The sequence below is a fragment of the Musa acuminata genome, chromosome BXJ3-5 (genome assembly GCF_036884655.1).
Source record: "Musa acuminata AAA Group cultivar baxijiao chromosome BXJ3-5, Cavendish_Baxijiao_AAA, whole genome shotgun sequence".
In the NCBI taxonomy this organism is placed as follows: Eukaryota; Viridiplantae; Streptophyta; class Magnoliopsida; order Zingiberales; family Musaceae; genus Musa; species Musa acuminata.
The window spans coordinates 10,114,329-10,186,417 of record NC_088353.1 but is presented as its reverse complement, the minus strand read 5'-3'; the positions used below and the strand labels follow the sequence as shown (position 1 = coordinate 10,186,417).

Below are 72,089 nucleotides of genomic sequence, written 5' to 3'. Positions count from 1 at the left end.
TATGTCGTGAAAAATACACTCAATCAATTCAAGTGCCTTCTTTTATGAGTTTGTTATTTTTACGTATATATGTATTTTATTAACAACATATTTTATTAACAACATGATTTAAATAGTGATACCTGTACTTCATCAGAATGTTGTGGTTCCAATGCTATGGACTGGTAAGGTATGGGACTTAGTATGTCATATATCAACCATTATGATATGGTTGGTAACTGATATAATAATGGACTAGATACTGATTTTTGTAGCATGGTTGTTACACTGCCAGTTAATTATTACGAACAGAGTATTAACAGCAATGAGTTGTTATTACTGTTACTTTCCATATAGTTTGATGTAGAGGGAATTGTGATTTTAAAATAGAAAATATTATGATGTAAATTGTAGAACTCTCTGCAATACTCTTGTAGTATATTCTTAAATGCTAACCTTGTCATACTTTGATATAGAATTTAAATCCAATTTCAGAATTCTTCTAATGATTTTGTGCTGCCACATTATATGTTATGGATAAATGGCAAAAGTAGAAGTGCTTCCACTGGTACAAGTACAACCATCCCCCAAACGCAGTTTGTTTATTAAATTTTCTGGATCATGGCACCTTATAATTTATTGTCATCAATATAACTTGTTTGCTTCTTTGCAATGTGTGTTATCTGATATGTCTATTGAAGGTTTTGATAGCTGATCACTCGATTAACATGTCTCAGGTGGTCGTGGAGAAGAAGTTGATGCAGGAAAGAAAATTAACGAGGCATGATCTTGGGCGTGAAGGGTTTGTGTCTGAGGTGGGTTATTGCTTTCTTATGAATGTTTTTTTCTCCTCTTACCCTTTAAAACATTTTCTGTATGTTTTTGTTATTAGCTGATTTTTGGTATGTATTTTTTTTATCACAATAAATGAACTTTTTGGTATTGCCAAATTAATGCTTTCATAGTGGTTTCTCAATTGATATTCTCTTTTTTTCTCCTTGTGTTTATTAGGTTTGGAGATGGAAAAATAAGTATGGAGGCACCATACTAAACCAAGAGCGTCGATTGGGAGCTTCACTTGACTGGTCTCGTGAGGTCAGTTTAGGAGATTCCAAGTGTGATTGCTTGTTAACTATCTCAGAAAATGAGTTTCTTATATCATGCCCTTGTTTCATAAAACAGTGCTTCACAATGGATGAGGCAAGATCAAAGGCAGTAACAGAGGCTTTTGTCAGGCTTTATAAAGAAGGCTTAATCTATAGGTTGGCTGGCATAATCAGTATCTTCAGTTTATTTTAAGCAACTGCAGACATGCTAGAAAATTTCTCATTCCTAGAGCTGGAAATAATAAATTTTTCTGTAAAAATAGGTTTTCTGTTGTCCTATACGTCTATAATTTCTATAACTAATCATGTTCAAATTTAGTAGATTCATGAACTATCAAATCAAATTAATTAGTATTATTTCCAGGGATCATCGCCTTGTGAATTGGGACTGCACATTACGAACAGCAATATCTGATATTGAGGTGTGGGTGTATTCTTATAATTAATTTGCAACTATGAGTATCTTATTCTTATTTTGTCTGGTTGGTAATATCAGGTTGATCATGAGGACATCAAAGAAGAGACTTTTAGAAAAGTCCCTGGTTATGATCATGATGTTCAGTTTGGTGTTTTGACTTCTTTTGCCTATCCACTTGAGGGAGGTTTGGGTGAGATTGTAGTTGCCACCACAAGAGTGGAGACAATGCTTGGTGATACTGCAATTGCTGTTCATTCTAAAGATAAACGTTATGCTCATCTTCATGGAAGATTTGCAGTTCATCCATTCAATGGGAGGAACCTTCCAATAATCTGTGATGATATGCTTGTTGATCCTGAATTTGGAACTGGGGCTGTCAAAGTAAGCATATTGTACATCTTCAACAAAAATTTTTTACTTGACCATTCTTTGTGCCTTTCTCTGAATGTTGAATTCTTTTATATCTATATATTGCAGATTACGCCAGCTCATGACCCTAATGACTTTGAAGTTGGAAAACGCCATAATCTTGATTTCATTAATATCTTTACTGATGAAGGGAAGATCAATATCAATGGTGGTGCAGACTTTGAAGGGATGCCACGATTTGCAGCTCGTGTGGCTGTTATTGAGGCATTGCAGGCAAAGGTATCAATTTATTTGCTGTTTCAATGGCCACAGAGTAACAGTACATATCCATTATAATCCAGCTCCAGTCCTTGTTTAATTTGATTCATTGCATCTAAAGGTTGCACTTATCAGTAGCATTTAGTGCACCATTTCTACCTTCGGCATTTTGTATACCATTTTCTACCTTTAACCTCTTCGTTGTGTTCCAGAGTTGGAAAGCACTTTGACCTGGTGTAATTGTAAACTTTCACTTGTCAAGTTGATTAGGTGATGTATTATTGGTTGTTCTTATGGAATATTGTTAATCTAAGCAGCCGTGGAGTATTCAATAGCATGAGCAATTATCAGTTATGATTATTATTTTATAGAAGCTTGTATTGGAAATGTCAAACATCTCAATTTTTAACTATCTTGTGGATATTGAAAAGTTTTGTATTCTTGTGTGCTTTATTTAGCAAATAGTGTGTTTCTTTTCTACTGCTAATTGCTGTGGATCATGCCAATTTTCCATACAGTAGTAGAAATTGCTGTGGCTATGGTCATACTTTGCACATGTTTTTAGGTTTGTATCAGCTCATAAAGTAAAGCTAGTTTGGTGGAAAACAGAAAAGACAAAAACTTGAACAGGATATATGCACCTTTTCCACCTGTAATATAACATTGTTGGAACTGATATTTTTTGTAATTAGCTCTAAGTTAACTTGCTAAGAGTTGGCACTTATACCCACTGCAAATGCAGTTTTTTGCTTCTTTCCCTTCGCTTCATTACAAAGTCTTTAATGTGTCAGTTTCCATAAAAACAAAATATTTCATGGAACAGGGACTGTACAGAGGAACTCAGAAGAATGAAATGAAGCTTGGCATTTGTTCAAGAAGTAATGATGTGGTAGAGCCAATGATAAAACCTCAGTGGTTTGTTGATTGTAAAAGCATGGCAAAACTATCTCTTGATGCCGTCCTGAGTAGAGACAACAAGAAAATTGAGATCATTCCACATCAGTATGAACAAGAATGGAAAAGGTGATTCAAATTCTTGGATCATAAACGTGACATTGCTTGTATATTTCTCTAGCTGTGTAGATTGTTATATGGTAACTTATATTGGAGTCGATGATTTGGTTTTCTGATCTTCGTCAATGCAGATGGCTAGAGAATATACGGGATTGGTGCATTTCAAGGCAGCTTTGGTGGGGTCACCGCATTCCTGCCTGGTATGTCACACTTGAAGATGACCAGCTTAAAGAAATGGGTTCTTACAATGACCATTGGGTGGTTGGAAGAAATGAGCAGGAAGCAGTTTTGGAGGCACAGAAGATCTTCCCAGGGAAGAATTTTGAGATTGCACAAGATCCAGATGTGTTAGATACATGGTTCTCATCTGGTCTTTTTCCATTATCTGTGCTTGGCTGGCCAGAAGTTACACCAGATTTCAAGGCATTCTACCCAACTTCCTTGCTTGAAACTGGACACGATATTCTCTTTTTCTGGGTAGCTCGGATGGTTATGCTGGGAATGAAACTTGGAGGTGATGTGCCCTTCAGAAAGGTAACACCATGAAAATGATACGCATATATTGTAGGAATTTTATGGGATTACGGGTGAACTTGTTCGTGGTGGGTCCAAGGTTACAAATATCATTCAGCATGGTTCCGACTGATATTTACCAGTCCAACAAAGGACTGTTATCTGATCATATGGTCCTATACTGGTCGGTCTTATTTTTTATTGTTTTTTCAGGCTGGTATCTGGTGCTACATGTCAGTCTGGTACACCTGTACTGTGCTGTTTTGGTAGATCATCAGAACTGTTACTGGACCATGATTTTTGATCTTTAGTGGAATAGAGACTGAGTACTCGGAAGAAACGAAAAATGTTTGTCAACATTGACTTCCAACAGAATATTTACTCAACTCCCCTCCCTGTAAACCTTGTGTTTAGGCTATTCAGCCAAGAAAGTGCAATGTGAATTATTGCATGACTATGTGAATTATCTTACGACAGCTGATTTTATAGATAAAAAGGTCACAGTTTTAAAGTATACTCTGAAACCCATAGTTCTAAAACTGTGATGCAGCCTGGGCTGTTTTAGGATTTGGGAGACCGTAAAATCTTCTCTACAGTCTTCATTGGCTGGAGACTTGTACATTGGACCATCCTTTTTACTAAGGGAATAGCAAGGACCAAAGAAATTAGACTGTATATCAAATTTTAACTGTGTAAAGCAGGAAAGGTGGAGTCAGTCAAACCTTGTGTTTAAGTTTATAATTGAGCACCACTTGAATTTTCGTTCTAAATCTAATCTGATGGTAAACATGTGGACTACTTTTTCGTGGAACCTATTCACTTGTCCAGAGCAGCCGAGGATTTTTGAACGATAAGGACAAACCGAGGAAGTGAAACAAAACTACAAATTGAGCTCTAAATGTTCAACCTTGATAACTCTTAACAGAATTCGTTAAACATGAGCAAAAGCTGGTAATTCAAGGCAATAAAAAATCTAAACATTAGTCAGTCATTTTTTGACTTAGCGATGCAGGAGGTTGAGGGAATTGTAATCCCATGAAACATTTAGAATTGGAACAGGGAAATATTTTTTCTTGGGTTAGGCATAGTTTTTGAAAACTGAATTTATTTGCCTTGCCAAATTTTTGAGGATTCTATGTTAAGGAACAACATAGGTTCAGGAGGTCGAGAGAATTAGATGGAGATATAAAGCAAGGTCGAAAGCACTATAAGAAGGGGATTGAGAAATTACAGAAGAAATACTAAAAGGGAATAAGACACAGAACCAAATATATTGTGTGGTCTATGTTTTTTGAGCTGCCAAGTATATTGATGTAGGATAAGTTTACATGTCGAGAAATATATATCTTTTGACTTAAATTATGTCTCTTCCACCACTAGTATATTATGAGGAAAACATATTATCACTTAGGCATTCTTAGATCTTCAATTACAATTCATTTTCCTTTGTTATATACCGAAATATAAGAAAAAAATACAAAAATAAAATATATTACAACAAAGATAAATCAATCATTTATATCTTTTTTATCAAAGGCAAATTTTTAGATCTGTCTTGGGAAACAATTTTCTCTTTTGATAAAATATATTATTGATAGTCTTCTATCTTTGAACAATGATGATTCTTCCTTTTTATTTATGGAATTTTCAATTAAATCAAAATTTGATTTCTTCCATTTTTTATTGGCTTCCTTTTTCTTGTTGAGTCGAAGTGAGCTTGGTAGTATCTTTTGTTTATTATCTTTTCCTTCCTCTTTTTTCTCTTCCTATATTCCTAAAAAAGAAAAAAATTATTGTATTGAACTTGTTTTATATCAGATTTGATATCATAGTTTTTATCCTACATTAAATTTAGTTGCCCAGAACGTGGAATGGCCTGCGTCTCAGGACGGGTACATCTTATTTTTAGTATTGGGTTCTGAATAGTAATGTTTGGGCTGGTGGACTGTAGGTTCCGTTGGTTTGTTATTTGAGTTTTGATACATAATGAATCACTTGAGTCACTTGGTACATTAGATTTAGTTTTAAAAATTTGTTAATAACAATGTTGCTAGAAGTCTTAGAGTCATAAAGCCTCTAAACTTGTTAACCTTTTTTTTGGCCATTTAGTGATTTATGTTTCCTGCTTTTCTTGGAGAATAGCAATGTCCATAGCTTATACTAGTTATTAGCTAGCTCTGTATTTATAGAACCAAATGCTATTTGTGAAATAGAATCCCCAATTTCACCTCTTAAGTTTGCGTCCACAATGATCCAGGACATTAAATTACCGTGTATCAAGATGAGGAACCTAGATCTTGATTCCAGTGGTTTGGGAGGAAACCTGATAATATGGTCAATGAGGCTAATTGGTGTGTAGTTGGTTATTTGGTCTATTTGAGTTTCTTCCTTGTTGGATTTTATCCTATTTTTCATATATTGGTTACATGTGATCATGTTGGACTAGAGTAGTCTTGATTTCATTCTAAGATTTCCATCTGAGGTGCCATTGCCGTGGTGGTCTAGGAGTTTTATACTATTGCAATCGTAGTGGCATGGTGTAGTCCACTGCCTTGTTTACTTTGGTATGCTAATGGTAGGAAGGAAAAATGAGGTATTAAAATGGTCAGAGAAAAATGGACGTGCATCTTTTCCATTAACAGGTACTCATTGCCATCAACATTAGTGGCATTGGTGATTGACTATGCCACACCATCTTAGTGTTTCTGTCGATCTTTCCATGATATCAATGTGCTTTGAGCCATAGAATAAACAAAGTACCAGAGTTGTGAGCCTTATGAAACCTGAGTTGGGCTCTTTTTTACTTCTTTAGTGACTAAAACCAGTATCAGACCAGTATTTGAAATCTTGCAGCACCAGTTGCTGGTTGGCAGCAATCTTACACTGCTGTGTTTTGATTTGCCAAGGCAGGTCTGTGCATACCTCATCGTTAGGGGTGTTTAAACCGGTTCGAACCGAACTGAATCGTTTTTTCAGTTTGATTCGGTTAAAGGAAGGTAGTCCGAACCGGAACCAATTCGGATATACTTAACCGAACCGATTCAAAACCGGTTAATCTGGTTCGGTTAATTGGTTAATGAATTTGTAATTTCAAATAATTTTAAAAAAATATTTCAAATGTACCGGTTCAATTCAATTGAATTGAATCAGAATTTTGGTCCAATTGGGCGATACAACAAGATTTTGAAATTAATCCCACGTTATTTGTAAAATTAGGCCTTTTGGTTGGTTTGAACCAGTCAAGTGCTTAGGATAGTGATCTCAACCGGATTGATATCCTTTAAATTAAAATCAGGTTCGGTTTGAACTGGTTAACCGAACGAAAGAAGGATACCCCCGAGCCAGAACCGTTTATAGCCTTCATAACCGAACCATTGGTGAACTGGTTCGGTTCAGATTCTATTTTGGTTAGGTTTGGTTTTCTGGTTTGATTTGAACACCCCTACTCATCATATGCATCAAGTTTTCTTCATGCCAATTTTTCCATTTATCAGCATCGATGCATTTTTATCATGTGACTTTCAGGTGATCACTTTGTACAGTTCACTAAGTGTGCAATATGTGACAGTAGTTTGAGATGGATGATTCAGTACTTTCCAATAGATATGTCTTTGATGTAATGAATATTGAATAGATCCAGGGGTATGGAGATGTTAGGAAGTGCTTGTGTTACTGAACACCTGCAGAGACTGGCTAACCCACTTGGATACTTTGTTCTTAATCATCCTCAGGTTTATTTGCATCCTATGATTCGTGATGCGCATGGCCAGAAAATGTCAAAGTCGAAAGGCAATGTTGTTGATCCACTTGAAGTAATAAATGGCATATCACTAGAAGGGTTACACAAACGGTTGGAAGCAAGTAATTTGGATCGAAATGAATTGGAAAGGGCAAAAATGGATCAAATTAAAGATTTTCCAAATGGTATTCCTGAATGCGGTGCTGATGCCCTCCGCTTTGCTCTTGTTTCTTATACAGCCCAGGTTTTCTTCTGCACCAAGTTAACCAACTTTTTAAGCTTGCCTTGTTGCTGATACTAACATGTCCTTTCCTTGTTTCAGTCAGACAAGATCAATCTGGATGTCTTGAGAGTTGTTGGTTATAGGCAGTGGTGTAATAAGTTGTGGAATGCCATACGTTTTGCCATGACCAAGCTTGGAGATAACTATGCTCCCCCTAAGATGCTTGTGGTGGAATCTATGCCATCCATCTGCCAATGGATACTTTCTGTTCTAAACAAGGCTGTGGCAAAAACTGTATCATCATTTGAATCATGTAAATTCTCAGAAGCAACTACAGCTGTATACTCGTGGTGGCAATTTCAGCTTTGCGATGTATTTATTGAGGCTATCAAACCCTACTTTATGGGTTCATCACAGTTTGAATCTGCTAGAAAAGCCGCCAGGGATACTTTGTGGGTTTGTTTAGACACAGGCTTGCGTTTGCTACATCCTTTGATGCCATTTGTTACTGAAGAATTATGGCAGCGTCTTCCTCAAGCAGAAGGAACATGCAGGAAAGAGTCAATTATGATATCAGAATATCCGTCAGTTGTAGAAGTAAGTGTTATTCTTCTTTTAATACTGTTATCAATTTTCAAAACTTTAATTCTTGACATAACTTCGTAGGCCTGGACAAATGAGAGAATTGAGAGTGTTATGGAGATTGTCAATGGTGCTGTTAGAAAGCTCAGATCCTTACGTCCACAAAGTGACAAGAGTGAAAGGTTTTTCTAACAGACTATCTTGCTATCTAATCACTTTAATATCAGTCAAGGATTTAATTGCTGGTCAGGTTTTTCTTACAGACATCTTGTTACCTAACCACTGTAATAGCAGTCAAGGATTTTGTTGCTGGTCCTTACTATATACTGATATGGTGTCGGACTGGTGGGTACCATAAGAAATAATTGTGATCAATGAAATCATAACTATTTTTGAAGTCTGTAGATGTTGGTACAACTTGTATACCAGGCACCAGTGCAGGGTCATGTAGTCAGCCTGGATTATTATCTGAATCCATGGTAATAGTAGATGGTGTCTATATTGTTGACAAATTTCATTGACTATTTTTTATATTCCTGTTTTCAGATATCCCGCCTTTGCACTTTGCCGGGGACATGATGTCTCCAACATCATCAAGGCCTATGAGCTAGAGATATTAACACTCGCCACTGTATCTTCCCTGAAGGTTCTATTTTATATTAAGAAAACCTTTAATACTTCTTGTCAAAGCATCTATACTGGTTATATTCTGTAATTTCAAACAATCAAGAGAAATTTTTTTTGGCATCATTTGTAAAATTTTCTGTTGTCAACTCTACGCTTTTAGTTAATTTATTGATCTTCTGATTTTTGGAGATGTTTCCTCTGTTGCTTGGATTATATGATTTTTATGGACTAAATTATCCTTTCACTTTATTTAAACCTTGATTATCACATGGAAAAAGTTTTTAGGTGGCAGCATTAATGTGTTTCAATCACTTACACATTTGTTTTAGTCAATTAAAGATGTATTGTTGGGTTGAAGTTGACTTTTGTAAAATTTTGCTGTAAGAGAGATGTCAGGTTTGCACATGCATGTTGGTGGAAGGTACCTTTGATGGTATGCGCACCTTGGACCTGAGACTCTTGATGAATCCTTTTCATTTTTTTTTATTGTGTATGGAAAGATAAAAATAAAATGGCTATCATACCTACAGTCATATGCATGCTATAGCCCACAGCTTCATGTGCTAATCATGCAAAAATGAAGTCTTTATGGTAAAAAGAGATGGCAGCCTCCCTTCTTTTGTCTCTTTTTAATCTGCATTGTTCTTGTGTGCTTTTGTGGTTTGATAGGTTATTTAACCTATTTTTTTGTCTCTATGTACTACTAGTGTATCCTAATTAAATACTGAATTGGATGTTTGTAAATGTTTGTAGATTTTAACCGAGGATGACTCGGTTCCTGCTGGATGTGCAGTTGATGTCGTGAATGAAAATCTTTCTGTCTATCTTCAACTTCAAGGAACACTTAATGCAGAAGCTGAATGGGAAAAGTTAAGGAAAAGAAGAGAAGAGACACAAAAGTAATTTCTTTACTTTGCTGCATGTTGCCTTTTTTTTTCTCTCCCTTGTGTGCTGATGGGTTTCTTATTCGATAATCTTTGAAGATGCATCTTTATTTAATAGTATGCTTTGCTTATGAGACATCGTTGCACTCATGTTTCCACAGCATATGAATTGATTCATATGGAAGGATCACTTTTGGCATTAGCCTGCACTTTGATATCCACCAACCCCAAATAGTTGTAATTCACTGTCTTATGTTTTAGTTGCTTTGTTAATTGAATATAATTCAGTTACATTGGCCGTGAGCACTGCAACTGTCTAAACTCTCCTAGTCCAAATGCTTTCTGTCCACCTGAGACTTACTGATACAGGTTGTATTCTAGTACCTGGCATCTTTTTCTAGTGGTTTTACCATCTGGACCAGTCTATGGTAGCCAACCATTTCTTCTGTTGAATAGTTAATTATTCTTTGTTCTGTGTTTCCTTATAATGTTGGATTTTTATGAATATTTTTTACTCATTTCCCTTCATGGTACTGGCAGGAAACATGATCTCCTGGCACAGGAGATGAATAGTTTAGGTTACAAGGAAAAGGCTCCTCTGACCATCCAGGAAGACCAGATGAAGAAACTCAATTCTTATCTAGATGAACTTAAGTTAATTGACGAGGCGGAACAGGATTTGAAGAGGAGAATATAAGGAATCTAACGAATTACAAAGACTTCTACACCAATTGTTTCTGATTGCTTTTGGTATTTAATTTGTACGCCAAATATTGTTAAGTTATTTGAATGATTGGTCAAACATACTTAGGTACTTGGAGATTTTAAATTTCTCTGTTTGCTTCTTTTAGTTGCTTGTATGGTCGTACAGGCTGTTGATGTTATTACATGACTACTTTCTTCAAATTTTTGTTTTCATTCCAGGCTACTTATTGTGATTTGCCTTGTACTAGCCTAGTCTAGTCATGTGGGCAAAGTGGCTATATATGTATATATGCACATTTTGTACATGTGAGATCCTAAAATTTAACATGATGCAAAATAAAGTGTTGAAGCTTAATGAGATGATTTGTTGTTACATCACAATGTACGTGTTAACCAAGAATATATGTGAATTTTGTGATAAGATAGTTAGTTGTTGGATTAAGACAATAAAGATTGTGTAACCAATGCCAATTTGGTGGAATTTATGGTCTTCTAGTCTCTCTTGAAAGATCAAAACTTGGAAGAAAAGAGGGAGGATAATTTCTAGTCTTTACAACACTTTTGAGCTTTAAAAATCACAGAGTAAGATTGGATTTTCGGTGCCCTTTCATGTAGGAAAGGGTGGGGTATATATAGGCCCCAAACTGGTTTGAATTTGGAGCTAAAAAATGTCACCTCTTGGATTTCTAGGGTCCTGGCGGTACTATCGCCAGACTGGGCGGTACGATCGCCTGACAAAGCTCGGAGACCGAGCTCTGGCGGTGCCACCGCTTGACAGGGGCGGTTGCACCGCCTAGTCTCGCTCAGAGACTAAGCCCAAGCGGTGCCACCGCCCAGCTTTCTTGGGAGACCATCTCCTAGGCGGTGGGTTGATCCATTCGACCCAATTTGGCTCTATCAAGGGCCCAATTGCCCCCAGATTAAGTTAATGGGATCACCTCCCATTCCTAACTTAATCTACATACTAACTACGATATTTCTTAAGACATTTACTACAACTTGTTTCGGCGCGTCAATCGCTTCTTCCGACGAGCTTCCGGCGAACTTCCAGCGAACATCCGACGAACCTTCGGCGATGCTCCGGCAGACTTCCGGTAAACTCCTGGACTTGCGTCGATCCACTTGGCGAGTTTTGACGAGCTTCTTTGGCAAGCTCCTGGACTTCTCGGATTTGTTCCCGCAGAACCTCCGACGACCGTCCGGACTTCCGTCGAACTCTCGAACTCCCAACGTGATCATAGTCTTGACTCCGATGCAACACCTGCTGCATGTCTTACTTCCATCGTAGTTAATCCTGCACATGTAAAACAAAACTTCGATCGAGACAATTAATCCTAAGCAATTAACCAAGTTGTCTGGCATGTCATTGGTCCCTCGACGCTTCGTCCGATTATTCGGCGCATCGTCATCTCCTGCGGCCTATTGCCCAATCGGCCAATTGACTCCGAAACTCCAATATCATTGGCACAATAATCGCTTTTCTTGGCCCGAAGCCCGTGTCCATGGCCCGAAGCCTTCTGTCGATACGTCGACCGATCCACCGGCCCGACGTCCAATCTTCTGACATGTTCCTCCGGCATAACATGATTTTTCCTACTTTAATTGTCTCATCCTGATCGAAGCATCCCATGTCACTCAAAATACAGATTAAAACATAAACATAATTATCAATTGGTTTTATCATCAAAATACGAGATTCAACACTAAACTCGTGAAAAAGAGAAAGCGCTGTAAAAGGTGGTTGGTCTTCACATATTGAAGGAAGGAAGGCCTTTAGTGGACGTCGGAGACCTTGTCGGAGGAGGAATCCGAAAGTGGATATAGGTCACGTTGACTGAACCACTCTAAATTCTAGTTTGCTTTTCATTAGTGCAATTTACTTTAACTGCAAATTATTTCATAGCAAATTGCTTCTCCTCCTCATCTTGCTTACGCTTTCATACGTTTCAAGTTGCTATCCTTCCGATTCAGTTTTCATTGAACGTACGAAATATTTTATATGAAAATCAAAGAATTTTTCACTGCACTAATTTAAACCCCGCCCCCCCCCCCCCCCCCGAGCCTCTTAGTGCCACTCTTGATCCTAACAAACTCCATCATCAATTGGTTGTCATCATAAAAAAAGGGAGAAATTATTGAATCTAAGATTTTGATGATGAAACTAATTGATCATGTTTGTGATTTGATCTACGTTTTGAGTGATGCAAGAAGCTTCAATCAAGGAGGGACAATTAAAACAGGAAGAATCATGTTGGTCCGAAGATAAACATTTCAAAAGATTGGATGTCGAGCTGAAAGATCGATCGACATATTGGCAAAAGGCTTCGGGCCATAAGTTCGGGCAACTAGCCAAGAAGGGTGGAAATTGTGCTAAGAAAATCGGAGTTGCGGAGGTCAACTAGCCGATTAGGCAATAGGCTACAAGAGAGGACGATGCGCCAAAGAATCAGATGAAGCGTCAATGAACCAATGACATGTCGGATAACATGATTCAAGCTTTATAATAATTGTCTAGATCGAAGTTGGTTTTAATTGTATAGAATTAACTACGATAGTGATCAAGGCATAAAGAAAAATGAAGTCTCGGAGTCGAGAATGACATTTCGTTGGGAGTTCGAGAGTTCGTCGGAAGTCATGACGTTCATTGGAAGTTCTACTGAGAAGTCTAGGAGCTGGCCAAAGAAGCTTATCAGAACTCGCGAATAAGATCATCGTGAAGTCCAGGAGCTTGTCGGGAGTCCGCTGTAATATTACCGAGAGATCGTCGGAAGTTCGTTGGAAGATTACCAGAAGCTCGCCGGAAGAAACCCAGACTTACCGGACTTATTTAGCTTAGTCTATACCTTAAATTTCATAGTTAGCACATAATTGGGTTAGAAATGGGCGAACTCAATTACGGGCCAATTGGGCCTAAGGTTAGGTTGTGTTGGGCCAAGTGAAATGTCCAAACAGAGACCCAACAAGTGGCACTGTCGTGGCACAGTCTCCAAGACTATGTCAGGTAATGGTACCGCCCAGACTCAGTCTCCAAGATTATCAGATGGTGGTACCGCTAGTCTAGGTGGTAGTACCGCCCAGAAACAGTCTTTCAGGCGGTGGTACCGCCCAGTGTTAGTGCTGCAAGTAGTGGTATCGCTGAGCACAGGCTATGGTACTGCCAGGACCCGAGAAACCCGGGATGATGCCTTTTTAGGCTCTAAGTTTGAATCAAATTGAGGCCTATAAATATCTCTCTCATCCCTGGTTAACATATACACAACTGAGAGCTAAAAGAAAAGAAAACACTATTGTAATCTTGTGTAAACTCCTCAAACTCTAAAGTGTTAGTCTTGCTTAAGAGAGGAGTGAAGGGGGGTTGTAAAGGTTCTCTCCTGAACTTGTCAAAATGTAGGTCATGACGACCGAACCACTATAAAACTCGGTTTGCATTTACTTTAAACTCTTTACTTACATTGTAAACTCTCTTACTTACTTTATCTTCTCAATATACTCTTTCGTATGCTTTCAAGTTAAATTTATCTTTATGAAACAATTTTCGTCTAAATTGGTTTTTCATCGTATGAAAAAATTTTAAAACCGGTGATTTTTCTACTACACTAATTTAACCCCCTACCCCCTACCCCCCTACACTAATTCAACCGGTGATTTTAAAACCAATTGGTATCAGAGCTACGCCTTTTTCATTTGATTTAACACCAAGAGAAATGACTCTTTTTGGCTTTTAAAAATGATTTTCTATCGTTCGTCCTCCCATGTTCAATAGGACAGACTTCACTTATTGGAAAACTCGAATGAGGGTTTTCTTGCTTTCTATGGATTTAAATTTATAAAATATTATAAAAAATAAGTATAAAATGTCTTATACTCCAATGAAAGAATGGAATGATTTGGAGAAAAAAATATTTTCTTTAAATGCTAGAGCTATGAATGCTCTATTTTGTGCTTTGAGCAAAAATGAGTTTAATCGAGCTTCTACTTGCAAAATGACTTTTGACATTTGGCACATACTCGAAATCACATACGGCACTAATATAGTTAAAGGCTCTAAAATAAATATTTTGATGTGTGACTTTGAATTATTTAGTATGGAACCAAGCGAGACAATTGGAGATATATACACCCGTTTACGGATGTCATCAATAGTCTAAAAGCTCTTGGTAAAAGTTTTTCGAATCTTGAACTTGTGAATAAAGTTTTACAATCACTTTCTATAAATTGGGATTTGAAAGTAATGACAATACAAGAATCAAAGAACTTGAACCATTTTCTACTCGAAGAACTTATTTGGTCTTTAATGACCTATGAAATAAGTTATATGGCACAAAATGAACATGAGAACAACCTTCCAAAGAATATGAAGGATTTGGCACTTTGAAGAATAGAATACCACTTGAGTGATAACTCAAGTGATGATGATGATAACCTTGAACTCAAAGAATAAAAATGAACTTAAAAAGAAGAAGCTACAAAAGAAGAAGAAAACGCTCATGATGGCTTAGAACGAATCAAGTTCATCCGAAGATGAAAAACAAACCAACAAAAGTGAGGTGGCTAACTATGCCTTAACGACTTTCGATGACGAGGTAACCAAAACCCCATTAGTTTATTTTGGAATAACTTGATACTTTTCATGAGTTGTTTTTAAATTAGTCAGTAAAAAAAAATTGTAAAAAATATATCATGCTTCTCTTTCTAATAATTTTATAATTAATAATGATAATTACATGTTTTATGAAAATACAACAAAATGTTAGATATAAATCTAATTCTTCTATGCCTAAAAAGATTAATTCTATGTATGTTTTAAAGAAGCAATAATGAATATCTTGATTATTTGCATATTATTTTTCGATGATGATGCTGGCTTTTGTATGGAAGGCTCGATGATTTTTATCTTTGGTTTTCGGTTTTAATGAATGATGCATGTTTTAATTTAGCATAAATGACAAAGGCATGCTTGTATGAAATAAAAAGGAAATACATTTTTGTAAAAAACTTCTCAATCCCTATCTTATTGAGTTTTCGAAAAGTGATTGATGAATCTATTTATATCATTTTTATAAATCTCTTGGACTATGAAAATAATTTTTGTGATTTAAATTTGAATGACTTTTATCCAAATCTTTTACATATTCTTGAGATTTATGAATCAAAATCTTATATCTCCTATATTTCTTACTAAAGAGAAGATCTATGAAACTAACCATGATCTTGATAATTATGTTTTGAAACTTTAGTTAAATCAAGATCGTTCACCATGATTCTTTCATTTTATTAAAGATAATATTTATTAAAATGAATCATGACTTGATCCTTCATGATCTTTGATATTGATATCTTTCACGTTATGATTTTCTTTATGTATAATTCTTTTATATTTATGGTTGTATACCTTATATAATGCTTAAAGAATTGATGTAAAGAAAAATGAATTACACCTTTGTGTTATTCTCTTCATTTTATCAATGACAAAGGGGGAGAAATAACTCACTAGCTTGCATGTTCTAAAATGATATAAAATTTGCTAGTTTGCATGATGCAAAATTTGTTAGCTTGCTTGATGTAAAACTTGCTATCTTACTAACTTGTATATCTAAAACTTGCTAACTTGCTCATCTCAAAAGAGAAGCAAGAATTACTAGCTTACAAATCTCGAAGTAAAAGCAAAATTGCTAGCTTGCACTTCTCAAAAAAGAAGAAAGAACTTGTTTTCTTGAATATCATTAAGTATTGCTAGCTTGCAATCTCAAGAGAAGCAAAAGTGCTATCTTGCCTATCTCAAGAAGCAAAACTTGTAAACTTGCATATCTAAAAAAAAAGCTAAAATTGTAAACTAACTTGTATGTTGTAAAACTTGCATGTCTAAACACTTGCTAGTTACACTTCTCCTTTTTGTTGATGACAAAGGGGGAGAAGTTACGATGAGAATCATGCATGGAATGATGTATTGAAATTTTGATTATGCATAATTTTATGTTGCTTGGACTCGTAATGATTTCATGATGAAATATTGCTTTGACTTGAATTCAACTTGAATTCAAGATTCTATCAATGTGGCATATTGATAGGGGGAGTTTGTTTTAACTCCGGGAGTTAAGGTTAACTCCGTCATCAATTGGTTGTTATCATCAAAAAGAGGAAGATTATTGAATCTTATATTTTGATGATGAAATCAATTGATAGTGTTTATGATTTGATCTGCATTTTGAGTGACGCAGGAAGCTTCGATCATGGAGAGATAATCAAAGCAAGAAGAATCATGTTGGTCCGGAGAGAAATATGTCAAAAGATTAGATGTCGAGCCGAAGGATCAGTTGATGTATCGACAGAAGCCTTCGAGCTATGAGTTCAAGCATCTGGCCAAGAAGAATGTAAATTACGCCAAGAAAATCGGAGTTACGGAGGTCAACTGGTTGATTGGGCAATAGGCTGCAAGAAAGGATGATGTGCCGAAGAATCGGATGAAGCATCGATGAACCAATGACATGCCGGACAACATGATTCAAGCTTTATAATAATTGTCTAGATCGAAGTTGGTTTTAATTGTGCAGGATTAACTACGATAGTGATCAAAGCATAAAGCAAAAATGAAGTCCCGGAGTCAAGAACGAGATTTCGTTGGGAGTTCGAGAGTTCGTCGAAAGTCTAGACGTTCGTCGAAAGTTCTACCGAGAAGTCCAGGAGCTTGCCAAAGAAGCTTGTTGGAACTCACTAAGAAGATCGTCGTAAAGTCCAAGAGCTTGCTGGGAATCCGTTGGAACATTGTCAAGAGATCGTCGGAAGCTCGCTGAAAGAAACCCAGACTTACTAAATTTATTTAACTTAGTGTATGCCTTAAATTTCATAGTTAGCACATAATTGAGTTGGAATTGGGCCAACTCGATTAGGGGTCAATTGGGCCCAAGGTTAGGTTGTGTTGGGCAAGTGAAAGGTCCAAACAGTGACCTAACAGGTGGTATCGTCATGGCACTATTTTTGAGACTATGTTAGGAGGTGGTATTACCAGTCTAGGCAATGGTATCGCCAGACTAGGCGGTGGTACCGCCCAATGTCAATGTTGCAGGCGGTGGTACCACCCAGCACAGGCAGTGGTACCGCCAGGACTCGGGAAACTTGGGATGAGACCTTTTGAGGCTCTAAGTTTGAATCAACTTGAGGCTTATAAATATGCCTCTCATCCCTGGTTAACATACACACAACTGATAGCAAAAAGAAAAGAGAACACTATTGTAATCTTGTGTGAACTTCTTAAACTCTAAAGTGTTAGTCTTGCTTAAGAGATGAGTGAAGGGGGGTTGTCAAGGTTCTCTCCTGAACCTGTCAAAAGGAGAATCGAGTTGTGAGGGTAGTTGATCTTCGCCTATTAAAGGAAGATCGTTAGTGGATCCCGATAGCCTCGACGGAAGGGGAATCGACGGAGTGGATGTAGGTCATGACGATCGAACCACTATAAAACTTAGTTTGCATGTACTTTAAGCTCTTATATTACAAACTGCCTTACGTACTTTATGTTGGGAAATCATAGGGGGCGACATCATATGCGCAGCGGAAGAACAAGAAAACAAAAATCCCCGATTCCCAAAAAGATGTTCATCGTCGTGCGAAGATTGGTGCGCAAAATCCGCAAAAACACAAAACTGCGTATAGAGATTGTGTTACCTAGGGAGATCGTATATCCCTGTTTCCTTGCAGATCCTTAGGAGAGGGTGAAGGAGGTCAAGCGTCCTCCTCTCTAGCGGTGATCCACACAGCAGGGTTGCGACGACGCTCCTCAAAACTCCAGGCCTACTCTGAGGTGGAGAGGGAGAGGAGAATAGGAAGGGCAAGCAAAGACTCTAGCCTATGAGGCTGTGAATCCCTCCTATTTATAGAGATCCCGTGTCAAAACCCTAATGGGTCCTTTCCCTAGTGGGTATTGGATCTGCATCCAATAAGACAAGGGCTCCGTCGGATATCTCATATCCGAACCTCTACTCATCGCAATGCCTACCATATGTGTGTGACCCTCTAGGCCCAATATCGAGCTGGCCGTGAGTCATACCTGTCAGAACTCCTTCTAACTCAGTGAATTATTATCTCTGTAATAATTCACTCGACTCATCGACTACGGAAGTACTAGGCCACTACGCCGTAGTCCCCAGACGATACAGGGGAATCCAATCCATTGGACTTGTCTGTCCTCAGTTACCATGTACCTATAGTCCCTCATCCATCCAATATCCCAGAGACCGTATATCGAGCATGGTGCTGTCAGACCCATATAGTTTCTACTCGAGTCTCGCTCTAATCGGATTCTCCCGGAGAACTCTTTCTCTCTCAACCCGAATGACCCTGGCCAGGGATTTGTCTGAGCAAGAACACATAGGATATTCCTCTCATGACGCCGAGAGTGGATGATCCTCTATTGACACTCAATAGCCCTCGTAAGGTCGACTACCACTCCCAATGACCAGCTGTACTAGATCTGGGAACAGCCAAACCTATAAGTCTGGTATCAAAGAGTGGAGCACTCATACAGGACATCCTTGGTGTCTCAAGTCTAAGAACCAGATACACCACTAGGACTGCGGAATCGTTGTCTGACAATAAGGCATCATCAACCATCCAGCATTCCGTAAGCGGATCAATCAGTGAACTCATTCTCCAATGAGCACCTGTACTGTATCCCTAGTGTCCCTACACGAGCAGCTATGAGACCAGCTGCATCCATCATATGGACGGGTATACAGCACACCAGTCTATCCGGTTATCACGATGTCCCTCTCGAGTAACCTATGACCGGGATTATTTAGGATATGTGTTTAAAGGTGAATCGATCTCATTATCGTGATCTCATCACGATCCGATTCCCATTGCACAAATCCAAGGACATCACAATATATATGCATTTATGCAATAGTTATAAAGTGATATACGCCAAAATATAATAAGCAAAAAGATTCTGTATCAAGTCACACGTGCCATCACTCACGTGATTGGCTTGCTGGGCACCTATGACTAGCAATCTCCCACTTGACCTAAAGCCAATCACCTATGTGTCTGATCCCCATCAGACCCCTGTGACGCTCAAAGACAAAATGAGACAACGGCTTTGTCAGTGGATCTGCAATGTTATCTTCGGATGGAACTCTTTCCACTGCTACATCTCCTCGGGTTACGATCTCTCTTATAAGCTGGAACCTCCTCAGAACACTTCTGATAAGACCCGGGTTCCCTTATTTGAGTAATCACCCCATAGTGGTCGCAATATAAGGAAGTCGACTTGTCGCTATCTGTATCGACTCCCAAACTCCCTCCTTTGCTGCATCTAATGCGGCAATGTACTCCGCCTCTGTGGTCGAGTCAGTAGTGGTATCTTGCTTGGAACTCTTCCAGCACACTGCTCCTCCATTCAAGGTGTACACATACCCTGAATTCGACTTGCTATCATCGACATCAGACTGAAAACTTGAGTCAGTGTAGCCTTCAACCTTAAGGCTATTACCTCCATATACTAGTAAAAGATCCTTAGTCCTTCTCAAGTACTTAAGGATACACTTTACTGCTTTCCAGTGCTCCAAGCCTGGATCCGCCTGATACCTGCTCGTGACACTCAGAGCATGCGCTATATCAGGCCTAGTACATAGCATGGCATACATGATAGACCCTATTGCTGAGGCATAAGGCATCATATCCATGTTCGCCCTTTCTTCTGGAGTCTTTGGGGACATACTCGTAGAAAGCGATATCCCATGTCTCATCGGTATGAGACCTCTCTTGGAATTTTCCATGCCAAACCTTTTGACAATAGTTTCTATGTACCTGGACTGGGACAAGCCAAGCATCCTTTTGGATCTATCTCTATAGATTCTAATCCCCAAGATATAAGATGCTTCTCCTAAGTCCTTCATGGAGAAGTGTCTAGATAACCAAGCCTTTATTGTGGATAGCATTCCTATGTCATTCCCAATGATGAGGATGTCATCCACATATAACACCAAAAAAAAGCTAATAGCGCTCCCACTTACCTTTCTGTATACACAAGGCTCATCTTCGTTCTTAACGAAGTCATAAGATCTGATTGCCTCATCAAATCTTATGTTCCAACTTCGGGAAGCTTGCTTTAGTCCATAAATGGATCTAAGCAACCTACACACCTTATCTGGGCAGTTCTTGGACACGAATCCCTCAGGTTGCATCATATACACCTCCTCCTCCAGGTTCCCGTTGAGGAATGTGGTTTTCACATCCATCTGCCAGATCTCATAATCATAGTGTGCTGCAATAGCCAATAGAATTCTGATGGATTTTAGCATTGCTACGGGTGAGAAAGTTTCGTCGTAGTCAACACCTTGCCTTTGACGATACCCCTTAGCCACTAGCCTTGCTTTATAGGTCTCTACCTTTCCATCTACTCCGATCTTTTTCTTAAAGATCCACTTGCAACCGATGGGTACAATACCTTCGGGTGCATCAACTAGGTTCCAAACCTTATTGGAGTACATAGAATCCATCTCAGAATTCATGGCTTCTTTCCACTTCCCGGAGTCTATACTCATAATAGCCTCCTCGTAGGTCTGAGGATCAATATCCTCTACATCCTCTGCTCTAATATGTCCCACATATCTCTCAGGAGGATGGGATACTCTATCAGACCTGCGTAAAGTTGAAACTTGTGTATTAGATACCTGAACAGACTCGGGCTGTAGAGTGGTGCTTGAGCTTGGTTCTCCAACCTCGCTCAATTCTATCATTCTCCCACTGTCTCCGTCAAGAATGTGTTCCTTCTCAAGGAACACTGCTCTCTTAGCTACAAAGACCTTTTGGTCCTCGAGATGATAGAAGTAATACCCACAAGTTTCCTTGGGGTATCCCACAAATTTACATCGCCCTGTCCTTGATTCTAACTTATCGGGGTTGTGTCTTTTAACATGGGCAGAGCAGCCCCAAATCTTAACAACCTTAAGATCAGGCTTCTTCCCTTTCCATATCTCATATGGTGTAGACACCACCGACTTAGTTGGAACTCTGTTCAGAAGGTAAGCTGCGGTTTCTAGGGCATATCCCCAGAATGAGATGGGTAGGTCAGCGAAACTCATCATGGACCGTACCATATCTAATAATGTACGATTTCTCCTTTCAGAGACACCATTGAGCTGAGGTGTATAAGGAGGTGTCCATTGGGATAATATCCCATGGTCCTTGAGGAAGTGAGTAAACTCTGTACTTAAGTACTCACCTCCTCGATCTGATCGAAGAGTTTTGATACTCTTTCCAGTCTGGTTCTCCACCTCATTCTTATACTCTTTGAATTTCTCAAAGGCCTCGGACTTGTGCTTCATTAAGTACACATATCCATACCTTGAGAAATCATCAGTAAATGTAATGAAGTAGGAGTAACCTCCAATGGCATGAGTTGACATGGGTCCACATACATCACTATGTATGAGTTCCAACAACTCAGTGACTCTCTCTCCAGTTCCACTAAATGGAGAGTTGGTCAGTTTTCCACGAATGCAAGGCTCACAAGTTGCATATGACACATAGTCGAATGGATCTAGATATCCATCATTTAGCAACTTTTGAATCCTTCTTTCATGGATGTGACCTAGCCTACAATGCCACAGGTATGCACTGTTCAACTCATCTCGTTTCCTTTTGGACACATTTATATTCATGATATGTGGAGTGGTGTCTAACATAAATAAACCATTATGCAATGTTCCTTTCGTGATGATCTTATCATCTAATAATATCGAACAACCATTGTTCTCAAAAACAAATTTATATCCACTAACTGTTAAACATGAAATGGAGATAATGTTTTTGATAATAGAAGGAACAAAATAACATGCATCTAATGCAATAAAAGCTCCACTAGGCAGATGTAGGGCGACCTCGCCAACAGCTAATACAGCAACTTTTGCTCCATTACCCATCTTGACGTCCATCTCGCCTCTCTCTAGTCTCCTAGGCCTTGCCAGAACCTGCAACGAATTGCATATATGATAAGCACTACCGGTATCTAATACCCATGTGTTATCATAAGAGTCTGACAAATGGAGACTGATCATGAATGTACCTAAAGCTTCATCAAGCTTTTGTTTCGCCCTTTCTGCAAGGTACTCTTTGCAGTTTCTCTTCCAGTGCCCATCTTTACCACAATGGAAGCACTGGCCTTTGTCATTTGTTGGGTCTTTCTTAGCAACCTTTGCTTTACCTTGTTTGCCCTTGCCCTTTCCCTTCTTAAGGGACCTTTCTGCTTTCCTTTTCTTTCTGGTCTCACCAGTGTAGAGAACTGGCTTCTCTTTCTTAATAGTACTCTCTGCCTCCCTCAACATATTGAGGAGCTATGGGAGAGTCACCTCAAGCTTGTTCATATTAAAATTCATTATGAACTGTGAAAAGGAATCTGGTAGGGACTGAAGCACAATGTCCACACACAAGTTATCCTCTAGGACCATTCCTAGACCTGTGAGTTTCTCTATCCACTCAATCATCTTTAGGACATGGTTCTGAACCGGTGTCCCCTCAGTCATCCTAGCGCGGAAAAAGGCTCTTGGATATCTCATATCGTTGAGTCCTTCCCTGTTCCTCAAACAATTTACGGACATGTAGGAGAATGGATCTGGCATCCATCTTTTCATGTTGTCTCTGTAACTCTGGAGTCATAGAGCCCAACATATAGCACTGAGCAAGAGTGGAGTCATCAATGTACTTCACGTAGCGAGCGATCTCATCCTCGCTTGCCCCTTCTTCGGGCGTAGGCATCACTGTATCAAGGACGTACACGATTTTCTCCGCTGTGAGAACAATTCTCAAGTTACGGAGCCAATCCGTATAATTTGGACCAGTGAGGCGGTTGACATCAAGTATGCCACGTAAGGGATTTGAAAGCGACATTTTCTGAAAATAAAGATGTAGCAAAAAATGAATAACATGCAGATTTTGCAAGAAATAAACTATCAAGATATGGACTTCTATCTTAATATGCTCCCACTATTTTACTATCGAGTCACGCGACACCCTCAGCACGTGAAATGGAAGTCTCCGGCAGACTTCTAGTGGGGATCAGGATCCAATCAGCGTCTTAGTGTAACCTCGAGGGACTCGACCAATCACAATAAGCCTAAAAGGTAGACAACTCTTGCCGATCACAACTCCTTGTGATTCCCGTCCTGTTCGGCCTCCGAATCACCATGGCCTCGAGGGACTCGACCAACCATGATGCTCGGTTAAGTCAACACCTTCGTTACAAGATGAGTCTGATTTGATGATATACCCTCGAGGGACTCGACCAAGCATATCATGCCCTCAGGTCACCGGTGACATCTCTATGTCGTAAGCAAGATAGCGAATCGCGATATAGGTGAGTCTCGAGGGACTCGACCAACTCAACCTACACCGGGATTCGGTTCCTACTCATAACGATGGAAGGCCACGTGGGTCAATCTAATTGCCTCACGTTTACCGACTTAATATTATCGAGAGATGTTTCTATGATTTGGTCTCCTAATATGACATGTCACACATATGCATATTTAATATATATCTACATCGCATGCAAATATATATACATATCTAGTATGTGTATAAGCAATCACACCAGATGATCATGGACCACAACCTAATATGATTAGGCCCGAGCCAGTAGGCCTAATCACTCACATCAAGATCTATGTGTGCAACGGTGCATCTCCATGCCTTGTGATCGTCCATCTCGTCCTCGTCGGTTCCGTCGACATCTTGATGCATCTCCATGCATCACGATCGTCCGTCTCGTGGGTCCCGCTATGGCATCCACGCTCCCGCTGCGCCTCCTCATGTGATTACAACTTAATCATAGGCACGCAGGCCCGACAATAAACGAGAAATATAATGGAGGTTCGCAGACCTCAATAATAATAATCACAAGTACACACATCACACGGTCCATGATCATCCGTCCACTCATCATACATCACATGTATAAATAATCATCATCATGTAGGACTACTAGATAATAATAAAAATAATAATCAACTAAACCTTTTAATTAATTAATATTTTCTGAAATCAGGGATATATAGGGAATTTCTCAATTCCTAAGGGTATTTTTCGTAATTTGGACAAAAGACAGAAACTGGAATTTCTCAAATTCCGAGGGGCAAAACTGTCTTTTGCCCAGAAAACCCTAATACCCTTTGCCCTTTTTGCTGCTGCCGCCGCCGCCACCCTGCCGGCGGCGGCCTGTGCGGCGGGGCGAGGGCACTGCCCTCGCCTGCAGGCGGCACGCCCGTTGGCGGCGATGCCGCTGCGGGTGGGCGCCCCCTTCGGGCGCCGCTGCCTCCGCAGACGGTGCTGTACCGCCGGGCGGCCGCCCCTGTGGGGGGTTTCGCCCGCGGGAGCAGCGGCGGCAGGCGCCGCTTCCTTTCGGCGGCAGGCGCCGCTTCCCTGCGGCGCCTCTGCCCGTGGGTTGCCAGCCCCGCCAGCAGCAAGCCTGCTGCAAGCAGACCGCCGGCCGGCTGCTGCAGGCACAGCGCTTGCGCATGCGCCGGCGCTGTGCTGCCTGGCTGCGGCTGCAGCTGCGGCTGCAGGTATGCAGATCGAGGGCAGCAACTGTTGCTGCCCTTCCTCGCTTTTGCGTCAACGATTTTGACGTCAATATTCTTCCTAAACACAACACACGCAGTTCAAAACCAATCATTCGCACGAACAACCTGGCTCTGATACCACTGTTGGGAAATCATAGGGGGTGACATCATATGCGCAGCGGAAGAACAAGAAAACAAAAATCCCCGATTCCCAAAAAGATGTTCATCGTCGTGCGAAGATTGGTGTGCAAAATCCGCAAAAACACAAAACTGCGTATAGAGATTGTGTTACCTAGGGAGATCGTATATCCCTGTTTCCTTGCAGATCCTTAGGAGAGGGTGAAGGAGGTCAAGTGTCCTCCTCTCTAGCGGTGATCCACACAGCAGGGTTGCGACGACGCTCCTCAAAACTCCAGGCCTACTCTGAGGTGGAGAGGGAGAGGAGAATAGGAAGGGCAAGCAAAGACTCTAGCCTATGAGGCTGTGAATCCCTCATATTTATAGAGATCCCGTGTCAAAACCCTAATGGGTCCTTTCCCTAGTGGGTATTGGATCTGCATCCAATAAGACAAGGGCTCCGTCGGATATCTCATATCCGAACCTCTACTCATCGCAATGCCTACCATATGTGTGTGACCCTCTAGGCCCAATATCGAGCTGGCCGTGAGTCATACCTGTCAGAACTCCTTCTAACTCAGTGAATTATTATCTCTGTAATAATTCACTCGACTCATCGACTACGGAAGTACTAGGCCACTACGCCGTAGTCCCCAGACGATACAGGGGAATCCAATCCATTGGACCTGTCTGTCCTCAGTTACCATGTACCTATAGTCCCTCATCCATCCAATATCCCAGAGACCGTATATCGAGCATGGTGCTGTCAGACCCATACAGTTTCTACTCGAGTCTCGCTCTAATCGGATTCTCCCGGAGAACTCTTTCTCTCTCAACCCGAATGACCCTGGCTAGGGATTTGTCTGAGCAAGAACACATAAGATATTCCTCTCATGACGCCGAGAGTGGATGATCCTCTATTGACACTCAATAGCTCTCGTAAGGTCGACTACCACTCCCAATGACCAGCTGTACTAGATCTGGGAACAACCAAACCTATAAGTCTGGTATCAAAGAGTGGAGCACTCATACAGGACATCCTTGGTGTCTCAAGTCTAAGAACCAGATACACCACTAGGACTGCGGAATCGTTGTCTGACAATAAGGCATCATCAACCATCCAGCATTCCGTAAGCGGATCAATCAGTGAACTCATTCTCCAATGAGCACCTGTACTGTATCCCTAGTGTCCCTACACGAGCAGCTATGAGACCAGCTGCATCCATCATATGGACGGGTATACAGCACACCAGTCTATCCGGTTATCACGATGTCCCTCTCGAGTAACCTATGACCGGGATTATTTAGGATATGTGTTTAAAGGTGAATCGATCTCATTATCGTGATCTCATCACGATCCGATTCCCATTGCACAAATCCAAGGACATCACAATATATATGTATTTATGCAATAGTTATAAAGTGATATACGCCAAAATATAATAAGCAAAAAGATTCTGTATCAAGTCACACGTGCCATCACTCACGTGATTGGCTTGCTGGGCACCTATAACTAGCACTTTACCTTGTCAATACACTCTTCCATATGCTTTCAAGTTAAATTTATCTTTATGAAACAGTTTTCGTTGGAATTGATTTTTCATCGTACGAAGAAATTTTAAAACCGTGATTTTTCCGCAGCACTAATTCACTCCTCCCCCCCCCCTTCTTAGTGCTGATTCATTCCTATCACAAGTGCCCGAGTCATTGTAATCGACACCATCAGTCTTCAAGTGCAAGAGTCACTCCACTCGCAGCACTAATTCACCCCCTCACCCCCCCTCTCTTAGTGCTAATTCATTCTTATCACAAGTGCCCGAGTCGCTATAATTGGTACCATCAGTCTTCAAGTGCCAGAGTCACTCCACTCGCCACCATCAGTCTTCCAAGTGCTCGAGTCTCTGTACCCGACACCATCAGTCTTTAAGTGCCCGAGTTGCTGTACTCAACACCATCAGTCTTTAAGTGCCCGAGTCGTTATGCTCGACATCATCAATCTTCAAAAATATCCGAGTCGCTAGGTTCGACACTATCAAACCTCAAGGAACCAAGTCGATAAACCACGGGGCATCAAAGTGTTCGTTCAACAGTGCCAAAGTTGCTCGGTTTTGAAACAACATAGTCTGTTCGAGCATGCGATCTGCCATCACGTGCCGCCAATGGGTTCTGCATGCCTATACAGCCCCGCATAAGCCAAGGAACAAAACCACGCCCCAAGGGAATCGAGGCATGGTTCTCTCGGGGGGGAGAGAATGATAGGGCATATTTTAGCATACCTGTCACGTGATGAAAATAATAGAAGATAAGAACAATTATTGAAGAAGCTTTATTGAAGAAATGAAAATGCTTCAATACATTAACATGTTCCCTCTCCTATTTATACAAATTAGGAGAAAGGATTTCCTTAATAGAATAGAGGATTCTTCTCAACAAAATAGAGAGATTTCCTCATATACATACCAATCTTGCATCGATGCAAAGAATGGTTTACAAGCGAGAGACTTCGTGAGTAGGAAAAAAGCAGATTGTTGCTATGAGGATTGGCCATGGAGCCTCTTAGGAATGTGGCTACAGCGATGTTGGTCGTTGGCCGAAGACAAGGGCGAAGCTTCGCTTTTCTCAACGACGTTGGTCGCTGGCCAAAGGCAAGAGCGAAACTTTGCTTTTCTCACTGCTCTGATACCATGATAAAAATAATAGAAGATAAGAATAATTATTGAAGAAGCTTTATTGAAGAAATGAAAATGCTTTAATACATTAACATGTTCCCTCTCTTATTTATACAAATTAGGAGAAATGATTTCCCTCAACAGAATAGAGGATTTTTCTCAACAGAATAGAGGATTACCTCAGCCTCCTTTCCATGCTCGGTCGTTGGGTACAACCCTCGGTCGTTGGGTACAACCCTACCCGAGGAACCTGGGTCAGCGCCATCAAGATTAGAGCCGACCCCGAGAAATCAGGATGGCACCGTCAAGTATAAAAACTGACCCCAAAAACTTGGGACAACGTCATCAAGTACAAAGTCGATCTCGGGAACTTGGGACGACGTAGCCAAGTACAAAACTGCCCTGATGCAGACATCAACTGTACAGAAGGTATGAGCTAGCCACCTACAGGGGTCACCAGTCATTAAACAAACTCTATACGATCAACCCTCGTGCGCAAGTATAAAAGCCAACTACCTGGCTACGATAGGGGAGCTTTTTCTCGAACAACTTGGTAAAAGACTCTGAGTGAGAACTCTACTAACTTGACCTTCGGAAAAGTCGGATCGGAAAATATCCCCCCGACTTCGACCTGTGTGTAGGGCCTGACAACGAGGAAGCAGATGACGACATGCTCCGCTTGACCCGACCCGATGACCGATCCAAAGTCTTCGTGGGCACCTCCTTAGACATTCGGAGTCAAACCAAGCTGTGCTGATTCCCCGATCATGGTGTATAGTTTACTAACATTATCCTCTCTAAAATTCTCAAACTGTGGTACTGAAATCGCAGCCAATTTCTTGCAATTAGATGTCAGAGAAGAACAGAACATCCTTGAGATGTTGTCTACTTTTCAGTTACGAAAGAAACCTAATTTATTCTTACCTAAAATCTTGACATAACTTCACGGAGATAGTGAAGTGCTGCCATCATCATGTAATTGCTCCATACTGCAATGGAACTGTACGAGTCCTAATCTCCTCATGCTATATGGTCACTTATCAGCATGGAATGTACCCACATAATTGATATTTTAGGTTAGGTTTTCCTGGCTAAGTACTTTTAAAACAGAAAGTCTTTCTTCCTTACAGCTCAGCTTGATTCCAGCAATCACAAATGTCCAGAACTAAGAACACACAAATTCTTTATTATTATTAATTTTCTTTTCTATTATCAAGATAAACTCATTACACAAATATTTTCATATTTAATGTTGTGTTTACATTAATTTTTGTTATACTTTATGTTAAACGTGTCGAATAATAGTGAAAATTGATGTAAATTAATACAAAATTAGAAATAAACATCGAAACCATGGCAGAAAATATATAATAGATTATAATATTATTTTGAATCAATTTTGAGGGAAAAACATCTCACCTGTCATGCACTCTTTCAAATATTCTATCCAACATATCCATCACTGTCAATAAAGTATTTTATATTTATATCACTCTGACGCCAATCTGAAAACTCGTGTTTTGACCATCTTGACACTTGGTAGAAAAACCAAGTGATCTTTCTACCAATTTTTTCTTTGTTACTCGACGTGCGTGTTTCGAGATCAACAAATAAAATTGAGTGCACCAATTAAAAATATGTGTTTAGTCTACCATATCATATATGTTTTTAAAAGGATAAGGGACAAAGATAAATTTTGATTACACCATCAAACCTATGTTTAGATGTTAAAATATGTTGGATAAAATTTCAACCAAATACTTCAACTCTCATAACCTAGTAGATAAAAACTGAGTTTTTCAAATTCAGCAATATTCGATCAACCTCTCAGTCCATCTCTTATTATCTTATGCACATAAATATTTTTAATAGAAGATGCAAATACAACAGTTGTTTTAATCATTAATTTAGAAGGTTTGACACATAGGAAAACTTCAAGAACTGTTCTTAATACACCACAAAGACCCAAAATAAACACGCACACAGGGCACATTATTTCAGTGCTATATTACAATCACTGCAAGCTACTACATATAAACTGCTGCATCAGATCACCTGTTCGATCGGATTAAAGGTTTCGGGTTGGATTTCAGGCTGACTTCAATAATGCTATTCTTGCCTTGACTTCCTGCAGATGCTCATGGACTTCCTCAAAATGAGGACTGGTAGCAGACTTTACATTGTCGATCCATTCCAATATCTTCGGGTGAGGCCCCAATATTCTCTCGCGATCTTTCTCATCCACAACCTGAAGCAAAAGGATGCACAAGATGATTAATAAAGAGGACTACTATTAAACATCTACAGAACTTAGTACGATGTATCAACATTTTGCTGACACCTCCAAAGATTATTGCATCCTGTTAGACCACTAACTTTATTACTTGTACTCCTGTCGAGCTCCAGAAAGCAGATTGCTCTCTTGATACCATTCATACATAGGTGTTAGATTATTTAATTAGCATGCTTCAACTTACGAAGATGAAATTGGTCCTCTTGGTCACCTTGCGAGTCCAAAAAATGCACTCTCATTCCAAGGGCACATTTCTTATGTAAACACCTAAATTGCATGCTTTCCAACTTTGCTCATTCTTTGATGGCGACACATCAGATTTCAGTCCATAGCTCAACAATATCTTTACTGATCCTACTTAGTATGCTTTTCTGGTGGGTCATTATCTTTATCTTGTCTAGCATAATATGCAGTGAAAAAAGTTTCATCAACTGAGACTCATCTTCCCTCTCTAAACTAATAAAGACTTTGTAGGCTGAGGACCACAAATTGCTGCTGCATCTTTGTCAGAGATATTCCATCAGATTCCTATAAAAACTTTAACATATGACCTACTTGTCTTCGGTAATAGAGTTTCATAAAAAAAAATTCCATCTATCAATAAAAAAACTATCTAAATAATAGCTCACGAATTGCACTGCAAAGACTGAAAGAAGAACTCACTGAAAATGAACGTAGTCAGGCTGAGTCATGTTTAAAGCAAACAGAAATAATCAGGTTAAGCCATATTTGAAGTGGTTTTTGCACTATGAATTTCTATTCATTGCTCTGTTTCGTTGGCAGCACATTGATTGCAGAGTTGATAATACCAAACTAATGAATTGCATGCAAACCCATCTTTTTTTCTCCTTATTGATGCAATACTGAACAGCAAGAACATAACTTAATAGATCTGGTATCATACTAATGTACAGTTTGCATGGAATATCATACCTCAAGTTGCATAATCTCACAGGCAAGACTCAGATCTGCAACAGATGGCTGGAAGTTTCCCAGTAAAAATTTTGCTTCTCCTTTAAGCCATACAGACTCTAACTTTGAAAGGGACGCACTTAAAATTTTCTCATCTTCAATTGCTGCTTGTGGATTTAATGGAAGACTGCGTACAGGTCCCAGTGCACTGTTGATACAGTAGTTCACTGCAAAACATGATATAGATCATCAGGGCCATCAAATCTTATCAGACCATCCCACTAATGAAGGTGATGTGGTGTGATGGGGGAAAGGAAAGATGAAGATCCCAATGGCCTCTGCTTCTAATAATCCTTGTCCACTAAGACAAAAGTTAAAAATAAAAATAAAAAACAAAAAATTTAGGAGGCAATGTGCAAACAATGAAAAGGCAGCATTCTGACGTCTTTGCAATTTTATATTGAACCAATAAACTCAAACTAGGTCATATTCATCTCATGGCTCTAACCACTGCATTTCTCACGATGTGGATCATAAAATGGACTAGAACTTGTCTTATCGACAATATCCACAATTCCACACAACTGTCACTAGTTTAATCTTCAGATGGTTGGTGGATCACACAGCTCACAATCGTAACTGTCTGAAGACATGAATTTAAGTTCATCAGCAACTTCAAATTTCTATGAAGTTAGTGATATCATCCTTTGCTTAAATATTTTGTTATTGTTGACTTGGTGCGTATGATACAACGTGAATCCAAACTCTTTTCATGGATGCCTTCAGAAGAACTAGCATGATAAGAAAAATCATGTTCACTGTCTACATTCAGAACAAAAATTGGATGCTGGGGTTTCTCGTACATGCACCACGGCGTAGGTTGGAATGGTGCCAATCCAAGATGGACTGTAATTTTGCTCTTGAGATGATATCAGCAGGATACTTTCCACAAAAGATAGGAAACGTAAGGTAAAATGTATTTCGAGATGACTAGGATATAGAACACAAACAATAGTAGCATTGAAAAAAGTCACCGGAAATCCCTGGTCTAATTTCCATCACAAAAAGGAATACAACTTTCACTCATAAATAATCAAACAGAACTTCAAAGGTCATCTTTTCCCTGCTCCTTCTACCTCATTTATTAGTAACACGAGATGGCAGTAGCTTGAGAGGGCAATAAATATCAACCAGTTTGTAACATTTTTTTATCACCATAAATTATTTTATATGCACAATTTTGAGAGATAGATAGGTAAATTCTTTTTTCTATTTTGGATATTCCTTTGCCTCAAACAGGAAGGAAAAGAAATAATTTTAAAGTAGCAAATGTACCAAGCTATACTTTGCAACTTAAAATGGTTTGTTACCATATGATTGTTCAACTCATTTTACGATGATGGTCTCTGGTCTTTCATATCATTCAAAAGGGCAGATAGGTAGTTACAAAACTTTACCTATCATGATCTACACTTGAAGATTAGTAGTATTAGTTGCTTCTCAATAAAATATGAGTAAAGCCTGAAGGAATACTATTTAGATGTCAGAGAAATGCAATAGATGTTTATGAACGTCCTACAAGCTAAGCCTCCACTAACAATATCAGGTTGCAAGAGAAAATATTTTATGAAAAAACAAACCAAACACACATACACATATTGATAGACGAAGGAAATAATGCAAACGACATATTATAAATTACCAGTGGTCCGGAACTCCTGGAAATGCACTAGCAAGATAGCACAAAATGGCATGACTGGACAAACAAATAAAAGTCATTAGATTAAGGTTGGCGAAAGGATGGATGGATGGTGGAATAAAATCACAATTGAATACAGAATAAACTTCAACATAAACACCTCATCATTTATATTTGAATTTAGAGTATTTAAGAATATTCAACTTGAGAATATAAGAAAATCATATATGAGATATACATATAAACTGGCATGACTGCTACCACGGACTTCAGAATCATAAAATGGAAACAAATACATGAAAGTCAAACCATTGTCGCAGATAAATCTATATAAGACATCATAATGTTCATGTGAGGCTCTTTCTTTTGATTGTTATAGTTGTTTCATCCTGGTCTTTGGGATTTCAGATTTATTTCATGTTAAATTTTGCATATGATTCAGAGCCTGTTCAAGTCGGTTTAAAATTTAGAAACCCTTTCTCTAGTAGCAGTTTTTATTTTTATCTGTCTTTTCCTTTCAAGGACACCTTAGTCATTCTAGTGTTTTCAATTGCCCATAAAATTTAATGTCTTCTTGAAGAACAATCATGTCTACCCAAGGGTGATATACAAAGTTCAGAGCTGCAAAAAATTAAAGAACTACTGATACATGGTAAGGTGCCAGAAAAAGGAATTTTGAAACCATCTTGATGTATGACAACTTACCAGAGAAGCTACAACACCAGTGTGTTGTAGGATGGATGAGTAGATGGGATCCAATGGGATTCAAGTTTTGTTAATAGATCAAGCAACAGGAGCAACACGTACTGCAAATCTTGGGTCTGGTTGATTATTTTATGCAGTTAAGGCTATGATAAACAAAATTTTGAAACATAGTGTTCTCCAAATGATTTGGCAAGACATTGCCTGAGAATTAAGATAGAAGAGTTACTTCTATCAAATGAAGCATAAGTTATATGATGGGCCGTTTACTATGAGGACAAACTGTTCAGACAAATGTGATACAATGACTCAGTTACCACCGTCAAAGGAGTTATGTTTTGATCGATCTTTTTCGCAAGGACAGGAGAAGTGCATAGAGAAATTATATTTAAGCATAGACTTAAAGAAACAATATCTACCTCTCAAAGAGCTTTAAATCTCCATGAACAATTGCTGGAACTTCTGCCATTGGGTTTATCTCTGGAAAAATATCTGAATTAGTACATCTAGAAAGGAAAACATTGGAGTATACTGAGAAAGCTACGCTTAGTTCGTAAATCAGCAGAGACTAGGAAAGCTTGCACATTCAGATTAAGGAGGAAAGAAACAAGTTATTCTCTGCATGATTTGTTAAGCTCGAGTTCACATGAAGTAGTCATTCCTGTGAAATAAAACATAAAGAGTTGATGATAGCAGAGCCTCCGAATTGTCCATTGTTCTCAGATGCTCGTTTAGTGTACTATTACTGTGAAAGATGACGTCCATTTTCGTTAACCTTGCTCGATTCACCTTCAGGACGACATGTTTGCAAAAAGAGGGAGGGTTCGAGATCTCAGTTACTAAGCTGTGACAACACAATAAGAAAGATTGATTCCATCGCCCTGCAACTCATGAGGAAAACGAGAACAAAGAGGATGAGAGCTAACTAGGGGGGACCTTTGAAATCGGGCAAACGATGCTTGCCCGTCGTGAAATCAATCGTCACCTCCTCGAAGTCAATACCGTTGACCCTGACATCAACAAGAACCCAAATCCCTCACGATAGTCATGTAGATCAAAGAAGAAGAAACAAAAAAAAAACCGAACATAAAAACGAGAGACATCTAAGCGAAAGACGAAGACGAAAATGTTAGGGAATATTACTTGCAGAAGATTATAATCGCCCGCGACGGCTGCGACAGCCGATGACCGTACACCTTCAGCGTCATCTCTCTCCTCCTCTCCTCTTCTATCCTCAGTATGAGTGCATTGCAAGTATGAAATCCTCTTTATAAGATAAAAAAAAATGAGCAAGGAAACTTTTTCGAATAATAAGAATCATTGAACCAACAGTTATTGTTGAATCAATGTTCCCCAACTAACTGAATCAAACACCATCGAACTGTCAAAGGACTCTTTCGCGTTCTTGGACGGTCTCCGTTCTTCGTCTTCCTCGTCTTCTTACTGTGGAAACAGAGCTTGACAACCGATCTTTTGGTGCCAATTTTGGCACATAGCTGGGAGAACTTTGATTACTGTCGTCCTCTTCGACAGTTCAATGAATCAAGATGTACACAAAGTCGTGGATCCAATGTTGAGATGTCTTTTTCCCAAGTAAGCTTGCGTTGATCGAATCCCTATCGGTAGTTGAACTCATCCCGAGCAATGAATCGGGGCTCATCTCCGATCTACTTCACCACCGCCGAGTCGAAACATATTTGTCGCACTCTCATCCATTTTCTCCCGATGCGACAATTCGCATTCAAGAACGAATCATAACATTGCAAACCCTCACACTTAAATATGACCTCATGTGGAAGCAAATCCAAAGAACTTTTAATGGCTAAATCGAATTGACGTTACAACGACATGGTTGTCTTAAATGAACTAATCAACAGAAAAGTTTGTTGCGGCAACATATTAACCTCTAAATCATAATGGGCGATTTTCCATAAAAATATTTATATCTCGAGTATTTTCCCATCGATTCTTTTCTTTTTATTTTTTAAATAATATCTTTAATTAAAAGAAAACCCAACTTACTCTTCAAAAAAAAATTTATAGTATTTTTGGTTATCATAGTAAATAAAAATACTGTAAAACCTACTTAAGAACACCGTAAATAATCTAAATAGATTTTAAATCTTAATTAAATTAATTATAAAAATATGATATTGTAATGATCTATGAGTAATAATTTTAAACTAAGGAGTCATAATATGATATCACTTGTAATATTTTTTAATGATTTTTAAAGAATTTATAATAATCAATAAAACACTATCATGAGTTAAATAAAAATACTGTAACAGTTGAAAACTAGTAAAGAAATAGATGAAAATTTTTAGAGGTATTTTAATTTTTTTTAAATTAAGGGTATTTATTGTTTGGGCAAAAAATAAAAGAAGGATATCTTTTGAAAATACGAAAAGTATGGGTATTTTTAGAAAAGTCACCCAATAGTAAATAACACCAAATAGATTCAAATTTTCCAATTGCACAATGCAGTATGTAAAAAGTTTGGAAACTGAATCCACAATTTTGCAAAATCTCAAAGGAACAACTTTAGCAAGACACCAATGTTCACTCTGGTGGGTACAAAAAAAATATCCAACAAATTCTTTCTCTACATCTGAAGCTGGTGACCTTTTTTGTGGAAGGAAAGCAATACAATTGACTCTACATCTATGTACTTGGACAATCAAAAGAAAACATGTAAAGGTCTATTGTTTTAAGTGATATGAAAAAGAAATTCTTCATATTATAGGTAATGACTTCTTAAATAAACTCTCCAGAAAGGTCCGAAGAGGATGGCTCACATGGAATATAAATATATCACAGTACTGCAGAGCTTTCACAATCAGCATATGGAAATATGCAGCAGCTTGGATTTGATCATTATTTTTATGATGCGTCACGTATAAGACAACTTCAATGATTGTTTTAAATCCTTCGGAAACATCTAAAATAAACACACACATAGCAACACTGTTTTAGTGCTCTGTCACTGCAATGTAAACTGCTGCATCAAATCACCAGTTTGATCAAGTTAAAGCTTCGGGTTGGGTTTCATGCTGAGATGAGTATCGTTAGGTTTTGCGTTGGCCAGCCTGCTGTGTAGCCTTGCCTTGACTTTGTACAGAATCTCATGGACTTCCTCAAAATGAGGACTGGTAGCAGATTTTACATTTTCGATCCATTGCAAAATCTTTGGGTGAGGCCCCAATATTCTGTGGCGATCTTTCTCATCCACTACCTGAAGCAAAGGGATGCACTATTAAATAGCTTCAGAAATTATTATGATGTATCAAAATTTGGATGACAGCTCCAAAGATTAGCATCTTGCATCCATGTGCTTCATGTTATCCCACTATATTGTATCCAGTCTAATTCATATTTGCTTATTTTTCTCTTTGCAAATTACAATTATTGAAAACCACAGATACTGTAGTAGTTTGTAAGATATGATAAGAAAATGCATGGATTTAAATAAAATTATATTTTCTTTTCCATAACTGTATGTAATAGTCATAAAACACAATGAGTATGCATCAAGTGACATACCTCCAATTGCATAATCTCACAGACAAGGCTGAGATCTGCAATGGATGGCTGGAAATTTCCCAATAAGAATTTTGCATTTCCTTTTAGCCAAAGCGACTCTATCTTTGAAAGGGATGCTCTAAGAAATATTTCAGCTTCATTCGCTGCTTGTGGGTTTAATGGAAGACCAAGTGCAGGTCCCAGTGCACGGTTAAGAACAAAGGTTGCTGCAAATAATAAAAAGCAATCGGGCTGTCAAGTCTCATCAAACTAGAAAATCACAAATGTAATGAACTATGATGTGATGGAAAAAGGAAAAGACGAAGAATGCCCATTGGTTTATGATGTTAGCAAGGTTCTTAATCTCGTATCGTACCAGTGTACTGAGCTTTGCTTGATATGGTACGATACGGCATACCGAGCGGTATACCTAAAATAAGCATAAAACCCTCCGAAAATACCTAAAAAAAAAAAAAAAAGTTAGGATAGGGTTTTTAAGTTAGAAATAAATATTGTCTAGCCCCTTCCGTCACGTTCTGACCGAGGGAGATTTTTCTCCTACTAGGGATGCGCTTCCTCTTCTTCTATTGCTTCGGTGATAAAACGTACAAGACGTTGAGGATCTCCCACCTCATCAAGTAAAGGACCCTTTTGGTTCTCTGCCGCTTCGACTCACTCTAACATTGGCTCTGAATCTTTTGTAGAAATGGAGGTCGATGGGATCAATCTTTGGTTTCTCTAGCTCCTTTGTCTAAGGCGATAACGGTCGAAATCGACGAGTACCAACTGGTACAAGTCGATAATAGTCGAAATCGAACGATACCAACCGGTATAGGTTAGTAATGATTGAAATTTCGAAGGTTACCGTCCGGTATAGCCCCATATCGCCCGATACGAGGCCAAATGCTTGATACCGCCCAGTAGCAGACGGTTTTGTGTGCCGATCTGCTGGCGGACCAATACGTACGGTATTGCAAACCCTGGGTGTTAGGAATCCTTGTCTACTATATGAAATAAAACTTATAAGGAAGAGAACAACCAATAAATGAAGGCAACATTCTTCAAGTCTTATATGAAACCAACAAACTCAAACTGAGGGCTCATATTCCAACTCATTTCTCTTAAGAACTTCCCTCCAACATTTCTAGGGATATGTGCCATGAAATCAACTAAAACTCATCATTTTTGCCATTGTTATTCCCAACCATCACTAGTTTAATCTTCAGATGGTTGGTGAATCAGATGTCACAACCACAACTGTGTCTAAAGACAAGAATTTAAGTTTCTCAGCAACTTAGATTCTTTAAGTTAGTGAACACATCCTTTGCCTTAAGTATTTCTTTATTGTTAATTTCTTGGATATATTTTAACATAAATTCAACCTCTTCTCATGGATGTCTTTAGGAAAACTAGCATTATAAGAATTAATATGTCCATGTTCTTCATTCAGAAAATAGAAATGAGAGGATGGAGCTTTTTCATACCTGCACCACGGCGTAGGTTGGTGTGGTGCCAATCCAATATGGACTGAATTTTGGCTCTAGTGAAGAGATCAGCAGGATACCTTCCATATAAAACACGAGTTACAAAGTCAAACTTATCTTGAGATGGCCATGATAAAGAACACAAACAAAAGTACAAGTGGTATTTCTATCTGACATCCATGGTCTAATGTCATAACAAAAAGGAATAGTACATCTTTCACTAATAAAGAATCAAATAGATGTATGCTTCCAATGTATCAAGTAGTCCACTTAATGTATAACCATTGTTTTCCTACATAATATAAAGATATAACTTCAAAGGTCACTTTTCCTCCTGTTCCTATTGTTTGTTTATTAATATTATTAGAGCAAGGTAGCTTGAGCGAGCAGTTAAATGTTAGCCAGTTAAGCTTTTGCCAGCATTATATGAACAAATAGAAGAGATAGGCTAGATAAATTATTCTTTTACTACTGGATATTCCTTTGTCTCAAATGTGAAGGAAAAATCATTTTGGAGTATCCAATAATACCAAGTTATGCCATTGCAACTTAAAAATGTTTTGTACCATATGCTTATTTATCTTTCTTGACAATGATGATTTATGGTTGTTTATAACATTTAAAAATTAGAGATAAGTACTTATGAAAATTGACCTATCATGACCTTCACATGAAGGTTGTAGTATATAAATTGTTTCTGACAACATAAGAGTTAAGCCTCAGAAAACTATTAGGTCATCAGAGAAATGTACTAGTTGTTTATCAACAGCATAAAGCTAAGGCCCCATGGAGACTATCAGGTTGTCTGAGAAAATATAGTATGAGAATAAACCCACACAATTGATGGACAGAGCAAAGGAATGTAAATGACACATTGTAAATTACCAATGGTCCGGAATGCCTGGAAATGCACAGGAAAGATAGCTCAAAATGGCATGACTGGACCAAAAAAATAAGTCAATTAGATACAGTTTTCCATAAAGACGGATGCAGACAAAAATATTTGGTATGTTTAAATGTCAAAATTGAATAAACAAAATGAAATTTAACATAAAAAAATTATCAAGATTTAGAATTAAATTTAAAATAAGATGAATATTCAATTTGAGTAAGAAAGGTACAGATGTTCATGAGGCATATATGATAATACAGATAAATTAGCATGACAGTGATCTCAGACTTGGAAATTATACAATGAAACAAACATATGAAAGTAAAATGACTGCCATAGAAAATTCTTTATTCATAAGACATCATAATGTTCTTGTTGGGCCTTTTCTTTTAATTGTTATTAGTTATTTTACCCTTATCTTTGAGAATTTAGAGTCTATTCAAGTTGGCCTGAAACTTATATCTACTGTAGCATTTATTTGTTCAAGAATACCAAGGTTATTCTAGAGTTTCAAGTGCCCATAAAATTTAATATCTTCATAGTAAACCATCATGTCTACATAAGGGCCATTCAAAAGGTAATGCATCAAGTTCAGGATGTGCGATAAATTACAAGGTAACAGAAAAGAAATCTGATACCACTTTGATGTATGACAACTTACCAGAAAGGTGCTGCAACAACAAACAAATGTAGAATGATGGGATCCGATGGGATTCAAGTTTTGTTCATAAGTCAAGGAATAGGAGCATTTGGTTGATTAATTCAACCAGTTAAAGGTATAAAAAAAGTAACCCTTCATTGAAACATTTTGGTATTGCTCCTAGATTAGAATACAATAATGGTAGACTTACTGATCATTAAGACAGTTGACGAAAGAACCCAATGCAACAAAACTCATGTTGGGTCTTTGGAACAGCTTGTATTATTTGATAATAATCAGTTTAATCTATTTTTTCGAGAAGGTCTCTGATTTGAGTCCATATAGACCTAATCCTAACATATTTTGTTTCAGTTTAGGATACTTTTCATTTTCTCTTTAGTACCTATTTATAGACCAGCCACATGGTTGGTTCCCCAGAAATGAAAGCAACATCAAATGCTCATATAAGTGCAAAGGGAAAGAAAAACAGAAAAAAATGAAAATTTTCAACTTAACATGATTTTGAAACATGTTGTTCTCAGCATGACATGGCAACCATTGCCTGTGAGTTGAACAAAAAGAGCTGATTGTATCAATGAAACAAAACCTAATAAAAGCAGTATAATGGGCAGTCTATAAGGACAAATTATTCAAAGATATGTGACACTGCCCTAAATGAAGACTCAGTTACCACCATGAAAGGAATCACATGTAATCAAGGACAGGAGAAGCATTAAAAGATAATATATTTAAGCAAAAACTTAAATAATCAACATCTACCTCTCAAAGAGCTTATATCTTCCATCAACAACAGCTGGAACTTGTCCCATTGGGTTTATTTCTGAGTAAAGCATCTGAGTCAGTACATCCAGAAAAGAAAGAGGTGGAGTATACTGAAAAAGGTATGCTTAGTTAGTAAATCAGCAAAGATGAGACAAGCTTGCACATTTAGATTGAGCAGAAGGGCAGAAACAAGATATTCACATTATGATTTCTCATGTTCAAACATTGAGATAAAGTAGTTATTTCTGTCAAATAAAACATAAGGAGCATCATGGACAAATAAGTGTCTGTCTGGTGTCCCCACTGATGATGGTAGATATTCTAAGAATTGTAATCTAACAAAACCATAATCTCCATTGTTCTCAATTCTTCGTTTGGCATACTTTTGCTATAAAAGATAACCATAATTAACCTTGATCAATCCACTTTCTTCCTCCTACTGATCCGGAACATACATAGTATTGCCTAAACCCTAGATAAAAAATCTTTAGTTGATTATACATTCTGTTATCCTCTTTATAGGATACTAAAAACATCAACAAAGCATCATTATTAGCGATCTCTTAAAATTATTTTATTTATTGCTTTTCAAGATTCTACTATCATATAACACAGATATCTTGCAATCACTACTACTATTCAACAAACCCATGCTTTTTCACAGCACTAATTTACAGCTAGATTGCGAAGATGCTATTTCGTAAAATCTCACTCCATAGTATTACTATTCAATATTGATTTGTCTGTGATTCAGATATGCTGGGCATAACTATGAATTGGAGTCGCAAAACGGGACCTTTGAATTCGGGCGAGCGATGCTGACGCTTCACGAGATCAATCCTCACCTCCTCGAAATCGATGCCGTTGACCCTGAAATCAAGAACCAAAATTTCCCACGATAAATCGTAGAGCCCAAGGGAGACGAATCTAATCCCAACATAGAAAGCGAGAGATTTGTCTTCCCAATCCAACATCTAATCGAAAAGATTAAACCGAAAATGTAAAGAAATTGCGTTAGGAAATATTACTTGCAGAAGATTATAATCGCCCGTGATGGTTGCGACATTCGATCGGCGTACACCTTCAGCGTCATCTCCTCTCTCTCTCTCTCTCTCTCTCGCTCTCTCTAGGATGAGTAGCGTTGACTGCAAATGTGGCCTTCCCTTGAGTGTAACACAAATATATATATATATATATCACTGAAAAGTTTAGAAATGGTTTATTCAGATCTCCCATCTAATATTAAAATCCTTCATATATAAAAATTATTACTATTAACATCCATTTAAAGATTCAGATTAATAACTTCTAACCAACAGTAAAATTAATTTATGTCACATCTTATATTTATAAAAAATAAATTATTATTTTATTATTCATATTTTTTTAAAAAATATCTTTGAATTGAAATTTTTATGTTTACAATACTAAATATTTTTTAACTGAAAAAATAAAAGCATCTTAGTAGGGCATGAGTGATGAGAAAAGTTCATTCACCTAAGTCTTAGATCTATTATAAAATAGTAAGGTAATCTGAAAATAAATATAAGATAAAAGTATATTATCTTAAAAACTTTTGAAAAATATAAAAATAATTTTAATATTCATAAAAAATATATAAATATTAATAATTTAATATAAAATTATAATATATCAATTTATCATGAAACTCATGCAATAAAAAAATAATGATAATTCTTATACAGTAAATAAAATCATACATCAATAATATGCAATCAATTTTAGTGATATATATTATAGTATGATAAAAAAGACATCATATCCGATGGTGCAATCTTTTAATATTGGATGGAGAGATATATTTTACGAGATAGATTCCTTCCAACACCGATAGCAAAAACCTATATCGTACTCCCAACAAAAGATGAAGAAATCATTTAACCATTATATCTAACTACTAATTCCTAAAGGGAATCAGCCTACCCGACTAAGGTGGATATATAGTCAATCATAATCATTCATGAGAGAATATATGACTTATTAGACTATATTTATTAGTGACTCCATACTGGAATAAACCCATAGCTCCTTTCATATGTTTCCAATGTTAACTATTCAACATAGTCATATGTAATAACAATCACATAAATATCATTAATTTAATTAGAAAAATAATTATTTTCAAAAGACACCTTCAGATAAAATTTTGAAGTTCATTAAAGTATAAATATATGATGCATCAATTTTTCAATAGTTCATAATTAACTTAGACCCTAATTCGAATAGATTAATTGACTTAAACTAAACTTAATTCAATTAAGACCTAATCATATTAGTTGGGAAATGTTGGCTCACATGGGCTGGGTTATACTTAGTCATATGAGCTAAATTATTATTTGTCACATGAGTTACGTCATGTTAGGATCGTTACACTAAAAGGGGGGAGAGGGAGGTTCAAAATGGACAATCGATTCGAAAATTTGTTCGATGAAACCAGTATCGAAAATGTGTTTAACATAGAATATAAGTGTAGTAAGCAATTAAATCAGTAAGCAATAGCAATGAATAACATAAAAGGAAATACACATCAAATTTATAGTGATTCAATCATCGCGACCTACGTCCACTCTCGATTCCTCCTCCATTTAGGCCATCGGTATTCACTAATAATCTTCTTTTCAATGGATGAAGATCAATTATCTTTGTTACAATTATTTTCTCCTTTTCATAAGCTTAGAAGAGAATCTTTACAACTCTCTTTTACAAGTAATCCTCACATCTCCCTTAGAATGACTTAGAAACTTAAGAAGAAAGGAACTCAACACTTTCAGAGGAGTTTACACATTTAGAATCACAAAATTTTTGTGCTCTTTTCTTGCTATCTCAATTTGCATAGTTCCATTGCTTATAGAAGATCTTCAAAACCGAAGTTTCGATAACTAACTACTGTCCTCTGTCCTCAATCCTATGAAAAGCATGTCCCTGAATTGCTTTCAAAATTTAGTGCAAAAGAAAGAAATATAGAGGTGATAGCAGATAAGATTTCCTCAACTATATGAGAAAATCTCTCTACTCTGTTTAGGGAAATCCTCTATTCTGTTAAGGAAAATCCTCTCTCCTAATCTGTATAAATAAGAGAGGGACATGTTAATGTATTTAAGCTAAAGTTACTTCAATAAAGCTTCTTCAATAATTGTTCTTATCTTCTATTCTTTTCATCATGGTATCAGAGCCGCTTGCCTAGAGCAAGCTCTCTTCTCGCTGCCAATCTTCTTCTCGCTGCCAATCTTCTCCATTGCCATTCTACGCCAACGTTCGTTCCCTTCCGCTACGGCATCTCTAGTGCTGCGCTCATCAGCACTGCCCCACATTTCTTCCTCGTTGTAGCTATTTTCCTTCCTCTTCTGCTACAGCTTCCTCTTCTGCAGCTTCCTCCTCTGTTACAGTTTCCTCCTTTGCTATAGTAGCATCACTGCAACATTGCTATAGATTTCTTCTCTATCGTCGCAGCCGTCGTAGTCGCAACCACGACCAACGTCGTTGAGAAAAGCGAAGCTTCGCTCTTACCTTCGGCCAGCGACCAACGTCGCTGAGAAAAGTGAAGCTTCATCCTTCGGCCAGCGACCAACGCCGTTGCATTCCTAAGAGGCTCCGTGGTCAATCCTCATCTTCCTCACCGCGATAGTCTTCGCTGATCCGCCAACATTCGGTGGACTTAAGGAGAATGAAGGGAACACTTGTGCCATCACAGCAATAGCAATCGCAGTAGCAGCAGCAGCGATCTACACTTATCTTATTCATGAAGCCTCTCGCTTGTAAACAATTCTTTGCATCGATCCAAGATTGGTATCCTTGTCAGGAGCACCATCTTGCGGGGGCATGATAGAAGATAAGATTTTCCTAACTATATGAGAAAATTTCTCTATTCTGTTGAGGAAAATCCTCTATTCTGTTAGGGAAATCCTTCCTCCTAATTTGTATAAATAGGAGAGGGAACATGTTAATGTATTGAAGCATCTTCAACTATTCAATAAAGCTTCATTCAATATTTGTTCTTATCTTCTATTATTTCTATCATGGTATTAGAGCCGCTTGCCTAGAGCAAGCTCTCTTCTCGCTGTCAATTCATCATTGTTCTCGCTGTCAATTCATCATTGGTGCGACAAATCTTTCCTCCTAGGTGAATGGTAACTGTCTTCTCCATTGCCACTCTGTGCCAACGTCCGTTCCCTTCCGCTACGGCATCTCTAGTGCTACTCATCAGCTCTGCCCCACCTTTCTTCCTCGTTGTAGCTATTTTCCTTCCTCTTCTACTACAGCTTCCTCCTCTGTTGCAGTTTCCTCCTTTGCTATAATAGCATCACTACAACATTGCTATAGATTTCTTCTCTACCGTCGCAGCCGTCGTAATCGCAACCACGACCAACGTCGTTGAGAAAAGCGAAGCTTCGCTCTTGCCTTCGGCCAGCAACCAACGTCACTGAGAAAAGGGAAGCTTCACCCTTCGGCCAGCGACCAACGCCGTTGCATTCCTAAGAGGCTCCGTGGTCAATCCTCATCTTTCTCACCACGGTAGTCTTCGCTGATCTGCCAACATTCGGCAGACTTAAGGAGAATGAAGGGAACGCCTATGCCATCACAATAACATCAATCGCAGCAGCAACAGTAGCGATCTACACTTATCTTACTCATGAAGCCTCTCGCTTGTAAATAATTCTTTGCATCAATCCAAGATTAGTATCCTTGTCAGGAGCACCATCTTGCGGGGGTATGATAGAAGATAAGATTTTCCTAACTATATGAGGAAATTTCTCTATTCTGTTGAGGAAAATCCTCTATTCTGTTAGGGAAATCCTTCCTCCTAATTTGTATAAAGAATAGAAGATAAACAATTATTGAAGAAGCTTTATTGAAGTAACTTTAGCTTAAATATATTAACATGTCCCTCTCTTATTTATACAGATTAGGAGAGACGATTTTCCTTAACAGAATAGAGGATTTCCCTAAACAGAGTAGAGAGATTTCCTCATATAGTTGAGGAAATCTTATCTGCTATCATGCCCCCGCAAGATGGTGCTCCTGTAAAGGATACCAATCTTGGATTGATGCAAAGCAAATAGTTTACAAGCCAGAAGCTTCGTGAGTAGGGCAAAAGCAGATCGTTGCTGTTATTGTTGCCGTTGCTGTTGTTGCAGCGCGACAACGACGGCTACAGTAGAGGAGAAAGCTGTAGCAATGGAAAAAGCTATAGCAATGCTGTAGCAGAGGAATAAGCTGCAGTAGAGGAGGAAGTTGCAACGATATTGCAACGATGCTATAGTAGAAGAGGAAGCTACAATAGAGGTGCAGCAAAGGAGAAAGCTGCAATAGAGGTACAATAGAGGAGGAAGCTACAACAGAAGAGAAAGTTGCAACGATGCTACAATAGAGAAGAAGGCTACAACAAAGGAGAAAAGATGGGGCAGTGCTGGTGAGCACAACACTAGAGAAGCCACAGCGGAAGGGAACATACATTAGTGTAAAGTGGCAGTGGAGAAGACAATTACCGTTCGCCGAGGAGGAAAGATTTATCGCACCGACGACCTGACGACGGAAAAATAGTAGTAGAAAGCCTTTTCTTTTACCGCCGGAGGTGGAGAAGCAACAGTGATGAGTCGACAGCGAGAAGAGAGCTTGCTTTAGGCAAGCGGCTCTGATACCATGATAGAAATAATAGAAGATAAGAATAAATATTGAATGAAGCTTTATTGAATAGTTGAAGATGCTTCAATACATTAACATGTTCCCTCTCCTATTTATACAAATTAGGAGGAAGGATTTCCCTAACAGAATAGAGGATTTTCCTCAACAGAATAGAGAAATTTTCTCATATAGTTAGGAAAATCTTATCTTCTATCAAGAGGCACCTGATTGTCATCTTGATTGGCGGCTGCTAAGTATAGAACTCCCTAACGCTATTATAATGGCCTGAGTCAAACAGGCAAAGTGTCTCAGCGGAGTAACTCAAAGATGGAAATTGGACGTTAGCACTTCGCTTGTTGCTTCCTTTCGCACCCCAAGATATCAGTAATCATTGAGAGCTTCAAAGCCAGCCAAATAAAGGACAATGAATTGAACTTCTTAACCCATAACTGGAACTGGGTAGGACTGGGACTCCACTCTGTCGGAACCGCACTCAACTGTATTGCCCGCTAAAGATTGATTGGAATTTTGAACTGAACTATCAATTCAAAACTCCCCTACACGCATTGTTGATTATCTCTCTCGCCACCAACAAGGACGGATAGTAATATGACTTTCTTTTTCTATACGATAGACTCCTCGTCAATTTCTTTTTCCATTCTGACAATTCCATTCTTCTAAGATCACTATTTGCTGAAGGATCCGTATTAGTAAGAAGGTCGGTTTATACGAGTTGAGTTCGTCAGTGTATTTGTTCCTTAAAGCAAGAGTGAGCTGAGCAGTTAGGTGTTTGTTCCTTAAAGCAAGAGTTCAGGGAGGCGTGTTAGTTAGGGAAAGCATAGATTGAGTGGAGAATTCATCGTTTGCACTATTTTCTATTCTTTAGAGTTTCGCAGTGAGGTGTTGTCACTTGATTCTGTAAGTGGAACGCAACATTCTCCTCTCCTCTTTTGTGCACTCAATTCTTATTATTAGAGGGAGTCTCTTAAAGGATGCAAAACTGTTTGTTTACGCTATTCTATATATGTATTGCTCTTTTTAATTCAATAAGCAAAGGAATAAGTCAACAACCTTTAGGGAAGAAGTAAACTGAAACTCTCATTCACTTTGTGCAACAGCCTTTGAGCTAGAACACCAACATAGGGACTTCCACCTCTATCCACTTAGAGCTTCAAATCTCTTCCCTTATATTGCTATATGAATCTTGTTTTCGAGTGCTTTAAGTTTTGTTCCACTCAGGTTTTCAGGATATTAACGGTATTATCATTAGTGCTGGGTAGTACCATCATCACCTGTCTGGATGGTGTCATCGCTTGACAGCATAGAAGACTATGTTCTGATAATACTACTACTAGTTTGGGCAATACTATCGCCTGACACTAGTGGTACCAACATCAGGTTTTTGGGAAACATACACTCCGTACTTTCTAGCTCACAAGCAGTTCCATCGCTTGATCTGACGGTATCATCGCTTGACCCAACTTCAAGTCACTGAATTGACCTTCTAATAGACCAAATTCAGTCCTGATTCAGGCTTAATGAGCCCTTAATTAAGTTGGTATGGTTACACCCAAAACCAACTCAATTAAAATCTAAACTACTTCGATCAAGATACAAACGATTATAATCATTAATCCTATAATGTCCGATATGTCATTGGTTCATCCGACACTTCGTTCGAACTTTTGGTGCATCGTCCTTTTCTTCGATGTAATGCCCAATCCATCAGTATATTAACCTCCCACAATATTCGATTTTGGTACAATGCTTAATCCTTTTGGCCCGATGCTCGACCTCTAATATGATCCACTCCGACCCAATATTTAATTCTCCTACTTCAATCGATTTGCCTTTCCATGATTGAAGTTAGTCTTATATCACTTTTCTTAAACACTCATTAGTTCATAACTTCATCAATTGATTTCATCATCAAAATCTGGGATATAACAATCTCTGCCTTTTTGATGATGATAACTAATTGATGATTGTGTTTTAACTAAACTCTCCCTATCTATATGTTACATTAAAATATGGAAAACTTGAATTAAAAAAGAATGATAACCTTTTAGCGCTAGCCTTTGAATTCAAGTCGAAACAATTTTAACCATGAATCATAGTGATCATATAAAACATATCATATCAAAATAATCATTACTTTATATGCATATTATTGCACACATCAACATCATAAAATCATAAGTATTACATGCATAATTTCAAATCATCAAGGTATGTCATAATATGCATGATTCCAAAATATTAAAATTTTAAATTATCATAACTTCTCTCCCTTTGTCATCAATAAAAAAAAGGAGAAAAGTGGAAGTCTTTAGTTCACTTTGAAATATACAAGCTAGCAAGTTTTTACTTCTCTTTGAGATGTGCAAGCTAACAATTTTTACTTCTTTTTTTCTTTTAAGATGTGCAAGCTAGCAATTCTCTCTCCCCTTTGTCATTTTCAAAAAGAAATGAATGATACAATGGTGCAAAATTTACATTAATGTTCTAATCATTACATGAAAAATATAAGTTTAAATCATGAAAGATCAAGTCATGAATACCAAAGGATCATGATTCAATTTGACAAACCTCTTCTTTTATAAATAGTGAAAAGAAAGAATCATATGAGATTAAATAGTAAATGATCTTGATTCAAAAGAAAACTTAAGTCATGAATACCAAAAACTCAAGATAATGATTTATAAAAAAATATATCAGAAGAATTCATACATTTGGAAGGTTCAACATGCCTAATTCGCTTCTAATAAAATCAAATTATTCATCATTCAATGGTTTAGTAAAAATATTTGCTAATTGATATTTTACGTCAATAAAATCTAAATATATATCATGATTATTAACATGATTCCTAATAAAATGATGTCTAATATCAATGTATTTAGTCCTAGAGTGTTGAGTGAGATTCTTTGTTAAATAAATTGCACTAGCATTATCAGATTTTATAGGGATATTGTTAGGATCGAGGGCACTAAGAGGGGGGGGGGGGTGAATTAGTGCAGCGGAAATCTTTCAGCGATTAAGAACGAAAGCTGCGTTTGTTCGATAGAAACGATTTCGATGTAAAAGCCGATTCTAAGATTACTTAAGATTAAGCGCAGTTTACGTCTAAACGCAGTTTGTGTCTAAACGTAGTTTTACGTCTAAACATAGTTTACGTCTAAACGCAGTTTACGTCTAAACGCAGTTTTACGTCTAAACGCAGTTTACGTCTAAATGCAGTTTTACGTCCAAACGTAGTTTACGTCTAAACACAGATTCGGAAAGATCTGAACTTAGAAACTCATTCGTAAAAGCGCAGAAGGTAGTTTGCAGTTATAAATAGAATCAAAACGTAAACGTAAACTGTAATGTAATGATTATACGAAAACACCGATTTACGTCTAAATGCAGATTCGGAAAGATCTGAACTTAGAAACCCGTTCATAAAAGCGCAGAGGGTAGTAGCTATTTAGGAGGTTTGTAGTAATGATAAAGTGCTCAAAGTAAATGCAAACCAGAGATTTAGAGTGGTTCGGTCAGTCTTGACCTACTCCACTTTTGGCTTCCTCCACCGACAAGGTCACCGACGTCAACTAGAGGCATTCCTTCAATAGGCGAAGGCCAACTGCCCTTTTACAGTTTCACTCTTTTTGGCGGGCTCAGGAGACAACCCTTATAGAACCTTTCTCTCATCTCTTTACAACTCAAAACTTTGAAGAACAGGAGGAGAACTTTTAGGCTTTTCAACAATTTTGAGCTCTTAGAATCACAAAAAAGATCAAGATTTCGGTGTAGGTCTCTATCTTTTCAGTGCTGAATGGGTGGGGTATTTATAGGCCCCAACCCAGTTCAAATTTGGAGCTCAAAACGATCAAATCCCAGAATTCCGGGATCAGGCGGTTGCACCTCCTAACTGGAGAGGTTGCACCGCCTGGCAGAGCTCGGAGACTGAGCCCAGGCGGTTGCACCTCTCTATCAAGGGCGGTTGCACCGCCTGAGTCTGGCTCGGAGATTGAGCCCCAGGCGGTGCCACCTCCTGACTGAGGCGGTTGCACCTCTCTGCTAGAGCTCGAAGACCGAGCTCAAGCGGTGCTACCTCTCTGTCAGGGGAGGTTGCACCGCCTAGTCTCACTCGGAGACTGAGCCCAAGCGGTGCCACCTCCTGGCTGGGGCAGTTCCACCGCCCAGTCTCCCTGGGAGACTTAGCCCAGGCGGTGCTACCTCCTGGCTTGGGCGGTTGCACCTTCTAGTGCAATCAGGGTCCGAATGGGTAGCTCCATTCGGCCCAATTTTGGTTTTTTAGGGGCCCAATTGCCCCAAGATTAAGCTAATGGGATCACCTCCCATTTCCAACTTAATCAACGTGCTAACTATGATTAATTCTAAGACAATTTCTGCAGCTTTGCTTTGGTGCGTCAATCGCTTCTTCTGGCGAGTTTCCGGCGAACTTCCGTCGATCATCCGATGAACCCTCGGTGATGCTCCTGCGAACTTCTGGCAAACTCCTGGACTTGCGACGATCCACTTGGCGAGTTCCGACGAGCTTTGCTTGGCAAGCTTCTGGACTTCTCGGATCTGTTCCCGCAGAACCTCCGACGACTATCCGAACTTCCGTCGAACTCTCGGACTCCCAACGTGATCATTGACTTGACTCCGACGCAACTCCTGCTGCTTGTCTAACTTTCATCGTAGTTAATCCTGCACACTTATCTCAACACATAGATTAGACAACAAATGACAATTGACTTCATCATCAAAATCCGAGATTCAACAGATATTTTTCAAGTAAAGTCCATAGTTTTCTAAAGTATTTTTCATCCAAATTACTCATGGACAACATACACCCGTTGCTACATATTCAGCCTCAGATGTAGATAATGCAATAGAATTTTGTTTCTTGGAAGACTAAGAAACAAGTGCATGACCTAGAAGTTGATATGTTCCAAAAAAATTTTTCTATCTATTCTACATCCAACAAAGTTAGCATTAGCATAAGTAATTAAATCAAAATTTTCAGATTTTGGATACTGTAATCCTATATTAGGAGTTCCTTTTAAATATCTAAAAATCTTTTTAACTGCTTTATAATGAGATTATTTAGGATTGGATTAAAATCTTACACAAAGTCCAACACTAAATATTATATCAAGTCTAGTTATTATAAGGTATAGTAAACTACCTATCATACCTCTATAAGTCTTTTGATCAAAACATTCTCCTTTATTATCCATATCTAATTTTGTAGATGTGCTCATTGGTGCATTAATGACCTTAGCACTATCTATATGAAATCATTTTAATAGATTCAAAACATACTTAGTTTCACTAACAAAAGTTTCATCACTTAGATGCTTAATTTATAATCCTAAGAAAAATATCAATTCACCCATTAAACTTATTTTGAATTTTTGATTCATACTTTTGACAAAAGATTCATTTGTAGAACTAAAAATAATATCATCAACATAAATTTTAAAAATAAAAAATATTTAATAAATAATATGGTATCGACCTTGCCTTTCAAAAAATTATTCTTAATAAAAAATGAGCTAAGTCTCTCATACCAAGTCCTTGAGGCTTATTTTAATCCATAGAGAGTATTAGATAACTTAAAAACATGGTTCGAAAAAAGAATATTCTTAAATATGAGTAGTTACTCAATATAAATTTCTTTAGAAATAAAGCCATTAAGAAAAGTACTTTTGACATCCATTTGAAATAGCTTAAAATTATTACAATATGCATAGGCAATGAATATCCTTATGACTTTAAGTCTTATCATAGGAACGAAGGTTTCTTCATAGTTGATACATTCTTCTTAGTTAAAACCTTTGGCCATTAATCTAGCCTTATTTCAAGCCACGATACCAAGTTCATCTAGCTTATTCCTAAAGACTCATTTAGTGCCAATTATAAGATGATCACTAGGTCTAGGAATAAGCTTTCATACCTTATTTCTGTTAGGATCAAGAGCAATAAGAGGGGGGGGTGAATTAGTGCAGTGGAAAACTTTCTGCAATTAAAACGAAACTGCGTTCGAACGATAAAAACGATTTCTGTTTGAAAGCCGATTCTAAGATTACTTTAACTTAAGATCAAGCAAGATGATGTTAAAGTCAATCTATGAAGGCAGTTTGTAGTTATGATGAAAACCAGAATATAAGCGCAAACTGAAATACGACGTTCGTACGAAGAAACTGATTTACGTCTAAATGCTGATTTGTAAATCACTTTATTAGGTGAGATGCTGTTTAAGCAAGGGTATAAAGGCAGTTTGCAGTTATGGTAAAAATCAAAACGTAAACGTAATCTGAAATATGATGATCGTACGAAAAAGCAGATTTACGTCTAAACGCTGATTCAGAAAGTGCAAAGCTTGAAACCCGATCGTATATGCGCAGAAAGCAGTAAGCTTCAGAGGAGGTTTGCAGTAAAGATAATATGCTCAAAGTAAATGAAAACCGAGATTTAGAGTGGTTCGGTCGATCTTGACCTACTCCACTTTTGGCTTCCTCCACCGACGAGGTCACCGACGTCAACTAGAGGCCTTCCTTCAATAGGCAAAGGCCAACCACCCTTTTACAGTTTCACTCCTTTTGACGGGCTTAGGAGACAACCCTTACAGAAATTTTCTCTCCTCTCTTTACAACTCAAAACTTTGAAGAATAGAGGGAGGAGAACTTTTGGCCTTTACAACAATTTTGAGCTCTAAGAATCACAGAAAGAGATCAAGATTTCAAGTGTAAGTTATGTTCATTCAGTGCTGAATGGGTGGGGTATTTATAAGCCCCAACCCAGTTCAAATTTGGAGCTCAAAACTGTCAATTCCCAGAATTCCGGGATCAGGCGGTTGCACCTCCTGAGTGGGGCGGTTGCATCGCCTGGCAGAGCTCGAAGACTGAGCCTCTAGGCAGTGCCACCTCTGTCAGGGGCGGTTGCACCTCTCTGCCAGAGCTCGAAGACCGAGCTCCAACGGTTGCACCTCCTAACTCGCATTTGTATCTAAATCGCATTTGTGATTTTAAATTTATAATCTCCATCTGTTATTTAGGCTAGAGAGCATTGCGAGTTCCTTTTTGGATCTTGGGTCATGACTATCGAGAATCAAGGAGCAGAATATTATTTCTTGCTCCAGCCTAAAATTTTAATGTTTTTACAAGAAGGGATGATTTTTAGGTACCCATTTGCTTTTGGGTGTCTCACAAATAAATCTACATTATCTATCATGTTGCATAGAATTTATCATGGTTCCTTTAGGAACCTAGATCAATTTGTTTGGACTAATTTTCTTGAATGGACAATAATGCGTCTTGTGTCCAAATTTGCAACAAAAGTTGCATTTGTTTTGATGTCGAACATGTAAGATGGGGCCTTTTATGAAGGTTGTTGGATTTTGGTGAGGACTTCTCACAAATCCAATTCTACTTCTTTTGGGAACGTGACCCTTGTTTGCAAGGATCATGTTTAATGACTTGCTACCAATCTCGAATTTCTTCAAGGTGTCCTTAAGTAGCAAAATTTCCTTTTGGAGAGTTTCTAGATCATGACATTTTATGCATGAGCTTAAACTATCATGATGTTCAGCTTTTAACTTATCAAAATTACAAATAAGACTATCATGCTCCTTTTTTAGCAATTTGTATTTTCTACTAATTGTCTTACATTCATCAAATAATTCATGGAAAGCATTTAATAATTCATGATAAGGTAAATCTGCATCAATTAAATTTGTTACCTCATCTCCGATGGCCATTAAGGCATAATGAGCAACTTGCTCGGTGTTGGACTCCTCTTCTTCGGATGCGCTCGAATCATCCCATGTTGCTTTGAGCGCCTTCTTCTTGGATGTTCTCTTCTTGGCTTGGGGACAATCACTCTTGTAGTGTCCCGGCTTTTTGCACTCATAGCAAATAACTTGGTCCTTCTTGGGTTTAAGTTTATTTTTTGCGTCATCCTTAAACTTGTTTCTTTTAAAGAATTTTTTAAATTTTCTTGTTAGAAGTGCCAAGTCATCATCACAGTCCTCATCACTTGAGTTTTCTCTCAAGTGGCCTTTTGAAGTTTTAAGTGTCATATCCTTCCTGTTCTTTGAAGGATGTCTTCTTGCTCTTCATGAGCTTTACAAGTCATCTCGTAGGTCATTAATGACCCGATTAGTTCTTCAAGAGGGAAGTTGCGTAGATCTTTTGCCTCTTGAATAGCAGTGACTTTAGGATCCCAACTCTTAGGAAGGGATCTTAGAATCTTATTTACGAGCTCAAAATCCGAAAAAAATTTTCTGAGTCCTTTTAGACCATTGACGACATCCGTGAAACGAGTAAACATGTCGCCAATGGTTTCACTCGGTTTCATCCGGAAAAGTTCGAAAGAATGTAACAGAAGATTGATTTTTGACTCTTTCACTCTACTTGTGCCTTCGTGAGTCACTTTGAGTGTGTGCCAAATATCAAATGTGGTTTCACAAGTTGAAACACGGTTAAACTCGTTTTTATCAAGTGCACAAAATAAGGCAATCATAGCCTTTGCATTAAGAGTGAAAGCCTTCTTCTCCAATTCATTCCAATCGATCATTAGAAGAGAAGACTTCAAAAATCCGTTTTCGACAAGATTCCAAAGTTCAAAATCCATAGAAATAAGAAAGATCCTCATTCGGGTCTTCCAATAGGTGTAGTCCGTCCCACTGAACATGGGTGGACGTGTAATAGAATGGCCCTCTTGGTTTCCGACGTATGCCATCTCTCTTGGGTTTTAATCCGTTAGAGAGTTAACCCTGCTCTGATACCAATTGTTAGGATCAAGAGCACTAAGAGGGGGGGGGGGGGGGGGTGAATTAGTGCAGTGGAAAACTTTCTGCAATTAAAACGAAACTGCGTTCGAACGATAAAAATGATTTATGTTTGAAAGCCGATTTTAAGATTACTTTAACTTAAGATCAAGCAAGATGATGTTAAAGTCAATCTATGAAGGCAATTTGCAGTTATGATGAAAACCAGAATATAAGCGCAAACTGAAATACGACGTTCGTATGAAGAAACTGATTTACGTCTAAATGCTGATTCGTAAATCACTTGATTAGGCGAGATGCTGTTTAAGCAAGGGTATAAAGGTAGTTTGCAGTTATGGTAAAAATCAAAACGTAAACATAATCTGAAATATGATGATCGTACGAAAAAGCAGATTTACGTCTAAACGCTGATTCGGAAAGTGCAAAGCTTGAAACCCGATCGTGTATGCGCAGAAAGCAGTAAGCTTTAGAGGAGGTTTGCAGTAAAGATAATATGCTCAAAGTAAATGCAAACCGAGATTTAGAGTGGTTCGGTCGATCTTGACCTACTCCACTTTTGGCTTCCTCCACCGACGAGGTCACCGACGTCAACTAGAGGCCTTCCTTCAATAGACGAAGGCCAACCACCCTTTTACAGTTTCACTCCTTTTGACGGGCTTAGGAGACAACCCTTACAGAAATTTTCTCTCCTCTCTTTACAACTCAAAACTTTGAAGAAGAGAGGGAGGAGAACTTTTGGCCTTTACAACAATTTTGAGCTCTAAGAATCACAGAAAGAGATCAAGATTTCGAGTGTAAGTTATGTTCATTCAGTGCTGAATGGGTGGGGTATTTATAGGCCCCAACCCAGTTCAAATTTGGAGCTCAAAACTGTCAATTCCCAGAATTCCGGGATCAAGCGGTTGCACCTCCTGACTGGGGCGGTTGCACCACCTGGCAGAGCTCGAAGACTGAGCCTCTGGGCGGTGCCACCTCTATCAGGGGCGGTTGCACCTCTCTGCCAGAGCTCGAAGACCGAGCTCAGGCGGTTGCACCTCCTGACTGGGGCGGTTGCACTGCCTGCTAGAGCTCGAAGACTGAGCTCAGGCGGTGCTACCTCCTGTCAGGGGAGGTTGCACCGCCCAGTCTCGCTCGGAGACTGAGCCTAGGCGGTGCTACCTCCTGGCTGGGGCGGTTGCACCGCCCAGTCTCCCTGGGAGACTTAGCCCAAGCGGTGCTACCTCCTGGCTTGGGCGGTTGTACCTCCCACAGCAATCAGGGTCCGAATGGGTAGATCTATTCGACTTAATTTAGGTTTTTCAGGGGCCCAATTTCCCCAAGATTAAGCTAATGGGATCACCTCCCATTTCCAACTTAATCATTATGCTAACTACGATAAATCCTAAGACAATTTCTGCAGCTTGCTCCGGTGCGTCAATCGCTTCTTCCGGCGAGTTTCTGGCGAACTTCCGTCGATCATCCGATGAACCCTCGGTGATGCTCCTGCGGACTTCCGGCAAACTCCTGGACTTGCGATGATCCACTTGGCGAGTTTCGACGAGCTTCTTTTGGCAAGCTTATGGACTTCTTTGATTTGTTCCCGCAAAACCTCCGACGATTGTCCGAACTTCCATCGAACTCTCGAACTCCCAACGTGATCATTGTCTTGACTCCGGCGCAACTCCTGCTGCATGTCTAACTTTCATCGTAGTTAATCCTGCACACTTATCTCAACACATAGATTAGACAACAAATGACAATTGACTTCATCATCAAAATCCGAGATTCAACAATTTCTCTCAAATTGATTTAACTCTTCATGTATTACAAAATCCCAGGAGTCATTTTATAGAACATCGTCAATGCATTTATGAGATAAAAAGATACTATTAGCACAAAAAAAATTTAAATGAAGAACGAGTTTGTACATATTTTGATGTATCTCTAATGATTAGCTCCTTGGGATGAACATATACATACTTCCATTCCTTAAGTAAGGATTCTTTGGAAGTAGATGCATCCAAGTTGTTTGGGAGAGGAGAATTTTCATTCAAATTCAAAATATCAAAATCAAAATCATTGTCAAAATTATTTTTCTTAAATTTGAAAATCTCATTAAAAATAACATAGATAGATTCCTCGATAACCAAGGCTCTTTTATTAAAAACTCGATAAGCTTTAGAAATGGAGGAATATCCAAGAAAAATATCTTTATTAGAATTAGCATCATATTTTTCTAAGGCATCATTTTCATTAAAAATAAAATATTTATAACTAAAAACTTTAAAATATGAAATATTTGGTCTTTTATTGTTTCATAGTTCATAAGAAGTTTTAGATAGTAGTGATTTTACGAGAATCCTGTTTATGATATAGCATACTGTGTTAACGGTTTAGACCTCAAAATATTTGGATAAGCTCTGTTCATTAAGCATATTTCTTGCCATCTCTTATAAACTCTTATTTTTTCTCTAAACAACTCTATTTTGTTATGGATTTCTTAAAGTAGAGAAATTATGGTTATACGCATTTAAATCATAAAAATCTTGAAAATCATGAATTTTAAATTCACCACTATGGTCACTGTCAAGAACGGGGTCGGCACTAAGAGAACACGTGAAATCACGTCAACTTAGTTAAATCTTTTCGTATGTTGAAAACCGATTTCAGAAACTTAACTTGAAACACGTGTTCATAAATGTATTGAAGGTAGTAAGCAAGTAAAAATGGTTTGCAGTAAGTAAATGCAAACTAGAGAATACACCAATTTTATAATGGTTCGGTCATCGTGACCTACATCCACTATGCCGATTCCTCTTCCATCGAGGCCACCAGCATCCACTATTGATCTTCCTTTAATATGCGAAGATCAACCTCCTTCTTACACCCCTCTTCTCCTTTTCTCAGGTTTAGGAGTCAACCTTTACAAGCACTCACTCCTCTCTTATAGAATTCTAACACTTAGACTAGAGGAGGATTCTCACAAGAGATTTCTACAGTATTTTTCTACTTTTAAACTCTCTGTGCTTGTGTCTTTTAACCAGGGATGAGAAGGGTATTTATAGGCTTCAAGTTGATTCAAACTTGAAGCCTAAAAACATCTTATCCTGGGTTTCCTGGGCACGGGTTGTACCACCACCTACGTTGGGCGGTACCACCGCTAGTGTCAGTCTAACACTGGGCGGTACCACCACCTACAGCCTCTCGGAGGTTGTGTCTAGGTGGTACTACCACCTAGACTGGTGGTACCACCACATGACATAGTCTTGGAGATTGTGCCATGACGGTGTCACCTCTTGGGGTACTATTTGGGCCTCTCATTGGGCCCAACACAATCCTTACATGGGCCCAATTGGCCCATAATTGGGTTGGCCCAAATCTAAACCTAATTACGTGCTAATTATGATTCTTAAGACATATTCTAAGCTAAACAAGTCCATAAGTCTAGTTTCTTCCGGCGAGCTTCTAGCGATCTTCCAATGAACTTTCGATGATCTCTCGATAATGTTCCAACGGACTCTCGGCAAGCTTCTGGACTTCACGACGATCTTCTTGGTGAGTTCCAATGAGCTTCTTTGGTAAGCTCCGAGACTTCTTGGCTGGTTCAGACAGAACTTCCGACGAACGTCCGGACTTTCGACGAACTCTCGAACTCCCAACGAAATCACGTCCTTGACTCTAGGACTTCATTTTGCTTCATGTCGTGCTATCATAGTTAATCCTACACATATAAAATATACTTCAGTCCAGACAATTAATTCTAAGCATTAATCATGTTGTTCGGCATGCTATTGGTCCCTCGACGCTTCGTTCGATTCTTCGGCGCATCGTCCTCTCATGTAGCATATTGCTCAATCAACCAGTTGACTTCGCAACTCCGATATCCTTGGCACAATATCCGCTCTTCTTGGCCCGATGCCTGAATCCATGGCTCGAAGCCTTCTGTCGATACGTCGATTGATCCTCCGGCTCGGCGTCCAATCTTCTTACATGTTTTCCCCTGGCCCAACATGAATCGTCCTGCTTTAATTATCTCATCCTGATCGAAGCATCCTGCGTCACTCAAAACACAGATTAAATCATAAACACTTATCAATTGGTTTTATCACCAAAATATGAGATTCAACAATCTCCTTTTTGATGATGACAACCAATTGATGATGGAGTTAATCTTAACTCTCGGAGTTTAAACAAACTCCCCCTATCAATATGTCATATTGATAGAACCTTGAATTCAAGCTGAATTCAAGTCATTGCAAATTTCATCATAAATATTTGCAACACGTCATCATGTATTACACGATCATACTTCTCCCCCATTGTCATCAACAAAAATGAGAAGTGTACCTTTCATGTGTTTGGAATATAAGTTCAAATCATTGCATAATAAACATAATTTTCAATTTTATCATTATGCAAACTAGCAATAATTTTACAGCATTTTAAAACATACAAGCTAGCAATTTTGAGATGTTCAAGAAGGCAACTTTTGCTTTTTGAAATATGCAAGTTAGCAATCTTTGCTTCTCTTTTGAGATGAGCAAGCTAACATATTTTTGCATCTTTTTAACTTGTGTAAGCTAACAAGTTTGTCGCTTTTCATGATGTGCACACTAGAAATTCTTTCTCCCCCTTTGTCATTGGCAAAAGAGAGGAATAACAAAAACAATGGTGCAATTCATCAATTTTCAAATTATGATAAAAATAAAGTGTCATTCTTATTTCAATATGTCATAATTGAGATAAACCTTGAATTTAAATTTAATTCAAGTCAATGCAATTTTAATCATGATTCTCATACATGATATGCAATACATCAAATACATAATCATAATAAAATCATAAGTTTTGCATGCATCATTTTTGAATAAGCTAGCAACTTTACTTCCTAAAAAGTTTTTCTCCTTACAATTTGTGAGCTAGCAAATTTTACACATGAAAGTTGACAAGATTTTTGCATCTTTTTTAGATGAGCAAGTATTTTGCTTCCTTTGTAAAGTACAAATTTCTAAATTTTGCAAGATGAGCTAGCGATATTTCTCCCCCTTTGTCAATGTCAAAAAGAAGGGAAGAATACAATGTTGTAATTCTTTTCCCTTTACAATAATTTTCAAAGCATGACAAAGGTAAATAACAAAGATGAAAAATCAAGTCATGAATATAAAAATAATTTTTCATCATGAATATTTCATCATTGCATGCATCATTATCATAAGTTGAAGTATTATATGCATAATACCAATCATCATGTATATAATATAAAATCATCAGTACATGTATGATACTAAATCATCATTCTAGAGTATCATTTCAGAAAATGATAAATATTGATTTTGACATCATTAAAGAAAATCATAGTGTTGCATGCATTTTTATCTAAGGGAAAAATCATAGTGTTGCATGTATCATCCCAAATCATTTCAAGACATACAAGCCATAAATACAAAGAAATCATGTCATGAAAGGTAAGACCACTTGAATACTGAAAGACATGATTTATATAGTAAATCTCTTCTTTAAATAAAATACCAAGAATAATCGTAGGAGAACGATTAATGAAAAATCTTGATTCATAATAAATCTTAATTTGTAAATATCAAGGAATCAAGATCAAGATTTGGATAAAAATTTATTCAAATTTAAATCATCAAAATTATTTTCAAAATCATTTTCAAGAGATTCACAAAAGTGATACAAATAGATTCATTAATCTCCTTTTTGGAAAACTACGTCTAAACATAGTTTACGTCTAAACGCAGTTTACGTCTAAACGCAGTTTTACGTCTAAACGCAGTTTACGTCTAAATGCAGTTTTACGTCCAAACGTAGTTTACGTCTAAACACAGATTCGGAAAGATCTGAACTTAGAAACTCATTCGTAAAAGCGCAGAAGGTAGTTTGCAGTTATAAATAGAATCAAAACGTAAACGTAAACTGTAATGTAATGATTATACGAAAACACCGATTTACGTCTAAATGCAGATTCGGAAAGATCTGAACTTAGAAACCCGTTCATAAAAGCGCAGAGGGTAGTAGCTATTTAGGAGGTTTGTAGTAATGATAAAGTGCTCAAAGTAAATGCAAACCAGAGATTTAGAGTGGTTCGGTCAGTCTTGACCTACTCCACTTTTGGCTTCCTCCACCGACAAGGTCACCGACGTCAACTAGAGGCATTCCTTCAATAGGCGAAGGCCAACTGCCCTTTTACAGTTTCACTCTTTTTGGCGGGCTCAGGAGACAACCCTTATAGAACCTTTCTCTCATCTCTTTACAACTCAAAACTTTGAAGAACAGGAGGAGAACTTTTAGGCTTTTCAACAATTTTGAGCTCTTAGAATCACAAAAAAGATCAAGATTTCGGTGTAGGTCTCTATCTTTTCAGTGCTGAATGGGTGGGGTATTTATAGGCCCCAACCCAGTTCAAATTTGGAGCTCAAAACGATCAAATCCCAGAATTCCGGGATCAGGCGGTTGCACCTCCTAACTGGAGAGGTTGCACCGCCTGGCAGAGCTCGGAGACTGAGCCCAGGCGGTTGCACCTCTCTATCAAGGGCGGTTGCACCGCCTGAGTCTGGCTCGGAGATTGAGCCCCAGGCGGTGCCACCTCCTGACTGAGGCGGTTGCACCTCTCTGCTAGAGCTCGAAGACCGAGCTCAAGCGGTGCTACCTCTCTGTCAGGGGAGGTTGCACCGCCTAGTCTCACTCGGAGACTGAGCCCAAGCGGTGCCACCTCCTGGCTGGGGCAGTTCCACCGCCCAGTCTCCCTGGGAGACTTAGCCCAGGCGGTGCTACCTCCTGGCTTGGGCGGTTGCACCTTCTAGTGCAATCAGGGTCCGAATGGGTAGCTCCATTCGGCCCAATTTTGGTTTTTTAGGGGCCCAATTGCCCCAAGATTAAGCTAATGGGATCACCTCCCATTTCCAACTTAATCAACGTGCTAACTATGATTAATTCTAAGACAATTTCTGCAGCTTTGCTTTGGTGCGTCAATCGCTTCTTCTGGCGAGTTTCCGGCGAACTTCCGTCGATCATCCGATGAACCCTCGGTGATGCTCCTGCGAACTTCTGGCAAACTCCTGGACTTGCGACGATCCACTTGGCGAGTTCCGACGAGCTTTGCTTGGCAAGCTTCTGGACTTCTCGGATCTGTTCCCGCAGAACCTCCGACGACTATCCGAACTTCCGTCGAACTCTCGGACTCCCAACGTGATCATTGACTTGACTCCGACGCAACTCCTGCTGCTTGTCTAACTTTCATCGTAGTTAATCCTGCACACTTATCTCAACACATAGATTAGACAACAAATGACAATTGACTTCATCATCAAAATCCGAGATTCAACAGATATTTTTCAAGTAAAGTCCATAGTTTTCTAAAGTATTTTTCATCCAAATTACTCATGGACAACATACACCCGTTGCTACATATTCAGCCTCAGATGTAGATAATGCAATAGAATTTTGTTTCTTGGAAGACTAAGAAACAAGTGCATGACCTAGAAGTTGATATGTTCCAAAAAAATTTTTCTATCTATTCTACATCCAACAAAGTTAGCATTAGCATAAGTAATTAAATCAAAATTTTCAGATTTTGGATACTGTAATCCTATATTAGGAGTTCCTTTTAAGTATCTAAAAATCTTTTTAACTGCTTTATAATGAGATTATTTAGGATTGGATTAAAATCTTACACAAAGTCCAACACTAAATATTATATCAAGTCTAGTTATTATAAGGTATAGTAAACTACCTATCATACCTCTATAAGTCTTTTGATCAAAACATTCTCCTTTATTATCCATATCTAATTTTGTAGATGTGCTCATTGGTGCATTAATGACCTTAGCACTATCTATATGAAATCATTTTAATAGATTCAAAACATACTTAGTTTCACTAACAAAAGTTTCATCACTTAGATGCTTAATTTATAATCCTAAGAAAAATATCAATTCACCCATTAAACTTATTTTGAATTTTTGATTCATACTTTTGACAAAAGATTCATTTGTAGAACTAAAAATAATATCATCAACATAAATTTTAAAAATAAAAAATATTTAATAAATAATATGGTATCGACCTTGCCTTTCAAAAAATTATTCTTAATAAAAAATGAGCTAAGTCTCTCATACCAAGTCCTTGAGGCTTATTTTAATCCATAGAGAGTATTAGATAACTTAAAAACATGGTTCGAAAAAAGAATATTCTTAAATATGAGTAGTTACTCAATATAAATTTCTTTAGAAATAAAGCCATTAAGAAAAGTACTTTTGACATCCATTTGAAATAGCTTAAAATTATTACAATATGCATAGGCAATGAATATCCTTATGACTTTAAGTCTTATCATAGGAACGAAGGTTTCTTCATAGTTGATACATTCTTCTTAGTTAAAACCTTTGGCCATTAATCTAGCCTTATTTCAAGCCACGATACCAAGTTCATCTAGCTTATTCCTAAAGACTCATTTAGTGCCAATTATAAGATGATCACTAGGTCTAGGAATAAGCTTTCATACCTTATTTCTGTTAGGATCAAGAGCAATAAGAGGGGGGGGTGAATTAGTGCAGTGGAAAACTTTCTGCAATTAAAACGAAACTGCGTTCGAACGATAAAAACGATTTCTGTTTGAAAGCCGATTCTAAGATTACTTTAACTTAAGATCAAGCAAGATGATGTTAAAGTCAATCTATGAAGGCAGTTTGTAGTTATGATGAAAACCAGAATATAAGCGCAAACTGAAATACGACGTTCGTACGAAGAAACTGATTTACGTCTAAATGCTGATTTGTAAATCACTTTATTAGGTGAGATGCTGTTTAAGCAAGGGTATAAAGGCAGTTTGCAGTTATGGTAAAAATCAAAACGTAAACGTAATCTGAAATATGATGATCGTACGAAAAAGCAGATTTACGTCTAAACGCTGATTCAGAAAGTGCAAAGCTTGAAACCCGATCGTATATGCGCAGAAAGCAGTAAGCTTCAGAGGAGGTTTGCAGTAAAGATAATATGCTCAAAGTAAATGAAAACCGAGATTTAGAGTGGTTCGGTCGATCTTGACCTACTCCACTTTTGGCTTCCTCCACCGACGAGGTCACCGACGTCAACTAGAGGCCTTCCTTCAATAGGCAAAGGCCAACCACCCTTTTACAGTTTCACTCCTTTTGACGGGCTTAGGAGACAACCCTTACAGAAATTTTCTCTCCTCTCTTTACAACTCAAAACTTTGAAGAATAGAGGGAGGAGAACTTTTGGCCTTTACAACAATTTTGAGCTCTAAGAATCACAGAAAGAGATCAAGATTTCAAGTGTAAGTTATGTTCATTCAGTGCTGAATGGGTGGGGTATTTATAAGCCCCAACCCAGTTCAAATTTGGAGCTCAAAACTGTCAATTCCCAGAATTCCGGGATCAGGCGGTTGCACCTCCTGAGTGGGGCGGTTGCATCGCCTGGCAGAGCTCGAAGACTGAGCCTCTAGGCAGTGCCACCTCTATCAGGGGCGGTTGCACCTCTCTGCCAGAGCTCGAAGACCGAGCTCCAACGGTTGCACCTCCTAACTCGCATTTGTATCTAAATCGCATTTGTGATTTTAAATTTATAATCTCCATCTGTTATTTAGGCTAGAGAGCATTGCGAGTTCCTTTTTGGATCTTGGGTCATGACTATCGAGAATCAAGGAGCAGAATATTATTTCTTGCTCCAGCCTAAAATTTTAATGTTTTTACAAGAAGGGATGATTTTTAGGTACCCATTTGCTTTTGGGTGTCTCACAAATAAATCTACATTATCTATCATGTTGCATAGAATTTATCATGGTTCCTTTAGGAACCTAGATCAATTTGTTTGGACTAATTTTCTTGAATGGACAATAATGCGTCTTGTGTCCAAATTTGCAACAAAAGTTGCATTTGTTTTGATGTCGAACATGTAAGATGGGGCCTTTTATGAAGGTTGTTGGATTTTGGTGAGGACTTCTCACAAATCCAATTCTACTTCTTTTGGGAACGTGACCCTTGTTTGCAAGGATCATGTTTAATGACTTGCTACCAATCTCGAATTTCTTCAAGGTGTCCTTAAGTAGCAAAATTTCCTTTTGGAGAGTTTCTAGATCATGACATTTTATGCATGAGCTTAAACTATCATGATGTTCAGCTTTTAACTTATCAAAATTACAAATAAGACTATCATGCTCCTTTTTTAGCAATTTGTATTTTCTACTAATTGTCTTACATTCATCAAATAATTCATGGAAAGCATTTAATAATTCATGATAAGGTAAATCTGCATCAATTAAATTTGTTACCTCATCTCCGATGGCCATTAAGGCATAATGAGCAACTTGCTCGGTGTTGGACTCCTCTTCTTCGGATGCGCTCGAATCATCCCATGTTGCTTTGAGCGCCTTCTTCTTGGATGTTCTCTTCTTGGCTTGGGGACAATCACTCTTGTAGTGTCCCGGCTTTTTGCACTCATAGCAAATAACTTGGTCCTTCTTGGGTTTAAGTTTATTTTTTGCGTCATCCTTAAACTTGTTTCTTTTAAAGAATTTTTTAAATTTTCTTGTTAGAAGTGCCAAGTCATCATCACAGTCCTCATCACTTGAGTTTTCTCTCAAGTGGCCTTTTGAAGTTTTAAGTGTCATATCCTTCCTGTTCTTTGAAGGATGTCTTCTTGCTCTTCATGAGCTTTACAAGTCATCTCGTAGGTCATTAATGACCCGATTAGTTCTTCAAGAGGGAAGTTGCGTAGATCTTTTGCCTCTTGAATAGCAGTGACTTTAGGATCCCAACTCTTAGGAAGGGATCTTAGAATCTTATTTACGAGCTCAAAATCCGAAAAAATTTTTCTGAGTCCTTTTAGACCATTGACGACATCCGTGAAACGAGTAAACATGTCGCCAATGGTTTCACTCGGTTTCATCCGGAAAAGTTCGAAAGAATGTAACAGAAGATTGATTTTTGACTCTTTCACTCTACTTGTGCCTTCGTGAGTCACTTTGAGTGTGTGCCAAATATCAAATGTGGTTTCACAAGTTGAAACACGGTTAAACTCGTTTTTATCAAGTGCACAAAATAAGGCAATCATAGCCTTTGCATTAAGAGTGAAAGCCTTCTTCTCCAATTCATTCCAATCGATCATTAGAAGAGAAGACTTCAAAAATCCGTTTTCGACAAGATTCCAAAGTTCAAAATCCATAGAAATAAGAAAGATCCTCATTCGGGTCTTCCAATAGGTGTAGTCCGTCCCACTGAACATGGGTGGACGTGTAATAGAATGGCCCTCTTGGTTTCCGACGTATGCCATCTCTCTTGGGTTTTAATCCGTTAGAGAGTTAACCCTGCTCTGATACCAATTGTTAGGATCAAGAGCACTAAGAGGGGGGGGGGGGGGGGGTGAATTAGTGCAGTGGAAAACTTTCTGCAATTAAAACGAAACTGCGTTCGAACGATAAAAATGATTTATGTTTGAAAGCCGATTTTAAGATTACTTTAACTTAAGATCAAGCAAGATGATGTTAAAGTCAATCTATGAAGGCAATTTGCAGTTATGATGAAAACCAGAATATAAGCGCAAACTGAAATACGACGTTCGTATGAAGAAACTGATTTACGTCTAAATGCTGATTCGTAAATCACTTGATTAGGCGAGATGCTGTTTAAGCAAGGGTATAAAGGTAGTTTGCAGTTATGGTAAAAATCAAAACGTAAACATAATCTGAAATATGATGATCGTACGAAAAAGCAGATTTACGTCTAAACGCTGATTCGGAAAGTGCAAAGCTTGAAACCCGATCGTGTATGCGCAGAAAGCAGTAAGCTTTAGAGGAGGTTTGCAGTAAAGATAATATGCTCAAAGTAAATGCAAACCGAGATTTAGAGTGGTTCGGTCGATCTTGACCTACTCCACTTTTGGCTTCCTCCACCGACGAGGTCACCGACGTCAACTAGAGGCCTTCCTTCAATAGACGAAGGCCAACCACCCTTTTACAGTTTCACTCCTTTTGACGGGCTTAGGAGACAACCCTTACAGAAATTTTCTCTCCTCTCTTTACAACTCAAAACTTTGAAGAAGAGAGGGAGGAGAACTTTTGGCCTTTACAACAATTTTGAGCTCTAAGAATCACAGAAAGAGATCAAGATTTCGAGTGTAAGTTATGTTCATTCAGTGCTGAATGGGTGGGGTATTTATAGGCCCCAACCCAGTTCAAATTTGGAGCTCAAAACTGTCAATTCCCAGAATTCCGGGATCAGGCGGTTGCACCTCCTGACTGGGGCGGTTGCACCACCTGGCAGAGCTCGAAGACTGAGCCTCTGGGCGGTGCCACCTCTATCAGGGGCGGTTGCACCTCTCTGCCAGAGCTCGAAGACCGAGCTCAGGCGGTTGCACCTCCTGACTGGGGCGGTTGCACTGCCTGCTAGAGCTCGAAGACTGAGCTCAGGCGGTGCTACCTCCTGTCAGGGGAGGTTGCACCGCCCAGTCTCGCTCGGAGACTGAGCCTAGGCGGTGCTACCTCCTGGCTGGGGCGGTTGCACCGCCCAGTCTCCCTGGGAGACTTAGCCCAAGCGGTGCTACCTCCTGGCTTGGGCGGTTGTACCTCCCACAGCAATCAGGGTCCGAATGGGTAGATCTATTCGACTTAATTTAGGTTTTTCAGGGGCCCAATTTCCCCAAGATTAAGCTAATGGGATCACCTCCCATTTCCAACTTAATCATTATGCTAACTACGATAAATCCTAAGACAATTTCTGCAGCTTGCTCCGGTGCGTCAATCGCTTCTTCCGGCGAGTTTCTGGCGAACTTCCGTCGATCATCCGATGAACCCTCGGTGATGCTCCTGCGGACTTCCGGCAAACTCCTGGACTTGCGATGATCCACTTGGCGAGTTTCGACGAGCTTCTTTTGGCAAGCTTATGGACTTCTTTGATTTGTTCCCGCAAAACCTCCGACGATTGTCCGAACTTCCATCGAACTCTCGAACTCCCAACGTGATCATTGTCTTGACTCCGGCGCAACTCCTGCTGCATGTCTAACTTTCATCGTAGTTAATCCTGCACACTTATCTCAACACATAGATTAGACAACAAATGACAATTGACTTCATCATCAAAATCCGAGATTCAACAATTTCTCTCAAATTGATTTAACTCTTCATGTATTACAAAATCCCAGGAGTCATTTTATAGAACATCGTCAATGCATTTATGAGATAAAAAGATACTATTAGCACAAAAAAAATTTAAATGAAGAACGAGTTTGTACATATTTTGATGTATCTCTAATGATTAGCTCCTTGGGATGAACATATACATACTTCCATTCCTTAAGTAAGGATTCTTTGGAAGTAGATGCATCCAAGTTGTTTGGGAGAGGAGAATTTTCATTCAAATTCAAAATATCAAAATCAAAATCATTGTCAAAATTATTTTTCTTAAATTTGAAAATCTCATTAAAAATAACATAGATAGATTCCTCGATAACCAAGGCTCTTTTATTAAAAACTCGATAAGCTTTAGAAATGGAGGAATATCCAAGAAAAATATCTTTATTAGAATTAGCATCATATTTTTCTAAGGCATCATTTTCATTAAAAATAAAATATTTATAACTAAAAACTTTAAAATATGAAATATTTGGTCTTTTATTGTTTCATAGTTCATAAGAAGTTTTAGATAGTAGTGATTTTACGAGAATCCTGTTTATGATATAGCATACTGTGTTAACGGTTTAGACCTCAAAATATTTGGATAAGCTCTGTTCATTAAGCATATTTCTTGCCATCTCTTATAAACTCTTATTTTTTCTCTAAACAACTCTATTTTGTTATGGATTTCTTAAAGTAGAGAAATTATGGTTATACGCATTTAAATCATAAAAATCTTGAAAATCATGAATTTTAAATTCACCACTATGGTCACTGTCAAGAACGGGGTCGGCACTAAGAGAACACGTGAAATCACGTCAACTTAGTTAAATCTTTTCGTATGTTGAAAACCGATTTCAGAAACTTAACTTGAAACACGTGTTCATAAATGTATTGAAGGTAGTAAGCAAGTAAAAATGGTTTGCAGTAAGTAAATGGCAAGAAGTAAATGCAAACTAGAGAATACACCAATTTTATAATGGTTCGGTCATCGTGACCTACATCCACTATGCCGATTCCTCTTCCATCGAGGCCACCAGCATCCACTATTGATCTTCCTTTAATATGCGAAGATCAACCTCCTTCTTACACCCCTCTTCTCCTTTTCTCAGGTTTAGGAGTCAACCTTTACAAGCACTCACTCCTCTCTTATAGAATTCTAACACTTAGACTAGAGGAGGATTCTCACAAGAGATTTCTACAGTATTTTTCTACTTTTAAACTCTCTGTGCTTGTGTCTTTTAACCAGGGATGAGAAGGGTATTTATAGGCTTCAAGTTGATTCAAACTTGAAGCCTAAAAACATCTTATCCTGGGTTTCCTGGGCACGGGTTGTACCACCACCTACGTTGGGCGGTACCACCGCTAGTGTCAGTCTAACACTGGGCGGTACCACCACCTACAGCCTCTCGGAGGTTGTGTCTAGGTGGTACTACCACCTAGACTGGTGGTACCACCACATGACATAGTCTTGGAGATTGTGCCATGACGGTGTCACCTCTTGGGGTACTATTTGGGCCTCTCATTGGGCCCAACACAATCCTTACATGGGCCCAATTGGCCCATAATTGGGTTGGCCCAAATCTAAACCTAATTACGTGCTAATTATGATTCTTAAGACATATTCTAAGCTAAACAAGTCCATAAGTCTAGTTTCTTCCGGCGAGCTTCTAGCGATCTTCCAATGAACTTTCGATGATCTCTCGATAATGTTCCAACGGACTCTCGGCAAGCTTCTGGACTTCACGACGATCTTCTTGGTGAGTTCCAATGAGCTTCTTTGGTAAGCTCCGAGACTTCTTGGCTGGTTCAGACAGAACTTCCGACGAACGTCCGGACTTTCGACGAACTCTCGAACTCCCAACGAAATCACGTCCTTGACTCTAGGACTTCATTTTGCTTCATGTCGTGCTATCATAGTTAATCCTACACATATAAAATATACTTCAGTCCAGACAATTAATTCTAAGCATTAATCATGTTGTTCGGCATGCTATTGGTCCCTCGACGCTTCGTTCGATTCTTCGGCGCATCGTCCTCTCATGTAGCATATTGCTCAATCAACCAGTTGACTTCGCAACTCCGATATCCTTGGCACAATATCCGCTCTTCTTGGCCCGATGCCTGAATCCATGGCTCGAAGCCTTCTGTCGATACGTCGATTGATCCTCCGGCTCGGCGTCCAATCTTCTTACATGTTTTCCCCTGGCCCAACATGAATCGTCCTGCTTTAATTATCTCATCCTGATCGAAGCATCCTGCGTCACTCAAAACACAGATTAAATCATAAACACTTATCAATTGGTTTTATCACCAAAATATGAGATTCAACAATCTCCTTTTTGATGATGACAACCAATTGATGATGGAGTTAATCTTAACTCTCGGAGTTTAAACAAACTCCCCCTATCAATATGTCATATTGATAGAACCTTGAATTCAAGCTGAATTCAAGTCATTGCAAATTTCATCATAAATATTTGCAACACGTCATCATGTATTACACGATCATACTTCTCCCCCATTGTCATCAACAAAAATGAGAAGTGTACCTTTCATGTGTTTGGAATATAAGTTCAAATCATTGCATAATAAACATAATTTTCAATTTTATCATTATGCAAACTAGCAATAATTTTACAGCATTTTAAAACATACAAGCTAGCAATTTTGAGATGTTCAAGAAGGCAACTTTTGCTTTTTGAAATATGCAAGTTAGCAATCTTTGCTTCTCTTTTGAGATGAGCAAGCTAACATATTTTTGCATCTTTTTAACTTGTGTAAGCTAACAAGTTTGTCGCTTTTCATGATGTGCACACTAGAAATTCTTTCTCCCCCTTTGTCATTGGCAAAAGAGAGGAATAACAAAAACAATGGTGCAATTCATCAATTTTCAAATTATGATAAAAATAAAGTGTCATTCTTATTTCAATATGTCATAATTGAGATAAACCTTGAATTTAAATTTAATTCAAGTCAATGCAATTTTAATCATGATTCTCATACATGATATGCAATACATCAAATACATAATCATAATAAAATCATAAGTTTTGCATGCATCATTTTTGAATAAGCTAGCAACTTTACTTCCTAAAAAGTTTTTCTCCTTACAATTTGTGAGCTAGCAAATTTTACACATGAAAGTTGACAAGATTTTTGCATCTTTTTTAGATGAGCAAGTATTTTGCTTCCTTTGTAAAGTACAAATTTCTAAATTTTGCAAGATGAGCTAGCGATATTTCTCCCCCTTTGTCAATGTCAAAAAGAAGGGAAGAATACAATGTTGTAATTCTTTTCCCTTTACAATAATTTTCAAAGCATGACAAAGGTAAATAACAAAGATGAAAAATCAAGTCATGAATATAAAAATAATTTTTCATCATGAATATTTCATCATTGCATGCATCATTATCATAAGTTGAAGTATTATATGCATAATACCAATCATCATGTATATAATATAAAATCATCAGTACATGTATGATACTAAATCATCATTCTAGAGTATCATTTCAGAAAATGATAAATATTGATTTTGACATCATTAAAGAAAATCATAGTGTTGCATGCATTTTTATCTAAGGGAAAAATCATAGTGTTGCATGTATCATCCCAAATCATTTCAAGACATACAAGCCATAAATACAAAGAAATCATGTCATGAAAGGTAAGACCACTTGAATACTGAAAGACATGATTTATATAGTAAATCTCTTCTTTAAATAAAATACCAAGAATAATCGTAGGAGAACGATTAATGAAAAATCTTGATTCATAATAAATCTTAATTTGTAAATATCAAGGAATCAAGATCAAGATTTGGATAAAAATTTATTCAAATTTAAATCATCAA

The 72,089-nt window shown here is 38.3% G+C and overlaps 3 protein-coding genes across 6 annotated transcripts in view; 1 reads left to right on the top strand and 2 right to left on the bottom strand.

Moving 5' to 3' along the window:
- LOC135638552 (valine--tRNA ligase, mitochondrial 1-like) overlaps window positions 1–10,630 on the top strand; it is a 20,141-nt gene extending 9,511 nt beyond the window's left edge. For all 3 annotated transcript variants that reach the window (XM_065151704.1, XM_065151705.1, XM_065151703.1), the window contains exons 9-22: window positions 717–794; window positions 991–1,074; window positions 1,162–1,241; window positions 1,450–1,507; window positions 1,582–1,884; window positions 1,981–2,151; window positions 2,954–3,153; window positions 3,276–3,678; window positions 7,389–7,640; window positions 7,719–8,216; window positions 8,286–8,383; window positions 8,748–8,847; window positions 9,582–9,727; window positions 10,253–10,630. In XM_065151704.1, coding sequence (XP_065007776.1) covers window positions 717–794; window positions 991–1,074; window positions 1,162–1,241; window positions 1,450–1,507; window positions 1,582–1,884; window positions 1,981–2,151; window positions 2,954–3,153; window positions 3,276–3,678; window positions 7,389–7,640; window positions 7,719–8,216; window positions 8,286–8,383; window positions 8,748–8,847; window positions 9,582–9,727; window positions 10,253–10,409 — 2,628 coding nt within the window. In that variant the 3' untranslated portion in view covers window positions 10,410–10,630. The remainder of the gene's footprint in view (window positions 1–716; window positions 795–990; window positions 1,075–1,161; window positions 1,242–1,449; window positions 1,508–1,581; window positions 1,885–1,980; window positions 2,152–2,953; window positions 3,154–3,275; window positions 3,679–7,388; window positions 7,641–7,718; window positions 8,217–8,285; window positions 8,384–8,747; window positions 8,848–9,581; window positions 9,728–10,252) is intronic.
- Window positions 10,631–29,631: 19,001 nt separating this feature from the next.
- LOC135637899 (glutathione S-transferase T1-like) lies at window positions 29,632–35,083 on the bottom strand. The gene is made up of 6 exons (XM_065150772.1): window positions 34,505–35,083; window positions 34,298–34,371; window positions 33,781–33,841; window positions 32,663–32,716; window positions 30,982–31,187; window positions 29,632–30,003 (listed from the first exon to the last, which is right to left on the bottom strand). The coding sequence occupies exons 1-5, from the start codon at window positions 34,567–34,569 to the stop codon at window positions 31,118–31,120; spliced, it is 324 nt and encodes a 107-aa protein (XP_065006844.1). The 5' UTR covers window positions 34,570–35,083; the 3' UTR covers window positions 29,632–30,003; window positions 30,982–31,117.
- A 1,123-nt stretch (window positions 35,084–36,206) lies between these two features.
- On the bottom strand, window positions 36,207–41,851 carry LOC135637781 (glutathione S-transferase T1-like). 2 transcript variants are annotated; one of them, XM_065150565.1, is made up of 7 exons: window positions 41,711–41,851; window positions 41,479–41,552; window positions 40,680–40,740; window positions 39,253–39,306; window positions 38,368–38,447; window positions 36,905–37,110; window positions 36,207–36,596 (listed from the first exon to the last, which is right to left on the bottom strand). In XM_065150565.1, the coding sequence occupies exons 1-7, from the start codon at window positions 41,773–41,775 to the stop codon at window positions 36,390–36,392; spliced, it is 747 nt and encodes a 248-aa protein (XP_065006637.1). In that variant the 5' UTR covers window positions 41,776–41,851; the 3' UTR covers window positions 36,207–36,389. The 2 variants fall into 2 exon arrangements, with proteins under 2 accessions (XP_065006637.1, XP_065006638.1); XM_065150566.1 differs by having other exon boundaries at window positions 40,680–40,792; window positions 41,711–41,758.
- Window positions 41,852–72,089: the final 30,238 nt, after the last annotated feature.

Coding starts and splice junctions, on each gene's coding strand:
- LOC135637899 (XM_065150772.1), bottom strand. CDS start 34,569: ATGACGCTGAAGGTGTACGGTCATCGGCTGTCGCAGCCGTCGCGGGCG. Junction 33,842..34,297: donor TCGTTTGCCCGATTTCAAAG/GTCCCCCCTAGT, acceptor ATATTTTTCCAG/AGATAAACCCAATGGCAGAA. Junction 31,188..32,662: donor CCAGGAGTTCCGGACCACTG/GTAATTTATAAT, acceptor CATGTTTTGCAG/TGAACTACTGTATCAACAGT.
- LOC135637781 (XM_065150565.1), bottom strand. CDS start 41,775: ATGACGCTGAAGGTGTACGCCGATCGAATGTCGCAACCATCACGGGCG. Junction 40,741..41,478: donor TCGCTCGCCCGAATTCAAAG/GTCCCGTTTTGC, acceptor TGCTTTACTCAG/AAATAAACCCAATGGGACAA. Junction 38,448..39,252: donor CCAGGCATTCCGGACCATTG/GTAATTTACAAT, acceptor TTTATATGGAAG/GTATCCTGCTGATCTCTTCA.